The following is a 57,517-nucleotide window of genomic DNA, read 5'->3' as shown; positions in this document are numbered from 1 at the left end:
CTCAGAAACTGTAAAGGAAACCTACTTGAGGTGACAGAGGATATTGCAAAGTTACCAAATGAGAACTGTGCATTAATCTTCATCAAGGAAGAAACTAATGCTGAAGTCTCAAAGGAAGAGGTGACAGATTCTGAATGGGTTAAAATTGATGTAAGCTATCAGAAAAGCTACTTGCATCCAGTGGATCACATACTTATCCAGGTGGAAGGCTGATGAACCCGATTAGCTCATGGAATGGGAAGGAAATTATCCACCAATGTAGATAGAGAATTGGTTAATGGATAAAAAGCAAAGAATAGAAAAAAGTTCAGATTGGCATGCTGTGATATGTGAAGTTTTTGTTGACGATCCATATCAATGAAAGGCCAAGAGGAACCAATTATTATTGGTAAATGTAGAATTGTTACATGTGGGAATGTGAGGATGTATGCAAAGGGCCCTCATGGTCATATTTATGAGATAAGTGAGTCTGCCAAATGTGGGTTTGGGGGGAGGAGGAGAGAGAGATGCAAGTTAACCAACTCTGGTTGGGGGAAAAAAAACCTTTTAGAATAGTATCAATGCTCACTGGAATTGGGAGTCATTCTACACATCACTGGAATCCAACATTCAGACAATGAGAGAGGCAAATTGATGGCTGCCCTTCATTACAGGAGGTGCAATTGTTAGTATCTCTGCCTCAGTTCCAGGGACCTGGGTTCAATCTTGACATTGTATTATCCGTATGAAATTTGCACATTCACTTGGGTGTTCTGCTTTTCGCTCCCATCTCAAAGACATGCCAGTGGGTAACTGGCTACAAAAACAAAATGATGGGTTTATTATCATACACATTGTATACGAACACCAAAATTTTTGCTGCAACCAAATTAGTACTTGTAAGGAAAAATTATGAAACTATTGAAATTAAGAGACAGCAAATATGATAAATAATAAAATATTCACAGTGATCCTAGTCCAAATAAGTGACTTGCCATAGTGCAGACAGCCTTGTTGTGCTCTTGGAGTGGTCTGTGATTAGTGTGCAAAGGAGAGGTTCAAGATTGATGGCTGTTGGAAGGAAACTGTTCTTGAACCTAGAAGTGCTAGGTATCAGGCTTCTACACCATCTGCCCAAAGGTAGCTGTGAGAAGAGATTGTGACCAGGGTGATGGGAATCCTTTAATGACAGCAGCACCTGATATGGATGTCTGCAATGATGGGTGGGGGTGGGGTCAGAGCCTGTGATGGATCTGGCAATTGTTTTCTACCATCTGCTGCCTTCTGTGTTCCCGATTTCTTGAATTTGCCATATCAGACTATGATGCCACCAGCCAGTATACTTTCCACAGGGCACCGGTAGCATTTTGAGCATCCAACAAAATGCCAAGTCCCTTCAGACTCCTGAGACAGTAGAGACACTGGTGTGCTGCCTTCACAATTGCAAAAGGGGATTAATGGGCAGATGAAAGAGAGAGGAAAGTAGCAGTGCTGCAAGGAAAATATGGGGCGAGTATGATTGCTGACTGAAATTTCCTATCCTCATACTGGGGACAGAACTGGAAAATGTTGGGTAGAAGATCAGCCACAATCCTAAATGGCAAAGTCATGGGGGTAGGGGTGCCTCACTACCAGAAAAGTGCACATTTTACAAAGGATATATATCAGTGGTCCTCCACCTTTTTCCACTCGCATACCATTTTAAGTATTCCCTGATTAGTAAGGGGGTATGTGGGTGGAAAGAAAAAGTTTGAAAACCTCTGTTTTAATTGTACCTAATTGACCAGTTATGTGCAGTTTCATAACTCCAAAGGAAATGGGCCAATGACAATTTTTCTCAAGCAGAATATTTCAGTAACATTTGGGTTTAGAGCAGTGATTCTCAACCTTCCCTTCTTACCCACATACCTCCTTAAGCAATCCCTTACTAATCACATAGAGCTCCGATGGCATAGGGATTACTTAGTGGTATGTGAGTGGAAAGAAAAAGGTTGAGAACCACTGATATAGAGAGATATACCAGCAACTATAGACCATTCAGTTTAACCTCAATACAAGACCTAATTAGCAATCACTTGAAAAATTGGATTGATTAGAGGGAGAATGTATAGATTTGTTGAAGCCAAATAGTGTCCACTTAATTCTTGATGAAGTAACAGGGTTGTGCAGTTGATGTTCCATAAAATATGCTAATTATCAAGATTGAAACCTATGGGCTAAAAGAATTGTAAGGATAGAAGATTTGGGGGGGGGGGGGGGGGGAGGGGCGTGTCAAGATGGTGTAGAAGAAAGACGTGTGTTCCATCTTTCTCCAGCTGGATTATTAAATACCCAACTTCAAAAAGTATAAAAGTATTTAAAAATAATATTTATAGTTTTTTGAATAACAGTGATCTATCATGGCTACCAATATGAAGAAATCTAAAACTCAACTTCAGAAGAAATTACCATATAAAAGTATAGACGATCTGAGGCCAACTTGCACAGATGAATCCACGAGTCTCCAAACCTCAGAACTCTTGCCCGTTCAAGTATGACCTCGGCGCTGATCCTGCAGTCGAAAGATGGCGCTGACACTGCGGTGAGTTCGGTCGTAGCCGACCCGTGTGCACATGAAGCCTGACTGACAAAGGGGCCCGTGAGCCCGCGACATTGCTGGGTGGCCCAGGGACGCGCAGTGTAGTGTCGGAGGACGCGTCCAGCAGTTCTGCCAGGCATGCGCAGCGCATCCTGGGTCCGGGACCTTTTGGAGAAAGTGTGGGCTGTGGGGGAGCCCGAGCACCAGCACGGGTATCCAAACCCGCAGCCGCACAGTCAGAGAACCTAGGGTGACTGAAGGTGAAGAGGAATTTACCTTATTGGAATTTGCCCAGGAGGAGGAGCCTGTAGTTAGAGAAGGTAGACCTCAGAAAGTGACTATGGAATCTGAATTGGACTCAGTGTTCACTGTTTTGGAAGGGATTGCTTTTCAAATGGATAATATGTCAAAACAAATGTCAACTCAAATAACCCAAGGATTTATGGATGTGAAAACAAAAATGAATACTTTGTGTGAAGAAATGTCAGCTATGAAACAATAAATGACTAGTTAAGAGTGATATTAACAGATATATAAAATCTGTTGATATTGTACAAGATAATTTTTTTTTAAATTGAAACAGCTTTTTCTGAATGTCGAAATCAAGTGGAATGCAATAAAGAAAAAGTGGAAGGTTTTTTTGTAGATTGGGGGATTCAAAGAAGGGATTTATTGAAGAAGATTGATTCTTTGGAAATTCAAAGCTGGAGAAATAATGTGAAAATAGTTGGTCTTCCAGAGAACTTTGAAGGTTCTGATCCAATAAAAAAATTTAAACATAGGATCCTAGAGGTATTGGTTAAAGAGTTTTTTCCTGAAGGTTTGGAACTGGATCGGGCCCATAGAGCATTGAGTAAAAAACCACTTCCTGGACAAATATCAAGGGCGGTCTTGATTCATTGTTTGAAGTTTCAAGATAGAGAAATTATTTTACGAATGGCGGTACAGAAAGCATGGCAAAGTCAATCCCCGTTGATGATTCAAAACAATAGTGTTTTTTTTTATGCCGATTTGAGTCAAGAGGTTATTAGAAGACTATGGAAATTTAATTTGGCTAAAGATGTCTTGTGGTGAAAGGGCTATAAGTTTGCTTTTCGTTATGCTGCAATTTTGAAGGTTTTTTATGCAAACTTTCAATTTCAATTTTTTGAGAACGATCATGATGCCTTGATTTTTGCTAATTCATTGCCAGAATTGTGAAGAAATGGGCGGTTCTCACCATTGGCTCCTAAGAGGAGGGTAAATGGAAAGGGAAATGAGAATGGGAATGGGTTTGGTAAGAATGGAAAGAAAGAAAGAAGAGCTGACACAAAGTCTTCTTGACATTGAAGATCCGGAACAATCATTGGGTTAAATATATTTACTATATTTGATTGTTCTTAATTACATCATGAATATGTATCTGGCTGGTGGGGGGGGGGGGGTAGATGACACTAAAAGCTTTGACTGTCATCTACCACTAGTGGGTTTACCACACCCAGATTTTTACGATGTTAGTACCTTTGGGTGGTTTTTATTTTTTTGGGGGGAGGTTTTAATTTGTTTATTGAGGGGTGGGTTTTGTATTTTTGAAGAATTATAAAGGGGAGCATTATTTTATAGAGTGTAAATATATTAGTAGTTAGTAAAAGTCTCCTTTGAATTTTGCAACTTTTAATGTTCAGGGATTAAATAATCCAATTAAGCAAAAGAGGGTATTGGCTTATATATTTTTAAAAAATGAAAATTGATATTGCCTTTTTACAAGAAACACATTTGACCGAAAAGGAACATTTGAAATTGAAAAGAGATTGGGTTGGACATGTTTTTTTTTCCTTTTAATTCTAAGGCAAGAGGGGTGGCGATTTTGATTCATAAAAATTTATCATTTTAATTGGAATCTTCAGAGGGAAATGTAGGTAGAGTTTTGTGGGTAAATTGTAAAATCTTTGCTGAATTTTGGACTTTGCTTAATCTTTATGCACCTAATGTAGATGATGAGTGGTTTATTTCAGAAGCTTTTTTATTGTTAACTCAAGCTAATGAAAATATTTTAGTTGGGGGAGATTTTAATTGTGTTTTGGAACCTTTATTGAATAGAAACCCAGAGTATAAGGAAATCAAAGACAGCAATACAGATCAAAGCTTTGATGAAAGATTTAAATTTGGTAGATATTTGGAGAAAAGTTAATCCTACAAAGAAAGATTTTTCTTTTTATTCATTACAATATGATTCATTTTCTAGAATTGATTTTACATACAGGGTCGAGTATTGCAAGCTGAATATAAAAGTAGAGTTTTATCTGACCATTCATTATTATTTTTTTCTTGTGAAAGTTCAGAAGTGGTACGTTTGTCATATAGATGGAGGTTTAATGCAATGTTATTGAAAAAACCAGAGTTTGTTACTTTTGTTAAAGAGCCTATCTCTTTATTCTTGACTAAGAATATTAATTCTGTGGATAGTCATTTTGTAGTATGGGACGCGTAAAAAGCTTATTTGAGGGGACAGGTTATTAGTTATTCTACGAAAGTTAAGAAACAATTTATGGCAGAAAGTTTAATGTTGAAAAATCAGATTGCTGAGTTAGAGAAAGATTTTCAGAAGGATGTGACTGAAGACAAAAAAAGCTGCATTAGCAAAATTGAAATTACTTATCAGTTTGAGCATTTATTTAATCGAACTAAACAACATTATTATGAGTTGGGAGAAAGAGCTCATAAGATACTCGCTTGGCAATTGAAAGCCGAACAGGCATCTCTGACTATTAATGCCATTAAAAAGAATTCAATATTTACCTATAAGCCTCAGGAAATTAATGAGCAATTTTATTCATTTTATCAAAAATTATATACTTCTGAAGGGAAGCAGGATAATGGTTCTATTGGATCTTATTTATCTAAATTAAGGTTACTGGTATTAGCTGAGAAAGATATTCAGGAATTGGAATCTCTGTTTACAGATTTTGAAATCAAGGAAGCTATACAGGAAATGCCAAATGGAAAGTCCCCAGGGGACGATGGATTTCCTGTGGATTTTATAATTTTTTTTATGGTGATTTATCTTATGTTAAAACAAGTTACTGAAGAACAGAAGTTCCCAGAATCTTGTTCAAGTGCTTTAATAACTGTTATTCCAAAAAAAGACAGACATCCATTAAAAGTGTCTTCATATAGACTTAATTCTTTATTAAATTTAGATTATAAAATTATAGCCAACGTACTAGCTAATAGACTTGCTCCGTACTTACCTAAGCTGATACATACTGATCAAACAGGTTTTATTAAGAATAGAAATGCATCTGATAATATTCTTCAATTAATTACTTTAATATGCCAGTATTGAAACATTTGTTCAAGATCTGGATTTTTAAAAATAGAGTTTTGGGATCAAAAGATAAATTACCAATTTTAACTCCATTGTATAATAATCAGCTTATCCCTTTTTCAATGTTTAATAATTATTTAAAGAGTTGGGATTTTAAGGGTATAAAGACAATACAGGATTGTTTTGAAGAGGGACAATTTCTTTTAATCAATTGAGAGAGAGATTTGATATATCTTTAAATTCTTTGTTTGTGTATTGCCAACTTAAAGGATAATTATGGTAGAGAGATGAATTTACCCACTTTGTCAAGATTTGAGTCTTTGATTTCCTCTGTACCAAAGAAGAGTTATATTTCGGTTATGTACAATTTGTTACAAGATAATATGGATAAACTGGATTGGGAAAAATCTAAACTTAAATGGGAGAGTGATTTAGTGTTTATTTTTCCTGAAGATGATTGGGCGGATATGTGTCAGGACAATGTAATCAAATTGACAAATGTAAGATATGGAATGGTTAATTATAATTTTTTTACATCAATTATATTTGACTCTAGAGAAACTGAAAAAATATGGGTTTAGTAATTCAGATTTATGTTTTAGATGTGATTCATGTATTTGAACTTTTCTACATGCTGTTTGGACTTGTGTTAAATTTCAACCATTTTGGCAAGGAATTAAAATAGTTTTGGAAAAATTGTATAACTTCTCACTACCATTAGACCCAATCATTTTTTTTTTTGTTGGGTAATTTGATTTCATTGAGGGAATTAGGTTTGGATAAAATTCAAATTGCTTTTGTACGTTTGGTGTTATCAGTAGCACGTAAATGTGTTGCGAGTACTTGGAAAGACAATGCAGAGATTAATATGCTATGTTGGCATAATGAATTGAAAGCTTGTATTGTTATGGAAAAAATTACTTATAATTTACATGATAATAATTCCCCTTTTGTTAGCAAATGGTTTCCATATTTGAAATATAATTAGATATACTTTGAATTGTTCTCAACATTTATAATTTTTTAATATATAATTTATATTTTTGGCTCCCCTTAAGGGAGCTGGCTAAAGAGGTGGGAGGGTGGGTTTGGGGTTTATCTTGTAAAATCAATTTTTGATGATTATTGGATTGTATGTTATGTTTTTTTAATCTTTAAATAAAGTTTGGAAAAAAAAGGATAGAAGATTTAGCTAAATAATGGGAAATGATTGGTGTGGCATTACAGGAAAAAAAGCAGTGGAATGAATTCCAAAAGAACTAATATTAGCACCAAGGCACAATTTCAGGATATAGTGAACCAAGATTATATTAATCAAGGAAATGTGGACTGGCAGGTAGGAAAAACAGATTAATTTTTAATGCTGAGAAATGTGGTGTTTCATTTTGGTAGGATGAAGGAGCAATAAAGAAAATGCAATTCCAAGAGGTACAAAAGCAATGGGAGTTTTTTTACACGTTATTTGTTGAAACTGGAAGGGCAAATTGAAAAAGTAATTTTAAAAAAGCATGAGATTCTGGCACTTGTAAATAATCATGGAGTGCAAGAATTAGAAAATAATGACAAACTATTTTGAAAAGTCTGTTTTGGGAACCACACTTTGGAAAAGATGCAAGCCCTTTGAAATATTACAGAAAAAAAAATCATTCCAGTGACGAGGACGTGCAAAAAATTTTTTTTAATTGAGATGATCATCTCCTTTGAACAGAGAAGGCAGTAAGGTGATCCTGATGGAGATATTTAAAATAATGTGTGTTCACATTGATGGTAGGGTCACAAATCAGAATTTTGAATGATGGTGAAAATCTGAAATTGAACTTCTCAGGTTAGGCAGCATTTCTGTAAAAGGGCAATGGATTTGAGATTTCAAGTCCAAGGCCTTACAAAATTGAAGGGAGGAGATTGGCAAAATCCAAAGGAAGATGAGGAAATGCAGTAAAAGGCTGCGTCTGTAATGTACAGGTATTGGAGGCAAATTGAGTTCCAACATTCAAAGGAGAGTTGGTCTAGCTGAATTGTTCTTGCATAGAGCTAGGACTGACACAATGACCTCTTTCCTGGCTGCAGCCATAATGTTTCTGTGTTTATTTATTTATTTTTTTAACTTTATTTATTCGATCAAAAAACAAATAGTACATGACATATACAACAATTAAACATAAACATGAATGTTATTTTTTATATATATTAAAAAAAAGAAAAGAAACCCCCCCCCCTTCAGCCAACTCTCCTAAGGAGAGCCATAAAAAAAGAAAAAAAAATTAAATATACATATTAAGATCTATTCAATGTAAATTGTAATGTAAATATTCTGAATATAACAACCACTTATTATAAAAAACTATAATTATCACACAAAACATACATAATTTTTTCCATTATTAAACAACATATCATCTCATTATGCCATCTATTAATATCAATCATATTTGTATCTTTCCACGTACATTTAATACATTTTTTCGCTACAGATAAAGCTAAATGTACAAAAGCAAGCTGAAACTTATCTAATGCCAAGCCTTTCAGAGGTTGCAAACTGCCCAATAAAAATACTGTCGGATCTAAAAGTATTTTAATCTTATACAGGTATTCTAAAAACGATCGAATTTTCTTCCAAAAAGATTGTGTGTATATATACATGACCAAACAGCATGAAAAAAAGTTCCAACCATATTACCACATCTAAAACACAAATCTGATTCATGAAAACCATACTTTTTAAATTTTTCAGGTGTTAAGTATAATTGATGTAAAAAATTATAGTTAATCATTGCATAATGTGCATTTATCAATCTAGTTACACTATCATAACAGATATCTAACCAATCATCCTGGGAAAAAATAAAATCAGTATCCGCTTCCCATTTACTTTTAGATCTATCCAAACCCTTTTTATCCATACCATCCTGTAATATTTGATACATAGATGAAATATAACCCTTCTCTGGTACCTTCATAAGAAAAGTATCAAATTTAGTCATTTCAGGTAAAATCAAATCATATCTCTACCAAATAAATGTTTTACCAAAGATCGAATTTGATAATAGAGAAACAGAGTTCTTACCAATACCAAAACTGTCCCTCATCTGATTAAAAGATAAAAATTTACCCTCTTTAAAACAATCTCCCAAATTTTTCACACCTTTAAATCTCCAATGCAATAAATTTCAATTATGTATTGAAAAAGAAATAAGTTGATTATTATACAACGGAGTCAAAGCCGATAATTCATCCCTAGAGCCTATCATTTTATTTTTCTTTATCCATAACTTCATTAAATGTTTTATATAGGCACATTATATTGCTGTAACAAATTTATATTCCATCTAAACAAAAATTGATGTATTTCAAATTCAGAAATATTTGCCATCTCAATTTTGGCCCAACTAGGAGGCCGTACCAAATCTGTCAATGAGTTAATAAATTTAAGTTGGGCTGCTTTATAATAATTTTGAAAATGTGGTAAACGTAATCCCCCTAACTCATATTTCCAAGTTAATTTATTCAAACCTACTCTTGAAAATTTACCTCTCCATAAAAACTCCCTAACCATTTTAGTCAAGCCTCGAAAAAAAATATTATCAAGTAAATACGGAATAGATTGAAACAAATATTGTATACGCGGAAAAATATTCATCTTAATTGTATTTATCCTACCCAATAAATTAATAGATAAATCTTTCCATTTAATCAAATGGTTTTTTTTATTAACAGAACATAATTTAATTTATATAAAGATTGATAATTAACATTCAAAATTATACCCAAATATTTAATTTTATCAGTCCATTTCAAATTAATAATATTGTTATACACTGAATAATCTCCTTCACTTACCATTAATATTTCACATTTTTCCCAATTAACCTTGTATCCAGAAAGGCATCCATATTGTATTATACACTCCTTCAAGTGCAAAAGTGACTGAGCTGGGTTTATTATATACACCAATACATCAACTGCAAATAATTTTATACTCATCTAAAAATTTCATACCTTGTATCTGTGTGTTTTGTGTTATCAGCTGTGCTAAATGCTTCCAACAGGCACTGTCCCGGTACCATCCTCAACATTCATTGGAATGACTTCATCACCAACATCAAAGTACTCGAGCTGGCAGAGTCCGCAAGCATCGAATCCATGCTGCTGAAGACCCAAGTGCGCTGGGTGGGTCACGTCTCCAGAATGGAGGACCATCGCCTTCCCAAGATCGTGTTATATGGCGAGCTCTCCACTGGACACCGAGACAGAGGTGTACCAAAGAAGAGGTACAAGGACTGCTTAAAGAAATCTTTTGGTGCCTGCCACATTGACCACCGCCAGTGGGCTGATATCGCCTCCAACCGTGCATCTTGGTGCATCACAGTTCGGCAGGCAGCAACCTCCTTTGAAGAAGACCACAGAGCCCACCTCACTGACAAAAGACAAAGGAGGAAAAACCCAACACCTAACCCCAACTAACCAATTTTCCCTTGCAACTGCTGCAACCATGCCTGCCTGTCCCGCATCGAACTTGTCAATCACCAACGAGCCTGCAGCAGACGTGGACATACCTCTCCATAAATCTTCGTCCGTGAAGCCAAGCCAAAGAAAGAATGTGCTAAAGGTTCGATCACTAACGCAAACAAAGCTGGTGATAAAGGACAACCTTGACGAGTTGATTGAGTCAATTTAAAATGTTCTGAAATCAAACCATTTGTCAATACTCTAGCTACCGGTTTACTATATAGAGCCCTAATCCAACCAATAAAGAAAGGACCAAATTTAAATTTCTCCAAAACTGTAAACAAAAAATTCCATTCAACTCTATCAAATGCTTTTTCTGCATCTAAAGATATCACCATCGGGTAATCTGAAGATTGTCGAAATCTATTAATCAAACTAATCACGCACAAAATATTATCTGAAGCATATCTATTCTTTATAAAACCTGTTTGATCCATATGAATCAACTTAGGTAAAAATTTAGCTAATCTATTCGCTAATATTTTAGCTATTACTTTATAATCTATATTTAACGATTAAATTGGTCTATATGAAGATACTTTCAAAGGATCTCTATCTTTTTTGGAGATTACTTTAATCAAAGCACTAGAACAAGATTCAGATAATTCATAATGTTCTCCAACTTGACGTAATACATCACCAAACACTAAATAAATTATCATAAAAAATTGTATAAAATTCAACCGAAAATCCATCATCACCAGGTGATTTACCGTTTGGCATTTCCATCATAGCCATTTTAATTTCCGAATCAGTAAATGGTTCTTCTAACTCCTGTATATCTGCATCCTCTAATATCGGTAAATGCAACTGTGATTTTAAAAAAAAGATCAATAGATCCAGTTTCTTGTTTTCTTTCAGATGTATATAACTTTTTATAAAATGAACAAAATTCATCATTAATTTGATCAGTTAAGAAATTTATTACTAATATGTATATAAAATTACAAGAGACTAGAGAATACAAGATTTATATAAATCAAAAATCCGATGGGAGAAAGATTTAAATATTTAAATTCAGGAGGCGATTTGGTCAAAATTATTTTATGAAAGTGTTACAAATACAGTAAATGTTACATATCAAATGGTTCAATATAATTTTCTTCATCAATTATATTATACTCCACAAGTTAAATGGTCTTAATCCTAATTATTTCAAATAAGTGTTTTCGATGTGCGAAAGAAATAGGGACTTTTTTACATTCAGAGTGAAAAAGTGGAAAGGTTTTGGAATGAACTGAGTTTATTATTAGGGCAAATTATGAAGGAAAAGATACCAAGTGATCCAAGAATATTTTTACTTGGAGATATTTATGAAAAGGTTATAAATTTGAAATTGGACAAATACCACAAAATATTTTTAAGTTTTGCAATAGCAACCACAGAGAAGTGTATAGCAATATCATGGAAAGATGATGGAGAAGTGTTATTAAGTAGATGGTATAATAAGCTGGAAAATTGTAGACCTTTGGAAAAAAAATTATGTATAGTTTTAAGGAATCGATTTGAAAAATTTTATAGTATTTGGAAACCATGGAGAAAGTCAACTCAAAAGCAATACACCACATGTTATTAAGTGACAGCTATTTTATTTTAATGAGAGTTTAAATGTTAATTACGTTTCAGTTTTTGATGTTTTGCATTTCCTCATTTATTTATGTTCACGTAGCCAATTATAGTGCCATCAGTACAGCCAAGAGTGCTTTGGTGACTTTCCTGATTCTACAAGACACTGAACATTCTGTTGGGAATCAACCCCTGATTTCAAGATTCATGAGGGGGAAACTTGAATAAAATAATATGTGAATTTCTTTGGAAATGTAAGATGTCAAGAATTGGTTTAGAAAAATTAATGTGGAAATTTGATCAGGGTGGACTAAGACGACCAAATTTTAAGAGCTGAAAATTTTTATAGTATTTGGAAACCATATATGGATTTGATGGATAATTTTTTGTCCACCTCTTCTATCTTATCCACTCCTCTTAATTAGTAATTTTTAATAACAATTAATGATTGTATATGCTAATATTATTGTACATTAAATGGTAAGTGTTTATTTTCTTACTTTTGGGGGGGATGGGGAGAAAAAAATTTTTTTAAATAATTGGCTATGGATATTTGATTAATGTTTTATTCATTTTTTTTCCTGTAATGATGCAAACAGTTAAATAAAATTGAAAAAAAGATTCATGAGGGGAGTATTACACTTGCATCTGCCTATGCCACATTATCATGCCATCTGGGATGTTAAAGTTGTGTAGGATTTGTTGCGACATTTGACACCAGAGTACATTTTGGACTTGCATGACTTATCTTGGAAATTGCTCATGTTTGTGGCCTTGACTTCGGCCTAAAGAATACAGATTTTAACTTGTTTATACTTGAATATATCATTTGGGAAAATGATTTCGTTGAATTTCATGTTCATGACTTGTTGAAACATAATAAACCTGGTAGTGTGGGAACAAAGATTAAACTTTACGCTTTTCAAGAGGATGAAAGATTATGTGTGGTGCGGTATCTGAGACGATATATTGAATGTACTTGCGATATCAGAGGGGAAGAGAGATTCTTGTTTGTATGTTTCAGGAAACTGTATTAGCAGACATCCTCTCAGACCTTCGCCAAATGGGTAAAGAGGACCAGGAGGTTGGCCGGAGTGGATACCACTTGGTTTGGGACTCACTCAACCAGATTGACATCTATGTCTACTGCTAGTAGAGCGGAAGTCCTCATTTGGGATATCATCCGTCAGGCAGGATGGTCAAATGTAAGAACATTTAACAGATGTTAAATGTTTAATAAGCCTCTGAGGATGGAGGGGAAAATTTTCACTGCAGCAATTTTGCAGGTTGCCGATTGAATTGTGCCACATTCTGGAGGTCCATTGATCTACCCTATGGTCTTTCAGACCATGCAAAAAAGAGACCATTGAGCTTTGAAATCTCATCTTAGCAAATCAACGAGTATTACAAAAAATAATGTTGCATTAAGCGAACTTACTGGTTCAAAATTTGATGATTATGATTTGAGTAATGGGAGTGGTGAGGTAATATACCATCCTCACCCTCCCGTAATTACCTCAAACATTGTTAAGGTAGTTTCTAATGTTGCATGTATGCCTTACAATAAGATGCTCTTTTGACAGAATTATACCAGTGATTGTCTTTCTCTAGATTCAAAGATTGGCTGCACATGTGCAGATGGGATCTCATATTATCTCACCATTCCCATTACTCAAATAATAATCAACAAACTTCGAACCGGTAAGTTCTCATTTAATGCTCCATTATCCTTGCAGCCCTTGATAAAGGACAAAACATTAACCATCCTCTGGCCATCTGGTTCCTGTCTAAATTCTGCCACAACTGATCCTTCAGCATATAGCAAAAGCAATGATCAGGTTAAGACGACAATCCTAATGTGAAATGCAACCTTAAATCTTGCATTAAAAAAATGTGATGCTATTCTGTAAGGGCAGCTAAAAAATTGTCTAGATGCCCATTGACACCTTCCTTAAATCTCATTTGTTAGCAGATACGAATATTGAAGGAAGAATATCAGGATTCAACCAAATATTAATAACAACACTGTTTCTCTAAATTCCACCTTTGCATTATAAAAGCAACATGAGGCACAGCAATAGATTTAATAAGATCATGGTTGAAGTATTGCGACTTCAATTCTGCATTTCTGCCCGCTCTGTGATAATGTTTTGCTTGTGAAGAGTGCTCAGATCTGTTTCCATCGATCTTTTGAAAAAGAGAACTCATGACCCGCTCACAAAAAGTCTAATTTCTCCTTGGACAGATGAACTCTCACTCTAGATTCTCTAATAATTAAATGTTAGGTTTACACAACTACAGCTTGTATATTTTATTGGGTTTAAACCTGTATTAATTAATTGGGCATAGACTCATCTTAGTGAGTTTTAAACTTTTGTACACGATAAAGAAAGTTTTGAATTATGTTGGTTTCTAACTGCATCTTTTAAAATATTGCCAAGAATTATCTTATTACCTTGTGTTTCAGGCATTTGTCTGCTCCTGCAATCTCAATTATGGTCAGTGGTGGATCTTTGCAGTGTGTGCCTCCTGGCTCTTTCTTTGGCCAAACTTTTAAGATTCCCTATCATAATCCATACTTTCTACTAAATATCAAGTCAATGGAATCTGCAGATCTGTAACTGCTTCACCAATTACTGATTTACACCCAGCCTCTCCATTGCATACACAAGCTTACAGGTCTGTGATTTCTTTTGTATCAGTTGTTTTTGAACAGATGCTACCAGACAAAATAATATATCTCTCTATGTTGAAGAGAGATGGAATCCTTGATATTCGTGCAAGAAGGCTTATTCAGCACAGCTGCTGGGTATCCTTCAGCTTGCATGTCCAACAAAACTCAATTGACATGGCTGCTTTGTTTTTACTTAACTCGCTCTCAAATTATTATTATATCCTGAGCAATCCATTATGCTTCACGATGTCTCCAGAAAGATGAATGGTTTGGTACTTGTTCTTTTAATTGGCTTAGTGGCTGATGGGTTTTGTTTCTTTTCAGCTAATTCCTAACCATTGAAATCACTTCAATAGTTATCTATCCAGACCTTTTTTGTTCAATATAGGGAAAATACAAATTGTGAGTCTATACACACACACACACACACACACACACACACACACACACACACGAAAATACAAAATATAAATGTTTACTTAAGTCTTTAGTTTATAATTCAAATATCAAAGATTACATTTTTTCAAACAAATTATGGAATTGTTCATTTAAAGCATTTTGTAATTTAGCAAATTCTTCAAAACAAAATACACATTATTTCTCAAACCATGATCATTGTGTTTTGTATCGTGAACCTCTGATAGGCTGGCACCAAAAATCTGGCTCTTCATGGTCTTTGGTTCCAGTCTAGAAAGCTTTCCAGGCGATTGGATATTACTCCTTTTAATACACTAGTGCATATTTAATTCCCTTTTAGGATGTTACACAGTCGTACAATAAATTTTCTAGTGAACCAGGTAGTTTAAACTGAGCATGGGAACAGGATCCTTGTGAACCAGATGTAGAATCATAAGGGTTTCTGATCCACAGATTAAAAATGATCAGAATTTTACAAAAGAAAGTCACGTCATAAATAACTGTCAATCCAGCCCAAAATAATAGACATTGATAGAGGAAATGTACTTGCCATAGAAATAACACTTGTGTCCTTCAAGATGTACCTAAAAGATCTTTGTTAACATTTTCAATATTGATCTGTTTACTGAAAATGAGGAATTTGTTTGCTTTTAATAATCAACATTAAATAGTAATTAAATTGAAATATGCAATACAGTTATGCATGGTGTAATTGGTTCATAATTGTTTAAAATGAGAAAACTTGAAAGAGACACAAAATAATCTCAAAGGTCAATTATAAACAAGTACAGGGCATCACGGTTGTGCAACAAATAATGTTACTGCCTGACCGCACCAGAGACCCAAGTTCAATCCTGACATTCAGTGTAGACTGTAAGAAGTTTGCACGTGCTTCCTGTAGCTATCAATTTTGTCAGGTGCTTTGGTTTCCTTCCACATCCCAAAGATGTAGAGGTCGATGTGTTAATTGGTAAATGTAAATGATTCCAAGGGGGATGATGGGAGCTTTGGTGGGAAGTTGACAAGCATGAGAGAGGATACATTGCAGGGTATAAAAGGAGAAGCAGGATTGGAGGGATTATTCAGATCTGTTGTAGCTTCCTTTATCATCAGAAATAGAATATATTTGCATGTTTTCAGTTGTGCATTTAGAACAGTAGGGTTAAATTCTGTTCTTAAATGTATTTACCATTCTTTCTTCTATGGATATTTATTGTTACTTTCATTTCACCTTGAGTCTTTTTGTGGAATCTGAAAGTATCCTGATTCCCGATCTATTGGAAATGTGTCAACTCTTAGAACAGTATATTTGCCTGTGCCTAATTTAACCTGCTTAATATTTTTGGCTGTCTGGAGGTTAAATAATGTCCCCACATATTGTTTCACTATCTGGAACATGCATATCTTTACTTGAAATAAAATTTTCCTTAAAAGTGGACACACCTGGTCCTACAACTCCTGGCACCTTCAAATGTCAATTTGGAGTGATTTCTAGATATGACCTTCTCTGTTTCAAGTAACAGAACACTTGTCCACAGATGTCTTCACAGAAACAGCAACTGCATAATTGAATTAGATACACAAGAGATCCTTTGTTTCTCTCCCACCCTTCTCTCAAATGTATATTTAAACAGATAGTTTTCCATGTGGAAAATGGGTTGCACAGTTTTCGGTTTTAATATATTTCTGTAAATGTTTTGTTAGAAGTCCATATGTGAGAATGACTTTTTAATATTTAAAAAAACAGTTGCAAAGACAAAAAAAAGTAGCAGAAACTGGAAATTAAGAAATTGAATCCATCCAGTAAATAATAATAAAGAGATATATGGGTGTGTCTTGTTATTTTTATAACCTAATTAAATATACCCAAGCAAAAAATAGAATTGTATCTATAAATTTCAGATGTGATAGTGGCATAAGACGAGAAGAAGAAGCATTGCAAAAATTCAATGTACTCAAAGCATTTCATGTGAAAATCTGCTGGAAGTTTGGAGGGGATGATGTGGTTAACTGGGCAGGCAGAAATGTAAACTTGTAAACAAAATCTTGATGTATGATCACTGAAGTTTGGTTATCAATAAAGTTACTTCACCAGCAAATATGAAAATCAACCCACCAACACAATGGAGCATTCCTTTACAAAAGCAGCTACTGTTCAACCATCAGGCATTCAGAAGAATGAATATTGTGATCCAGAATAAATGCTATCACCTCAGAAAATATTTGCAAATTGCAGATGCACAGTTTATGCATGAGAATGCAGCTGAGTACCAAATGATTATTTAAAGACTCATTGTACATGGCACTCCAAAAAGGACAAATAATACACCTGAAACATTACAAGTCTGACCATTGCCTTGAAATTGTAGAAGAGATGAAATGTTGACTAGTATCCTCCTCATTGTTATCCAGAAACTTTGATCGGGCTTCCTTTAACACAGCAGCAGGGTTTCTTAGCTTTATCTGAAGAAATAAAATAAGGCTCTTATTTGCAGCAATTACATTGTTTGTTTTTAAATCATTCATTCCTCGGTAGCCAAATAATTTTGTAGATTTTAGTTAATGAAAAGATGAGATGCTGCAGCTTTTATATAATAGCTTTAAAAGGAGTGAGAATGATCATAAGTTTTGTTTAAATAAGACCCACAGAATTATCATAATACATACAACTTTAAGAACATTTTAATTGAGTGCCCAAACCAGTAAATGTCATGTGTAAAGTCCAGGTCACAGCGTGTGTCCTGAAGCTAAGTCCTAATGCAGGGTCTCTACCTGAAATATTGAGGTTCCCCCCCCCCCATCACCCACACCTCCACGGTGCTGTCTGACCCATTGAATTCCTCCGGTAATTTGCCCTTTGCTCCAGATTACAGCATCTACAATGTCTTATGCCTCACTGCGTTCATACTTACTGTACAATAACAATTTATTCAGCAGAAAAAATAAACAACGTAACTGACAATGAGAAAGTTAGAGAATTAATTTCAAATGATAAAATTCAAAGTTTGCTGAGGAAGGTCAACTTAGATTGATTCTGCTTGAGATCAGTGAATGAAAGGCTGAAGGATTACAAAGTGATAATGTCTTGTGAGTTGGCATTCTTGGTAATCATAAAAGCAAACTGTGTGCAGTTCAGCTATAGCGCTACAGGCTACAAATTATAAATACAGAGCAATAATGCTGTCAAAGTAATAGCACCAGCAGTTAATTCATACAATTATGGTGAAAAATAGAGCGACTCAGATTTTAGCAGCAAAGAAACCAAAACAAAAATCAAAGATTAGAAATAAATTTGGACCCCATTTTAAAAAATCTAAATCCATATAATATGACCATCAATGCACAATGAGCATAATATGCAATTGGGTAGGAAGGCCAGAAAAATAATCTGACAAAAAGCACCTTCCAGAAACGAGCCTTTAAAGAGATTGCAAAATTGTTGATTTTTAAAAGGACAAAATATTTTGCAGACTTCAGCAAAGGAACATTCAACTTTCAGATATTGGCAAAAAATAAAGGAGTGAAAAATTCCATAAAGGAGAAGGTATGAAATAGCACAAAAGTGTAAAGAGAAGAAAAATATATTTGTGAGCAAATACTGTGCATTTAATAGTTTAATGTTCATTATTAAATAATTCAACTTAATACTTGTTCCATTGTTAACAATATTCAAAACCATTGTGCTGTATGTTTGTAATAGGTTTCTGATTAAATATTTCCTGACCTGGTCGATGATGAGACAAGGGATACTGGCATCAATTAATTTTCATTTTCCACATGCTTCAGAAATGTCTCAGTAAAATTAGCCCTGTGCTGCTTTATTTCAGTAAATTAAGTGGACTGAACAAGATCCTCCCATGCTTGTCTTAAAAAGTACATGAAAGTGTGTGTATGTTCAAACATACACCCATAAAACATACCTGTGGCATTGGATAGAGAGTAGGATGAATAGCATTTTCTCGGCCAAAATCTATCAGTTTTCCACATTTTGGGACATCATCAATCCACACACCATCATAGAGTTGGCCTTTCTCAAAGAAGAAAAACTTTCCTGATCCATGTTTCTTTCCATTTTTCCAGACACCTTCATAGCGATTTTCATTAGCTAAATCAAAACAGGACTACTAAATTATATACATACTACAAGATTAAATAACCAATATATTTTATCCCACTGGTATCTCTTAGAATATCTACATCCTTCAATGTTGATATATGCAAATTTCTTGAAATATTGGTGACAAACTGTCAATTTTGAAGCATTGCATGCCATTTGTGGCATCTTCAACTTGTTCTATCTGCAATGGGTCCATGGCAGTGTTTGGCCATCAAAAATCTTATGCGTTGGGGGATCTACATTTATGAATATTTATGCTGAACAACGCAGTGGTAGTTCTGTTTTAGTCAGGCTGCATTATCACACTGCAAGTAAATCGGCATCACTTCAAAACCACTAATCAATAAGCTGAAAACAAAAATGAGAATTTTAATTATAGCAACCAGCAAAAAAGGGAAAACCGGTAAATTTCCTCTTGATTTACTCAGGTTGTTGAACTTTAAATTATTTAATGCTTATCATTGTCCAGTTGTAATATATGTTATTAATACTGTATATTGCTTATCATAAAAAAGATAGTATTGTAGATTTTTGTGATACAAGTCCTGTAACACTTTAAAGGCACTTTATAAATCTTTATTGGATACAAGTTTTATTTTTTTCACACGACAGACTATCATATTTTCCTAGCTTCGCACTCGCACACTGCGACAATCCAGGTGTATTATAATAGTACGTCAACTGTAAAAGGGGGGGACTTTTGTAAGTTCTGACTGTATGTACTGAAGGATTTGTCGATGGGCCTGGACTTCCTGTGTCACCTTAAAAGAGTGACCGTGGAGTACTCTGGCGTGGTGTGGTCGCAAAAGCCAGACTCCACATGCGGTCTCTCCACCCTAAATGTGGGGGATTGGGAATTTATCAGAGCTGAGACAAAATGGCTACTCAAAGCAAACATCATTAAGCATAGTGACAACCCATGGAGACCCCAGGTGGTAGTCGTGAAAGGGGAAGAAAAGTCCAGGCTAGTGATCAACTATAGCCAAACAATTAATCATTTTACGCTCCTGGACACATACTCCCTCCCTCGAATTTCAGACATGTGTAGTACCGGGTCTATTTGACCTGAAAGCTGCATACCATCAGTTACAGTTCCGTTCCGAGAACCGCCCCTACACAACATTTGAGGCAGACAGATGGCTCTATCAATTCCGGAGGGTCCCTTTTGGTATCACCAATGGGGTCTCAGTTTTCCAGAGACTGATGGACAAAATGGAGGGTCCCTTTTGGAATCACCAATGGGGTCTCAATCTTCCAGAGACATGGACAAAATGGTCGATGAGTACGGATTGAAGGTCACCTTCCCTTATCTCGACAACATCACCATCTGTGGACACTCTCTGGAAGACCATGTCACCAACTCCAGAGGTTTCTCTACATGGCAAAGGCCCTGAACCTCGCATACAACTCCAGTAATTGCGTTTTCCAGACGAAATGTCTGGTGATCCTGGGCTATGTGGTGGATAATGGCATCACTGACCCTGACCCAAATCGAATGCGCCCCGTTAGACCTCCCAATCCCGAGGATCATGAAAGCTTTAAGGAAGTCCCTGGGTTTCTTCTCCTACTACACCCAGTAAGTCCCTCACTATGTGGATAAGGTCCGCCCACGCTTAAAGTCCACCTCTCCCATTGTCGGCGGAAGATCAGGCAACTTTCAACTATATTCTGAGCTATATCACAGAGTCACCATGCATGCGGTGGACAAGAATGCACCCTTCCACATAGAAAACCGATGCCTCTGATGTAACTCTGGCCACTACCCTTAACCAGGCGGGAAGGCCAGTTGCCTTTTTCTCCCGCATCTACAAGGCCACGAACTTTGGAACCTATCTGTGGAGAAAGCGGCTCAAGCCATTGTAGAGGCCATAAGGCACTGGAGGCATTACCTGGCCAGCAGAAAATTTACACTGCTCACCGACCAGAGATCGGTGGTATTTATGTTTAATAATGGAAAAAAAGGGCAAAATAAAGAATGATAAGATTGCTAGGTGGAGGATCGAACTCTCTACCTATAATTACAACATAGCATTCAGGCCAGGTACTCTCAATGAACCTCCAGATGCCCTGTCAAGAGGAAGCTGTACCTCTGCACACACTGGCCAGTTGCGGTCGAGCACAATGAGCTTTGCCACCCAGGAACAGGCATCACCCGCATGGCTCATTTCATCAAGGTACGCAACCTGCCTTGCTCCATTGAGGACATCAGGGAAATGACCAGGTCCTGCCAGGTCTGTGCAGAGTGCAAGCCGCACTTCTACCGCCCCGACAAAGTGCACCTGATAACCCCTTCGAATGACTTAGTGTCGATTTCAAGGGTCCCCTCCCTTCCACCAACAGAAACATGTACCTTCTCAATGTCATCAATGAGTATTCACGTTTTCTGTTTGCCGTCCCTTGCCCAGACACAAACACCACCATGGTCATCAGGACCTTGCACTCGATTTTCACCCTGTTCGGGTATCCCAGCTATATCCATAGCGACCGGGACTCATCATTTATGAGCGAAGAACTACGCCAGTGCCTGCTCATGAGAGGCATTGCCTCAAGCAGGTCGACAAGCTACAATCCCCAGGGGAACAGACAAGCTGAAAAAGAGAAAGCGACTGTATGGAAGGTCATGAAATTGGCTCTCTGGTCCAAAGGCCTTCCAGACTCACACTGGCAAGAAGTCCTACCCATGGCGCTCCATTCCATAAGGTCGCACCTCTGCATGATGACCAACACAACTTCTCACGAGCTTATATTTACTTTCTAGAGGAAATCCACGACTGGGACTACTCTCCCGGTTTGGCTAATGGCAGCAGGGCTAGTCCTGCTGAGAAAGCACATGACGAAGAGCAAGACAGACCCCCCTAATCAAGAGGGTGCACCTGCTGCATGCCAACCCAATGTATGCCTAAGTGGCATACCCTGATGGCTGAGAGGACACCATCTTGATCAAAGACCTGGCACTCACCGGAACTGAGGATCCAATGCTTCAAGTGTGCCAGGAACTACGGAGTACCCCACAGAGTCCCGAAGAGCACTGCTTAGGAAGTGGACCAATCCACCCCACGACCTGAGCCAGATCCTAAAGACCCACTGACCCTGTACCACAGGGGGTCCAGGAAGCCCAAAGTCCTCCAGTACTGCGGCGTTCGACCAGAATTACCAGACCACTGACAGCCCTAACTTGTGAATATTTGTAAAGTATTCATTTTTTTAATGGCTCAATTCTGAAGGAAGGGGTGATGGCAGTGAACTGGAATTTACTGTCTATGTATTATTCAGATGGATGGCTCCACCCTCACCTACCTCAATATAAACCCTAGTTTTCCTGCCTTACCTCAGATTCACCCGAGGACTATTGTGTCTACCGGCCATTGATTGTAAGCTATTAAATTGTGTTTGTACACCTCACTTGTCTCTGAGTGCATTCAGTCATGTTACACTGGGTTGATCTGGCAAATCTGGGGATTATATAGTCATAGTATAAGTGTGCACATTTTCTCTTCTTCAACTTTGAAGATTTGTCCAAAGTCAACGACAATGAAATCTCTAGTAATCAAGACTCTGTGGAATGAGGACCAGGCTAGAAAAGCTCTTAACCCCTAACTCTTTGCCTGCATTGCCTGCTGCTTTCTCACTTGTCCAGATTAAAGTCACAGGTTTGGAGGGCCCCCAAAACAAGAACACAAAACACTCACTGTTGGCATAACCGTTGGATCATTTTAAGACTGATAGACCAGAGAGAACTTTTTAGCAAGAGAACTGGTCTGATCCAAAACCAAAACTGCAGCACTGAGTGAAAATCATCAGGAGAATGAAAAGCAAATGACAGAGAATGATTGTGGCTGGATATGTTCCTGGAGCAATATTTATGAAAAGCATAGGGAGGCAACAGTTGGCTGTGCCATCAAGATTAAAATTCTTGGCCATTCAACAATTCCCCTAATGAAATTAATAATAGGTTCACAACTCCCATTGAAGGATGAAAAAAAAACTTGTGTTTCCACAAGAACAATGAAATCAAGGTCAAATTCCATGAGGATCTCAGCTACAGCCAAATCAGTGCGCTTGGCGGAGAATCTCATCTGGTCCCTTAACACCTGCTCCATAGCCAAGAAAGCCCAGCAGTGCCTCTACTTCCTGCGAAGGCTGCAGAAAGCTCATCTCCCACCCTCCATTCTCACTACATTCTACAGAGGAGGTATTGAGAGCATTCCCATTCAGACCATAAGACCCTTCAGAGGATAGTGAAGTCAGCAAGGAAGATCACTGGGGGCTCTCTTCCTACCATGACAAACACCTACGACACACAATGCATGCAAAAAGCAATAACCATTGTGAAGGACTTCACACACCTCTCATATAAACTTTTCTCCCTTATGTCATCTGGTAAGAGGTGCCGTAGCATCCGATGCCATAGGTGCTCTGTGATTAGTAAGGTATTACTTAAAGTGGTATGTGAGCAGACCCCAACAATGAAGACGCTGTTTACATCCGGTACCGCACGGATGGCAGTCTCTTCAATCTGAGGCGCCTGCAAGCTCACACCAAGACACAAGAGAAACTTGTCCGTGAACTACTCTTTGCAGATGATGCCGCTTTAGTTGCCCATTCAGAGCCAGCTCTTCAGCGCTTGACGTCCTGCTTTGCGGAAACTGCCAAAATGTTTGGCCTGGAAGTCAGCCTGAAGAAAACTGAGGTCCTCCATCAGCCAGCTCCCCACCATGACTACCAGCCCCCCCACATCTCCATCGGGCACACAAAACTCAAAACGGTCAACCAGTTTACCTATCTCGGCTGCACCATTTCATCAGATGCAAGGATCGACAATGAGATAGACAACAGACTCGCCAAGGCAAATAGCGCCTTTGGAAGACTACACAAAAGAGTCTGGAAAAACAACCAACTGAAAAACCTCACAAAGATAAGCGTATACAGAGCCGTTGTCATACCCACACTCCTGTTCGGCTCCGAATCATGGGTCCTCTACCGGCACCACCTACGGCTCCTAGAACGCTTCCACCAGCGTTGTCTCCGCTCCATCCTCAACATCCATTGGAGCGCTCACACCCCTAACGTCGAGGTACTCGAGATGGCAGAGGTCGACAGCATCGAGTCCACGCTGCTGAAGATCCAGCTGCGCTGGATGGGTCACGTCTCCAGAATGGAGGACCATCGCCTTCCCAAGATCGTATTATATGGCGAGCTCTCCACTGGCCACCGTGACAGAGGTGCACCAAAGAAAAGGTACAAGGACTGCCTAAAGAAATCTCTTGGTGCCTGCCACATTGACCACCGCCAGTGGGCTGATAACGCCTCAAACCGTGCATCTTGGCGCCTCACAGTTTGGCGGGCAGCAGCCTCCTTTGAAGAAGACCGCAGAGCCCACCTCACTGACAAAAGGCAAAGGAGGAAAAACCCAACACCCAACCCCAACCAACCAATTTTCCCTTGCAACCGCTGCAATCGTGTCTGCCTGTCCCGCATCGGACTGGTCAGCCACAAACGAGCCTGCAGCTGACGTGGACTTTTTACCCCCTCCATAAATCTTCGTCCGCGAAGCCAAGCCAAAGAAAGAATGTGAGCAGATATAGATGAGCTCTAGATTTGATTAGCAGAACTTTTTCTTAATCCAAACTTTAAAATAAAATTACATTCAAGCTACAATTTTGTTGTTCATTTGAGAAAATTAGTCTTAAATAATCCAAGTATCTTGTAAAAGACTACTCACCAAGACGGAGCATTCCTTGACCATTGGGCAAGTCATTAGACCATTCACCTTCATATGTAGAACAATCAACATAGTACATTCTGCCCCAGCCATCTCTCTTGCCAGAATACCAATGGCCTTCATAAACATCATCATCTGAGTAAAAGTTGATTCCCAAGCCCTACAAATATTTTTTTTTAAATCAAAGAACAAAGTGAAAATGATAATCATTATGTAAGAAAATATTAATGGTACCCTTGAAGGTCCAATAAAACTTTAGGGTTTCAAAATAAAAAAAATGAAACAAAAAGCCACACCTTATACAATAAAACATCTGTAATCCATAATTTAAACAACTGGAAAACCTCACACAACCCGCAAACAAAAGTCTAGAACAATAAATATTTTTTTAAAAACAAGATAAAAATTAAAATAAAAGTTTAAAATTGTAAAAGTCAATATTCTTTGAAGATGGGAACAAATATTCAGCCAGCAGAGTGTTTTGGTCATGCTTTGCTCATATCAGCTGTTTGAATAAAGTTGTGTTTGAATAAAATGGCATCACCCAGGATGAAGAGCAGGTTGAATCCACACACCGTTGGGTAACTTTCTTAAAATATCTCCTTATCTGAGCTGTTACTTACTAAGCTAGCAGTAATAACCATAGACAATGGTACCTTCAAAAACAATTTTTATTAATTAGTAATAACATAACATTTCTTTCTTAACGTCATTATGCTCAAATATATGTGTGTGTGTTAAACCTAAACTATTATAGTTTAAGCTTGATTCTGAAGAGATGATTTAAAAGTTCAGTCTCAGAAAGTTTTTGTGTTGAAACTCAAAGCCTTTACTGCTGTTCAAAAGCAATTATGGAATAAGTGTGAGATTTCTTTAAATTCTTGCTCAAAAACAATTCTTTTGAAACATTGTCAACAGACCTCTTTAAAATTCTCAAATATCTGTAGAGTTGTGTTCAGAGCAATGTTTCTTCATACAAATGATTTTTTCTCTCTTAATCTGGAGGTTTTGGAATGTGTGTTCCATACGATGAATCTGTCCTCCTTTCAAAGAGACAGTGAAGTGGCTATTTTCTTTCATGATGATTTCATAAACCCAGGCAAGGGCTGAACTAAGTAACCATATAAAAATGTTTGCTTCAAATGCAAGATTACTTTTGCTTTCTTAATCAAAAATTACCATTTCCATGGACATAACAAGGCTGTCCTCTTAAAAAGACAGTAAGAAGTGGTCTTCCTCATTCAAAAGCCACTTATTCTGTGTTCTCCTTTGACCAGGAGTGACATGTAACAGTAGCTTTTCTGATTACTCTATCTTCAATCCTGTCTTAATTACAGGATGGCAAATAATCTCTGGTTTCAAAATGCCTCTCATTCAGTAATATATTCTTCAAAATTTCTCATCACATGACATGACACCATTTCTGTCTTTGAAGTTCATAATGCCTTCTTCAAAAGTATGAATCATGAGTCAACAGGCTCTGGCCTGTCTGCACAGGTAATTGAATCAAGAACTTAATTATTTGAACAGCTGCCATCTGTCAGCACTCTAACTTCTTAGCTTCAATTCTAAAAACATAGATAATCAACAGATGGTCTCTTATTTGATCAGCAATCCTTCTTGAATACTTCATGTTACGGCTGTTTACATAGCTTCCACTGACCAATGGATTTATAGACAAATGGTCTCAGAGATCTGCCAGCTTCCCCTTAAAAAGACTCTCTGAGTACAATTGTGTTTTTGTAAAATGTAAATGTATGTATATGTCCCTCCAGCCCACTTCTTCCCTTACTAAGAAATATAATATAGAATTTTATATACTTGAAGATTAATATTAGCACAAATCTGTCACACCATTTTGTAAGAGTCTTTATTAGTATATTGTAAAGTATATTGGTAAGGCTTTATCTATAAACTTGGAGGGTTAATTATCTATAATGTTATTGTTCACCTTTCGGGTGGCTCCATGGAGGGAGAGGAACAACAGATGCAGCAACGGTCAAATATTTTCAAAGAGTATGACTGAAAATAAAGTAAAATACTTTAAGGTTTATATATTTATGCAAGTGAAGTTTGTTCAGTGCAAGTACAATACAGTATTTTAAACTGTTATTCTTAATGCTGGTGCATTAGTTAGGTATTCTAAGAGTGAGTCTCAAGCAACCAGAAACTCACTAATCCAGCATCTTCCAATCCCCATAGGTGCCAGATACCAAGGGTTTTATTGTATTTCAAATAATTTTCACACAAGATGCAAGAATTATATTTAGAGGCTAATGTTGGCAATTTAGGGCACCTGATTTAATAGAATGGGATAACACTGGTTTCAAATACATGGTAAATAATCCATTGGAGACAAAATTGTTACACCACTCAGAAATAGATAAATATAACAATGAAATATGGATCTTTACCAGATCGACTTGAAGTAGTCAACTCTAATGGATAATTAAAATCAAAAAGAATCACAAAATTAATACCAGAAAATACAAAAATGCAAGACCAGACCACTCAGCACTTCATGAAAATCATGGCCCTGTGGTGATGCACATCCGCATGGTGAACCGGCCCCACTTGTATCGCCACATGGCGGGGCACCATGGGGAAATGGCGTCGTCAGAGGTTTCTCTCCAGCATCCCTTCTTGCGCGCACCCTGGGCAGCGATTATGATGTCTCCATGCACCAGGTGACTGAGCTCATGCTGTCCTTTTGGGGCGTGCTGAATTTGAATAAAAATTGTCGTTAACGACCCTCAGCGTGGTGGCTATGTTTCTTCCACTGCTCACACCACCACAGTGGTGACCCTGACGAGCCCAGACGATTTTCTGGACTCAAAACACCAAGGATTCAGCAGAGGTTAACACTGTCTCCATCAAGCTTCCCCCCATTTTGGACCCACTGACCAAGAACATGGTTTGGCAGAAGGAAGCACAATTTCAACTCCGCAACATCTCCTCAGATACCACAATGTTCTATCATGTCGTGAGTGCTCTGGACCAAGATACGGCAGCGAGGGTGGACGACATCATCCACCACCCCCAGGCTACGGGCAAGTACACCACCCTCAAAGACCTGCTGCTTGGAACTTTAGGGCTAGCTCCCCAGCAACGGGCTTCCAGGCTCCTTCACCTAGATGGGCTTGGGGACCGTAGTCCATCGGCACTGATGGACAAAATGCTGACCCTGGCAGAAGACCACAAGCCTTGTTTTCTCTTCTGCCAGATATTCCTGGATCAGATGGCAGAGGACATCCAGCTGCTCCTCACAGATGAAGACTTCATGAACCCGAGGAGAGCAGCAGCCCGTGTGGATGCCCTCTAGCACACGAAGTGGGAGAACGAGGCAGCCCTCAACCAGGTGGCACGATCAGAAGCCAGTCAACCGCAAGCTGCTCCCAAGACCAAGCAAGAGGAGGGCCAGTCCACCTGGCGTTTCTACCACCAGCGCTGGGGAGCGCAAGCCCGAAAGTGCCACCAGCCTTGCGGGTTTCAGGGAAACTGCCGATGATCGCTGCGACATCTGTCCACACAAACAGCCTCCTTCATGTGACGGACAGATCCATCGGCCGCCAATTCCTGGTGGACACAGAGGCTGAGCTCAGCATCCTTCCCCCCACAGCATTAGCGGCTCGCACCCGATCTCGAGGTCCAATCCTGCGGGCGGCCAACGGCTCCACCATCAGGATCTACGGCACCCGCAGGGCACAGATCCAGATTGGGAAGAAGTTCCACTGGAAGTTCATCCTAGCCTCTGAGGGCACCGCTCTGTTAGGGGCCGACTTACTCAGAGCTCACGACCTGCTGGTTGACATGAAGGGCAAAAGGCTGGTCAACGCCCGAATGTTCCACTCCACCCGACTGGACACAGCAGAAGCCTACAGGCCCGAAATCGCCACCAGGGACGAGTTCGACAAGATCTTCCACAAATTCCCCGCCATCATAGAGCCACGGTTCAATACCACCCTGCCCCAGCATGGGGTCTTCCACCACATCGCCACACAGGGCCCCCCACTGCATGCTGGACCCAGGCAGCTGCCTCCCAAGAAGCTCCATGAGGCAAAGGAGGAGTTCTCCAGACTCCAGGAACTGGGAATCATCCAGCGCTCGGACAGTGCCTGGGCATCGCCGCTACATATGGTCCCGAAATCATCCGGGGGCTGGAGACCGTGCGGGGACTACCGATGGTTGAATGACCCAACCACCCCTGACAGGTATCTGATGCCCCACATAGAGGACTTCTCTGTCAACCTCCATGTTGCATGGGTCTTCTCCAAAGTGGACCTTGTTCGGGGATACCATCAGATCCTGGTGCATCCAGACGACGTTGGTAAAAAGGCCATTATCACCCCTTTCAGCCTCTTTGAGTTCCTGCGTATGCCCTTCAGTCTAAAGAACGCGGCCCAAACGTTCCAGCACTTCATGGATGTGGTTGAAAAAGACCTGGACTTTGTATTCATTTACCTGGATGATATTCTCATTGCCAGTTGCAACCGCGATGAACACAAAGCCCATCTCTGCACACTCTTTGCCCGGCTGGTGGACGCAACCAAATGAGTCAGCAAGGAGTCCCTCCACTTCCTGGGGCACACCATTTCGGCGGTTGGGGCCATGCTGGTGCTGGAGAAGGTAGAGGCTGTTCAACGATCCCCAAACCCTCCACCCTGAAAGGCCTCCAAAAGTTCACGGGGCTGGTGAACTTTTACCATTGTTTCATCCCCGGAGCTGAGTGCACCATGCGCCGATTGTTCACACTCATGGCCACCAAAGAAAAGACTTTATCATGGTCAGAGGAGGCGGACAGGACTTACATCATGACAAAGGAGGCTCTAGCCAGCACCACGCTGCTAGTGCACCTGCAGCTGGAGGTGCACACGGCACTCTCCATGGACACCTCAGCTGTAGCAATGAGGAGGGTTCTGGAACAGTGGCTCGATGGACATTGGCACCCACTGGCATTTTTCAGCAAGCAGCTGCTCCCTCCGGAGCACAAATACAGCGCCTTCGACCGAGAGCTCCTGGCACTGTATTTGGCCAACCATCATTTCTGCTACTTCCTCGAGGGCAGGCCGTTCACAGCCTTCACGGATCACAAGCCCCTCACTCAAGCACTGGCGATGGCCAAGGATCCGTGGTCCACCAGACAGCAGTGCCACCTTTCGTACGTGTCTGAGTTCAGGACTGACATCCGACACAGTGGCGGATGCGCTCTCCCGTCCAGCCATCAGCACTCTCGTGCCCGGCCTGAATTAAGAGCAACTGGCTCAGACACAGAGGAATGATGCAGAGACACAGGCCTTGCGGACCGCCATCTCGAGCCTCAAATTCAAGGATGTCCGGGTGCCCAGCAGCCCGGACACATTGCTCTGTGACATCTCAACAGGCACGCTGCGCCTGGTGGTCCTGCTGCAATGGAGGGCGAAGGTCTTCAGTCTGATCCACGACCTTGCTCACCCAGCAGTAAAGACAACTGTGCGGATGGTCGTGGAGCGGTTTGTGTGGCATGGGCTGAAGAAGGTGGCGGTGGAACTGGCCAGGAACTGTACCAGGTACCAGACTTCCAAGGTCCAGCGACACACGCGAGCCCCCATTCAGAACTTCGACCCGGCGGTTCGCAGATACCAACACATCCACATTGATGTCTTCGGGCCCCTGCCAGTGTCCAAGGAGGCTCGTTACCTCTTCACAGTGGTGGATTGGGCCACAAGGAGGCCGGAGGCCGTCCTGATTAAGGAGGACTCCGCGGAGACGTGCGCCAGGACTCTGGTCAGCCATTGGATCATCCATTTCGAAGTCCCAGTGCACATCACTAGTGACAGAGGGGTGCAGTTCATGTCTGTCTATGGCGTAGCTCCTGGGGGGTCAAGCTCCACCACACCACAGCATACCACCTGCAGTCCAACGGGTTGGTGGAGAGGTTCCACAGGCACCTGAAGACATCGCTTATGGCCAGGCTCTGCAGATCAGTCTGGGCGGATGAACTACCCTGTGTCCTCCTTGGGATTAGGACAGCACCAAAGGAGGACCTGCAGGCTTCAGCAGCGGAGATGGTCTATGGCGCACCGCTTTCCCTGCCAGGTGAGTTTTTCGGCCCACACCTTGACACAACTGCCACCGACAAAAACCTGCTGGCGGACCTACGCAGGCAACTGGCCTCCCTAGCTCCCCCACCCCCAGCACCTGGCCGTTTCATCTCCCCAAAGAGCTCGACTCGGCCCAGTTCATTTTCGTGCGGAGGGGACCACAAGGTGCACCACTACAGCGACCATACAAAGTCTTGCACCAGTCCGGCGGAACCTTCACCCTGGACGTTGGGGGGAAGAGAGACACTTTTTACGGTGGACTGCCTTAAGGCGGCCCATCTGGACTTATCACAGCCAGTGCAGACGGCTGCGCCCAAGCGCCAGGGCTGGCAGCCAAAGCGACAGGACACATAGCTGGTTCTGGGGGGGGGGTGGGGGGGAGGGGGTTGTGTAATGGCGCACATCCTCATGGCGAACTGGCCCTGCTTGTATCGCCACGTGGCGGGCCAGCCATGGGAAAATGGCATCATCAGAGGTTTCTCTCTGACTCCAGCATCCCTGGGCAGTGATTACGATGTCATAATGTACCAGGTGACTGAGCTCATGCTGCCTTTATAGGGATGCGCTGAATTTGAATAAAAACAGTGGTTAATGACCCTCAACGGGGTGGCTGTGTTTCTTCCACTGCTCACACCACCACATTTCATCCTTTCCATCAGTGCCACCTTTCTACACTAACCCTGATACTTTAAATATACAAAAAAATTGATCTCTCCCTTGAATACATTCAGTGTTAGTGTCTGCCCAGCTCTTGGATGGATAATTTTTCTAAAAATTATTCACCAGGTGAAGAAGTTTATTGTTATCTCAGTCTTCAATTGCCAATGTGTCCCTTTAGAACTGAATATGGTTCATTGATTTTTCTCAGAGGAACATATGCCCAAAGTGCCTATAATCTCCAACAGATAAACACCCTATCCCAGGAATCAATCTGGTGACATCGGTTGCATTCTCTCTATCATAAGGATATGTACCCAATACCTTGGGAAAAACATCTGCTTCTGTATTGAAATATCCTGCAAGAAAGGCCAACATTCCATCTTCTTAATTACTTGCTGAATCAGGACACAAATTTTTAGTCATTTATTTACAAAGACACCGAACGTCCCTTGAGCACCAAAACCTTTCAATTTGAATTAACAACATTAAAAAAAACTCCATTGTTTCTCCCCCCCCCCCAACCAAAATGAATGATCTTAAATTTTAACACACAATTACACTGGACAAAAGGTTTGCTTCCTGAAAAAAAATTGGGAATTAGGATAGACAACTTCAAGCGGGACACAAATATAATTTCAGATTTGCTATATCACGTAGGAAGTTGGAGAAACATTAAATTAACCTTTATTGAATTTAGCATGATCACATAATGATATTGACACATTGAGTTAGTTCAACTGGCCCAAAAATATTGTGCCGCTGTTTTTCATTTGTACTCAGCATCTGATGCCTCATGTCAGTATCCAACAATAGTCAGCCAGCATTGATACGAATATAAGAAATGTGATTATGGCTGATCTGATGTTAGGCTCATTTCCACCTACCTGCTTGTAATATGTGGATTGCGGAGAATCATACAGCCTCCCTGTGTGGAACATTGTGGATGGTAGAGGATCACATGAAACCTAGTTGGAAGTTACATCACCTGCCAATCAAAGTTGGACTTCGGCCACCCATTGGTGCACACCTTTCCATTTGCTCATTTAAATGATTCAGCATCACCATTGGCCAGAAGCCCAGCTCAGAACAGTATAAACTCCAGTTATGTTCCCTCCCTCAGTCCTGACTACAAATGCTGCTCCACGTCAAGCTACTTAACTGTGGACATCGCTAGAGGAGTCATTGGTAAGGTGTGGACTACATTTAGAGGTGTGTGTGTGTGTGTGTGTGTGTGTGTGTGTGTGTGTGTGTGTGTGTGTGTGTGTGTGAGAGAGAGTGCAAGCAGTGGTATAAATTAATCATACCGGTGGACTCCTGGAGGCTTTTCACTGTATGTAGCTTGCTGAAACGCCTGCTGGCCTTTACTTTTTTGAGCAGAGGTGTCGCCCTGTGTCTATTATCTCTTGCCCGAACTGGCATTTGACCAAGTTGATGGTCAGCCAAACTCACTGAGGCGGGTGCATAACTGCCTTATGTGGGCCGCATGTTCTTGGTGGTTGCAGCTGGCTATCAGAATGTTGTCCAAGTAAATGAATGCAAACTTGAGATCCCGGCCCACCACATCCATCAGCCTCTGGAATGTCTGAGCCATGTTTATAAGTCCGAAAGGCATTCTCAGGAACTCAAACAAATTGAAGAGTGTGATGATGGCAGTTTTACCAATGTCCTCCAGGTGGACCGGGATTTGGTGATAGCCCCTTATGAGGTCGACCTTGGAGAATATCTGTGCCCCCTTTTCACAGTGAAGTCTGGTCTGTGGGACACTAGATACCTGATGGCGTGGTGGCCTTGTTGCGGTAGCGATAATCCCCATACTGTCTCCATCCTCCTGCTGCCTTCGGTACCACGTCTGGGGGGGATGCTCAGGGACTGTCTGACTACTGCACCATCCTTAGGTATTCCATCTTCTGGAACTCCCCCTTAGCGAGGTTGAGTTTTTCAGGGGGGAGGTAACATGCCCTGGCGTGTAGGGGGAGACCCAAGGATGTGGTGCCATGCCCCATGTTTTGGTTCTGTTGAGGTAAATTGTGGTACCATAATGGAGGGAATTCTGCCAGGATACATGGAAAATCGTTATCATCAGCAATGATGGAATGGAGGTGGAGGTGGAGGCCAGTCAGCTTGGCCTCTCCTGGGGGAAGGTCTGGAAAGTCCTGGCCTGCACTAACCGCCACCCTTTTAGGTCCACGAACAATGAGCCCTGAGAAAGTCTGTTCCCAGTAGAGATTGCAGCACTGCTGCCCGGATGACCGTCCATGTGAACCAGCCGTTCACCAGCGGGATGGTGCGGGGGCCAATGGTTCAGATGTTGGAATTGTTTATGGCCCTGAGGGCTGGGCCTGGTTATCTGTTGCAGGTGTCAGGACACTGATCTCGGCCCAGTATCAACTAGGAACCGTTACCCCAATAAGGAGTCCCACATGTGGAGAAGGCTGACTCGTTGGCCAGCCACCACAGCCACTAGTGACGGTCAGCCATGGCGCTTCCTTGAAATGTGCAGGGAGGGCGGCATCAACGGTCCTCCGAATGCCACCATTGGTGATAGAAATAGTACTATTCAACTAGGGGGTGGTCCATTAGCCTGCAGGTTATCTGTGGTGATCCAGTCGTCTGCTGTGCTTGAGGCCTTGCGACTTGGTCTACTACGATACTGGAGTCTCTCTTCACTCCCCAGAGGATAGAGAATGTCCACTGAGCTGCAACCTTCTGTGGTCGCTGAAGTCCTCCTCAGCAAGCAGCAGTTGGATATCCTCCGTAATCACTCCAGGACAATCTGCTCGAAGAGCAGGCAAGGCTTGTAGCCATTGGTTAATGCTAATATGTCAATCATGAGACCAGAAGGTGGCCTGTCCCCCAAATCATCCACGTGCAGCAGATAGGCCATGAGCTCATGTTTCGAGATCTCAAAAGTGTGGGTTAATAGCTCTTTGATAGCCACATATTTGCCTTGGTCCGGAGGCTGACAGAGGAAATCAACGCCCTGGGTGTGTCCTAGTTGAACAAGCTCATCACATAATATTACAGGTACACAATCCTTTATCCAGACATCTAAAATCCAGAAAGCTCCAAAAACTGGCATTTTTTTCCTGGTGCTGGTACAGCAGAGGGAGAGGGAGAGGAACAGCAGCACAGCTAGGTTGGGCGGCGGGAGGGCGGGGTGGGGGAGAGAAACAGCAGCGTGTCTCAGGTGGGGGGGAAGAGACGGCAGCATGACTTGGGTGGACAAGGGGGAGGGAGAGACGCCAGCGCAATTTGGGTGGGGTTAAATCTGGGGTAGCTGGCTTTTGTTCTGAAATCAAGAAAAATCCGAAATTCAGAACACACAGTCCACCAAGGGTTCCGGATAAAGGATTGTGTACTTGTACCTCGTGGCATTGGCTGTGATCTGACGAATCTTGAACTAGGCCTCAGCCTGCTTGAACCACACCAGCGGCTGCAAAGTCCAGAACGTTGACAGTTTCAGTGAAACTGCATGGAGAGTTGCTTGTTCCTCCATCATCAAGTCCAAAGCCCCATTTGGACGGGTCGGGGTCACCAATGTAGAGTATGCTACATCAGAGTATGAAAGCAATACACTGACATGAGTTGAGTACAGTCGATACTAGCTTTATTGATGATTCGCCCTGCCTTGTATAGGCCTGAAGGGCCTGGTGGTTTCACTGCTTCCAGTGAAAGTGACGTCACCGGCTTTCCAGCCGTAGATAGGCTGGCGTTCCCGCTGGTACTCGCTGTTTCCCACCATGCAGCTGGCAGCTCATGAAGAAAGCTGATTTAGTCGTCATGGCACTTGCTGGATCGCCATGTTCGGATGCCATCTTGAGTGTTGGAATGCCACAGGCTGCCATAATATAGCTATTAAGTAGTATGAGTGATAAAGTATCACTTGTCATTCTCCCCTATGTACAATAAATTTACCTTTGATTGTGACACATGTGTACAGATTCGTCTCTCTGTGAACCCACTGAAACTGATACATTCCCAACATAACAATGCCTTTTCCTCATATTCCTTAATTTCCTTACTATGTAGAAATTTATCCAACCTTGATCTTAAATATATTTACTGAGGTCACTTCTACTGCTTCAATGGGCAGGGAATTCTATAGATTCACTACCCTCTCTGTGAAATGCAGTTCCTGCTCATCATCTCCATCTTAAATTTACTACCCTGAATCTTGAAGCTATATCCCTTAGTTCTTGTCTCTCCTACCAATGGAAACAACTTACCGACTTCAATCTTATCTATGCTTTTCATAATTTTATATTTTTCTATAAGATCCCCTCTCAGACTTCTAAATTTCAGCATGTACCATCCCAGATGTCTCAATCTCTCCTTGTTCATCCCTGGAATCAACCTGGTGAACCCAGTACATCCTTCCTCAAATAAGGGGACTAGTACTGCACACAGTCTCACCAGTACCTTATACACTTGCAGCATATGCTCTCTATTCCTAAATTCAATCCCTCTTGCAATGAAGGACAATATTCCATTTGTGTTCTTGATCACCTGCTAAATGGATTCCAGTTGCCCTCATGCTGCTTTTCCATTATTGCAATGTCCTGGTGAAACCTTTCACCATGTTTGTCACTGGCTGCACCAAGATCAGTGGGGAAGACGTCCAAGTGCAAATACAGAGAATGATTTTCAATGACATGTTGCACTTTATAGTTTTGCCTGCTTGAAGCAGGTTGTCAATCAGCTGGATGTAGTTTGATGCTCTGTCGTTGCCAAGAAAATTCTTAACAACATCTTTAAATGCCTTTCATGCATGCCCAGGCCAAAGATATTTGCAGCACCTCCACTGAATGCATGCCCAGGCATGCTTGGACTGACCACAACAGCTTGCTTTGTGGGCAATATACTGGTAGACTTAAAATATGACAGGAAATCACAAAAATAGGTTATAGCCTTTTTTTTTAAATGGAGCGTGATAGGAAATATTAAGGTGATTTTTGTGATCAGAAGCCCAAAATCCATAAAATATACCCAGAAGTGTTCAGGAAGCAAAATCTTTATTGTCCAGTGTGATATGCACATGCCACATCTTCACACATTCATATAGCTTTAGAAATGTTACACTTGGTTCCTCATCCAGTCATTGATGTCCATTATGGCAGCTGGGGCACGCTACTTGTCATGGTCTCAAAATTCAAAATGACCTATTTATTCTTACACCATTTTGAGTTTTTTTTTTAAATCAATTTTCAATTTACCCCTTAAGGGAAGGCCTCTAGGAGTCCAAATACATAAAACAGGTAAAAAAGGTAAAGATTTCATTATTGTCAGATAATACAACATTTAGAATGTAACATACATGAAATGCTTTAAATTTTGTCTACCATTCACCCAAACTTATTTTGATAGTTACAGTCTTAAAAAAGATTTGTAATCATGCAATTTCCATTTCATAAATCCAGGTTGATTCTGCTCAATCTATTTAATTAAATGTCATACTGTCACTTATAATAGGTTTTAGCATTAACCTAATAGTGACTTCAGTTTCACTGATCTTCAATTCACTATTTTTGTCTCTCAATCCTCCTAAAAATTGGGTGTATATTTCCCAATGTCCAAATTATGAGGACACAGTTTTAAAATCTTCATAGCCAATTCAGAATCAGAATCAGAATTTCATGAACATGTCATGAAATTTGTTGTTTTGTGGCAGTATTACTGTACAAACATTGCTATAAATTACATTTTTTTTTAAAATAGTGCAAAGAAGAGAAAATGAGGTAGCATCTGTGTTTCATTGTCCATTCTGAAATCTGGTGGCAGAGGGGAAGAAGCTAATTCTGGTTATTCTTCAAGCTCATACAAGTTCTTCCTGATGGAAGTGTGAATAGGGCATAGCCTGGGTGGTGAGGGTCCTTGAGGATAGAGGCTGCTTTCTTAAAGCACTGCCTCTTGTAGATGTCCTCAATGGAGTGGAGACTGAAGCAATGGTGCCACTGGCCAAGTTCATAACTCTCTCTAATCTTTTCTTGTCCCATGCATTGGCACTTCCATACTAGATAGTGATGCAACCAGTCAGAATGATCTCCACAGTAACACCTGTAGCAATTTGCAAGAGTCTTTAATGACATATCAAATCTCCTCAAACTCCTCATCAAAGATAGCCACTGGCAAGCCTTCATCATGATTGCATCAACAAGGAAGCCCGAGGATCGATCTTCAGAGATGTTGACACTCAAGAAAAGTTCTTAACCCTTTCCACTTCTGACCCCCTCAATGAGGATTTTATTCTCCTAATTTCCTCCTTCTGAAGACCACAATCAGTTCCTTAGCTTTGCTAATGTCAAGTGCAAGGTTGATGTTGTTACAGCTCTCAACTAGCTGATTTCTTTCACTCCTGTACGCTTCCTCATTGCCATCTCTGATTCTACTGACAACAATGGTGTCATCAGCAAATTTATAGACGGCATTTGAATTGTGTCAAGCCACACAGTCGTGTGTAGAATGAGTAAAACAGTGGGCTAAGCATGCATCCTTGAGGTGTGCTTGTGTTGATCATCAGTGAAGACATATCTGATTCCTACTGACTGTGGTCTTCCATTGAGGACATCAAAGATCTAGTTGCAGGAAAGGGGCAGAGGCCCAGATTTTAGAGCTTGTTGACAAGTGCTGAGGGTATGACAGTATAATTGTTTTTAAAATCAAGGATAATAGGATAATGGTCATCATCAAATCAATTGCTTTCAGTCCCATTTCTATCTTATTATAAAGCTAATTTTTTCAGCTCATTTTCTCCACACCTGTTATTCTCCACCATTTCTCAGAGGTTTATACATTTTCTCTTGTGAAGACTGTTAGAAAATTCTTGATTGATTTCTCTACCATTTCATTATTTCCCAATAGAATTTCTCCTGTCTATCTCAGTGTACAAGGGACTCACATTAACTTCTGTTAATTTTTTTTCCCCCTCACATCTATTGATGCGTTTACTTGTTGTTTTAATATTTCTTTGTTAAATTGCTCACTTTTTACTTTCCCTTATCATTAGACACTATTCGTGCCAATGATGTGCTTTACAAAACAATTAACTGATACTTAAATCATAAAATAATTCTGTGCTCACATGTCTTTTCCCATTTTTCCATTCGCCTGAATATACTTTCCTATATTCTCCACTGACTGGATCTGGTAAACTGTAGGTTCCAAAGCCATTTCTTTTTCCATATTGCCAGTCACCATCGTAAATAGCTCCATTAGATTTCCACTTCTGTGTTCCCTTTCCTATTTACATTAAAATATAAAGAATAAGAAATTATTTAAAATTTAGGAATTTTTTGTTTCTTTTGCAATTTATAAACTAAACTTCAATATTCAGCTGTTGTTACATCTTCTTCCTATAATCCACCTTTGATTCATTTATGTTATTACAGGTACACAATCTTTTATCCAGACATCTAAAATTCAGAAAGCTCCAAAATCCGGCAAGTGGGGACCGGCGGTCGGGGGAGATTGCTGGGTGGTCGGGGGAGGCGGATGAGGGACTGGCGGTTGGGGGAGGCAGCCGAGGGACCGGAAGGGGTTGGGGGTGGATATGACAGAACAATTCAGGTGGGGTTTCCGAAATCCGGAAAATTTCAAAATTCAGAACACACTGTCCCCCAAGGGTACAAGATAAAGGATTGTGTACCTGTACAGTGCCATATCTCCAAGCTCTCTGAACATACTGAAATTCATAGCTCTGTCCCATCATACCCAAATATAACATTTAGTATCTCTTCCAACTATGCATTATGAAAACAGCATTTATGGCTGCCGTCTGCAAGTTTCCTTCTGTTTGCAGTATTACGAGCTCCCGTTTTAGTAAAATGGGATGATCACTGTAAAGGTAAGTACAGACATGAGGGACTGAATGGTCACAGTTAACATTTAACATTTCACACAAGCACTACAAAAATCACAGTTCAGCGATAATTCTATACATTGGAAGAACTGAGGGAAGGCTTTTCACAGTCTGTTCCAGAATTTGATAAATTTAAGACCAGTGATTTTGAAAGGGAGAACCATTCTTTTTTTTAATTTTTTAATTTTTCACACTATGAACCATATTAATCAAAATACACACAAACATTTCCCTCTTGAATATACACAGTGTCATTTTCTCCCCTTTTTTCCCCCTCCCTTCCCTCCCTCCTTCCCACCCCCCTCCAAACCCATTAAACCTTCAACATATACAATACAATAAACCCATTAAACAATGTCATCAAACAATGAACATAAACAAGAAAATTGTGCCATCTACTTTTACACACTGGATCAGTTCATTTTGTCTTCTTCTCATTCTATCATTTTAGGGGGTGGAGGTCCACAGTAGGCCCTCTCTGTTGTGATCCATGTACGGTCCCCAAATTTGTTCAAATAATGAGACTTTATTTTTTAAATTATATGTTATTTTTTCCAATGGAATACATTTATTCATTTCCATGTACCATTGCTGTACTCTCAGGCTCTCTTCTGATTTCCAAGTTGACATTAAACATTTTTTTGCTACAGCTAAGGCTATCATAATAAATCTTTTTTGCACTTCATCCAGTTTGAGGCCTAATTCTTTACTTCTTATATTACTTAGAAGAAAGATCTCTGGATTTTTTGGTATGTTGCTTTTTGTGATTTTATTTAATACCTGATTTAGATCTTCCCAAAACATTTTCACTTTCTCACATGCCCAAATTGTATGTACTGTTGTTCCCGTTTCCTTCTTACAGCTAAAACATCTATCTGATAATGTTGGATCCCATTTATTTAACTTTTGGGGCGTGATATATAGCCTGTGTAACCAATTATATTGTATCATGTATGACCTCATATTTATTATATTTCTCATAGTTCCAGAGCATAACTTTTCCCATATTTCAGTTTTTATCTTTATGTTTAGGTCTTTTTCACACTTTTGTTTGGGTTTACCCCCTCCATAAATCTTCGTCCGCGAAGCCAAGCCAAAGAAAGAAAGAAATAGCTTATTTCATCATTTTCTTTCTCTTGCAGCTTGATGTACATGTTTGTTATAAATCTTTGAATTATCATTCTGTCTGTAATCACATATTCAAAGCTGCTTCTTTCTGGTAATCTCAGTCTGCTTTCCAATTTGTCCTTTAAGTAGGTTTTCAGTTGATGATATGCAAACATGAGATATTCCATATTTGTACTTCATTTGTTCAAACGATAATAAATTATTTCCCAAAAAACAATTTTCTATTCTTTTAATTCCTTTTCTCTCCCATTCTCTAAAGGAAAGGTTATTTATTGTGAAAGGGATTAGTTGATTTTGCGTCAATAATAATTTTGGTAGTTGGTAATTTGTTTTTTTCCTTTCTACGTGAATCTTCTTCCAAATATTGAGTAAATGGTGCAGTACTGGTGAACTTCTATATTGCACCAGTTTTTCATCCCACTTATAAAGTATATGCTCTGGTACCTTCTCCCCTATTTTATCTAGCTCTATCTTGGTCAAATCTGGCTTTTCCCTTGTTTGATAAAAATCTGATAGATATCTTAATTGTGCTGTTCTATAATTATTTTTAAAATTTGGTAGCTGCAAACCACGTTGTTTGTACCATTCTGTTAATTTATCTAGCACTATCCTCGGTTTCCCCCTTTCCATAAGAATTTCCTTATTATTCTCTTTAGTTCATTGAAGAATTTCTCTGTTAAGGGAATTGGTAACGATTGAAATAGGTTTTGTATCCTTTTTTTTTTTAAAACTTTATTTATTCCTTCAAAAAACAAATAGTACATGACATATACAACAATTAACCATAAATATGAACGTTATTTTTTATATATATAAAAAAAAGAAATCCCCCCTTCAGCCAACTCTCCTAAGGAGAGCCATAAAGAAAGAAAAAAATTAAAAAATATAATATACATATTAAGATCTAATCAATGTAAATATTCTGAATATAACAACCACTTATTAATAAAAAAAATTATAATTATCACACGAAATATGTAATTTTTTCAATTATTAAACAATATATCATCTCATTATGCCATCTATTAATATCAATCATATTTGTATCTTTCCACGTACTAGCAATACATTTTTTCGCTACAGATAAAGCTAAATATACAAAAGCAAGCTGAAACTTATCTAATCCCAAGCCTTTCAGAGGTTGCAAACTACCCAATTAAAATACTGTCGGATCTAAACGTATTTTAATCTTATACAGGTATTCTAAAAACAATTGAATTTTCTTCCAAAAAGATTGTGTGTGTGTGTATATACACACACACATGACCAAACAGCATGAAAAAAAGTTCCAACCATATTACCACATCTAAAACACAAGTCTGATTCATGAAAACCATATTTTTAATTTTTCAGGTGTTTAACTATAATTTTTTTTACATCAATTATACTTATCATTGCATAACATGCATTTATCAATCTAGTTACACTATCACAACAGATATCTAACCAATCATCTTCGGAAAAAATAAAACCAATATCCGCTTCCCATCTACTTTTAGATCTATCCCAACCCTTTTTATCCATACCATCCTGTAATATTTGATATAGATAGATGAAATATAACCCTTCTCTGGTACCTTCATAAGAAAAGTATCAAATTTAGTCATTTCAGGTAAAATCATATCTCTACCAAACATACATTTTACCAAAGATCAAATTTGATAATAGAGAAACAACATCTGATTAAAAGATAAAAATTTACCCTCTTTAAAACAATCTTCCAAATTTTTCATATCTTTAAATCTCCAATGCAATAAACTTCGATTATGTATTGAAAAAGAAGTAAGTTGATTATTATACAACGGAGTCAAAGCTGATAATTTACCCCGAGAGCCTATCATTTTATTTTTCTTCATCCATAACTTCATTAAATGTTTTAGTATAGGCACATTATATTGTTGTAATAAATTTATATTCCATCTAAACAAAAATTAATGTATTTCAAATTCAGAAATATTTGCCATCTCAATTTTGGCCCAACTAGGAGACTGTACCAAATCCATCAATGAACTAATAAATTTAAGTTGGGCTGCTTCATAATAATTTTGAAAATGTGGTAAATGTAATCCCCCTAACTCATATTTCCAAGTTAATTTATTCAAAGCTACTCTCGAAAATTTACCTCTCCATAAAAACTCCCTAACCATTTTATTCGTCTCAAAAGAAAATATTATCAAGTAAACACAGAATAGATTGAAACAAATATTGTATACGCGGAAAAATATTCATCTTAATTGTATTTATCCTACCCGTTAAATTAATAGGTAAATCTTTCCATTTAATCAAATCAGTTTTAATTTTTTTATTAACGGAACATAATTTAATTTATATAAAGATTGATAATTAACATTCAAAATTATATCCAAATACTTAATTCGATCAGTCCATTTCAAATTAATAATATTCTTATAAACTGAATAATCTCCTTCACTTACCAGTAATATTTCACTTTTTTCCCCCAATTAACTTTATATCCAGAAAGACATCCATATTCTATTAAACACTCCTTCAAGTGCAAAAGTGACTGAGCTGGGTTTATTATATACACCAATACATCATCAGCAAATAAATTAATTTTATACTCCTCATCTAAAATTTTCATACCTGTGTATTTTGTCTTATCAGCTGTGCTAAATGTTCAATCACTAACGCAGATAAAGGGCAACCTTGATGAGTTGATCGAGATAACTTAAAGGGTTCCGAAATCAAACCATTCGTCAATACTCTAGCTACCGGTTTACTATATAGAGCCCTAATCCAACCAATAAAGAAAGGACCAAACTTAAATTTCTCCAAAACTTTAAACAAAAAATTCCATTCAACTCTATCAAATGCTTTTTCTGCATCTAGAGATATCACCATTGGGTGATCTGAAGATTGTCGAAATGTATTAATCAAACTAATCACGCGCAAAATATTATCTGAAGCACATCTATTTTTTATAAAACCTGTTTGATCCACATGAATCAACTTAGGTAAAAATATAGCCAATCTATTCGCTAATATTTTAGCTATTATTTTATAATCTACATTTAACAACGAAATTGGTCTATATGAAGATACTTTCAAAGGATCTTTATTTTTTTTGGGATTACTGTAATTAAAGCACTAGAACAAGACTCAGGTAATTCATAATGTTCCCCAACTTGATGTAATACATCCCCAAACACTGTAGATAAATCATCATAAAAAATTTTATAAAATTCAACCGAAAATCCATCATCACCAGGCGATTTGCCGTTCGGCATTTCCAGCATAGCCATTTTAATTTCCGAATCAGTAAATGGTTCTTCTAACTCCTGTATACCTGCATCCTCTAATATCGGTAAATTCAACTGTGATAAAAAAAGATCAACCGATCCAGTTTCTTGTTTTCCTTCAGATGTATATAACTTTTTATAAAAGGAACAAAATTCATCATTAATCTCATGAGGTTTATAAGTAATAAGAGAATTCCATATAACAGCATTAATAGTTCTCGAAATCTGTTCTTTCTTTAATTGCCATGCCAATACCTTATGTGCTTTCTCTCCCCATTCATAATACCGTTGTTTAGTCCTATTAATCACACATTCAAATTGATAAGATTGCAAAGTATTATATTCCAATTTCAATCTAGATAATTCTATTTTCTGATCTTCTGTAGCATCTTTCTGGAATGCCTTTTCTAACTCATCAATCTGATTCTCTAATTCAAGACTCTGATTTAATCGATTCTTTTTTTTTATTTTAGAAGTATAACTAATTATTTGTCCTCTCAAATAAGCTTTCATAGCATCCCATAATACAAACTTACTTTGAAGAAAATTAGAATTTTCTTTAAAAAAAAATTAATTTGTTTTTTCAAAACATCAATATATTCCATATTTTTAACAACATTGTATTAAACCTCCAACGATGGGCCACTTGAATTTTCTCAGAAGTTGCATATGTAAAATATAACAAAGAATGATCTGAAATCACCCTACTTTTATATTCCGCTTTTTGTATTTTTCCTTGTAAGTGTGCCGATACTAAAAAGAAGTCAATCCTTGAAAACGATTCATGTCCAGATGAATAAAAGGAGAAATCTTTCTCTGTCGGATTAAGACTTCTCCAAATATCTACTAAATTAAGATCTTTCATCAACGCTTGAACCTGAACTTACATCTTGGATTTCTTAACTTACTTCGGAAATTTATCTAATAAAGGTTCCAAAACACAATTAAAATCACCACCAACTAAAATATTATCATTAGCCTGACCCAAACATAAAAATACATCTGAAATAAATATTTCATCATCTGCATTTGGGGCATAAATATTAAGTAAAGTCCAAAATTCACTAAAAATCTTACAATTCAATTTAAGAATACATCCTGCCTTTTCCTCCATTGATTGTAATTCAAAAGATAATTTTTTATGTATCAAAATTGCTATGCCTTTAGCCCTAGAATTAAATGAAGAAGAATATACATGCCCAACCCAGTCCCTCTAATTTCATATTTTCCTTCACATTCAAATGTGTTTCTTGTAAAAAAGCAATATCAATTTTCATTTTCTTAATATACGCCAAGACTCATTTACGCTTAATCGTACTATTTAATCCTCGAACATTAAAAGTAGCAAACCTCAACTTTGACATACTTACTATTATTGCTATATATCAATAATATCTTTATATAAAAACTCAAATCAACGTATATAGGCCCTCCAATAGAAAAAAAATCACAAATTTAAAAATTAACTAAAATGAAAATAAATAAATAATAAAGGAGAAAAAAAGAAAATCTCCCCCCCCCCAAAAAAAAACACTACCAAAAGGTAGTAATCCTCTAAGCAAAAATTGGGTGTGGGTAACCCACCAGTGGCTGATGACTAGTAAAGAACTTAGAGCAAATCTCTCCCTCCCCAGCCAAACAATGAATAACATCAAAATATCATAATAACAAAAAAAATAGAGTAAGAAAAAGAAAATTCTTCTTTTCATCCAAGAGATTCCAATCTCGAAGATCCCATTTCAGAAGAAGTTGAACTCTTTCCATTCCCGTTTTTTCCATTTCTGCCATTTCTTCCGTTTCCAGAACAAGCAGATTTTTCTTTAGGAGACAATGATAGACTATGTCTTTGTCCTCTTATATCTGGCAATGAATCAGCAAAAATCATTGCTTCACGATCATTCTCAAAAAACCGAAATTGATAGTCTCCATAAAACACCTTCAACACTGCAGGGTAGCGAAAAGTAGACTTATAACCTTTACGCCACAAAACTTATTTAACTGGATTAAATCGACGTCACCGTTGAATGACCTCTTGATTCAAATCAGGATTTTAAAAAACTCTGCTATTCTGAATCAATAACGGAGTTTGTTGTTGTCTCGCATTTTGCACTGCTAGTCGAAGTATTGCTTCTCTGTCCAAATAATTCAAATATCGAATTATTACCGGTCTCGATGGTTGACCAGCTGAGGGTGTTCTTCTTAGAGCTCTAGGGGTTTTTCCAGTACCAATCCTCCAGAAAAAATTCTTGCCCTAATACTTGCGGGATCCAGTCTTTAAAGAAATGAAAAGGATCTTGTCCTTCTATACCTTCTGGCAAACCAACAATTTTCACATTATTCCTTCTGCTTTGATTCTCCAAGTAGTCTATTTTCCTCTCTAGCTCCTTCTCGCGTTCTCCCAATTCTATAACTGATTTTTCAACCTTCAGCACTTTTTCTATGTTAGAAGTCATTTGTTGTTTACAGTCCGAAAAAGCAGTCTGAAATTTTTAAAATTCTTCATAAGATGCATCCACATGTGCTTTAACTGTATTCATTTCTGAACTTATACTAGCATTCAATTGAACCATATCATTCATTAGAGGCTGAATCCTTGGGAAGATATTCATTTTAATGCAATTTACCCTTCCTATCAGTGTTAGTGGCAATTCTTTCCAATGTTCTAAGTCATCTTGTAATTTCTTCATTAATGGCTGATAATTTAATTTGTATAGGTGGCCTAAATTATTGTCTAATCTAATATCTAGGTGTCAGATTGCTTGTGTTTGCCATTTAAATGGTGATTCTTTTCTAAACTCTGTGTAAACTGCATTATTCATTGGCATCGCTTCACTTTTATTTGCATTGATCTTGTACCCCGATATTTCTCATATTCCTTCAATTTCTTATGTAATTCTTTTATTGATATTTCTGATTCTGTTAAGTATATTATGATGGCATCTCCAAATAAATTGATTTTATATTCCTTCCCTTTTACTTTTATCCCTTTTATTTTATTTTCTGTTCTTATCAGTTCTGCCAAAGGTTCTATTGCTAAAGCAAACAGTGAGGGAGATAGTGGACATCCCTGCCTAGTTGACCTGCTTAATTTAAATTGGTTCGATACATATCCATTTACTGTCACCTTCGCCAATGGTCCCTTATATAATGCTTTAATCCAATTAATATATTTCTCAGGTAGGTTGAACCTCTGTAATACTTTGAATAAATAATTCCATTCTACCCTGTCAAAGGCTTTCTCTGTGTCTAAAGCAACAGCCACTGTTGGTATCTTATTTCCTTGTACTGCATGGATTAAGTTAATGAACTTACAGACATTGTCCGTTGTTCATCTTTTCTTAATAAATCCAGTTTGATCTAGTTTTACTATTTTTGGTACACAGTTGGCCAATCTGTTTGCTAATAGTTTTGCTATTATCTTATAATCTGAGTTAAGTAGAGATATTGGTCTATATGATGCTGGTGTTAGTGGATCTTTCCCCATCTTTGGTATTACTGTAATTATTGCTGTCTTACATGAATCTGGCAAGTTTTGTGTTTCCTCTATCTGGTTCATTACTTCCAGGAGAGGAGGAATTAATAACTCTTTAAATGTTTTATAGAATTCTATTGGGAGTCCGTCCTCTCCAGGCGTTTTATTGTTCGGTAGCTTTTTTAATATATCCTGTATTTCCTCTATTTCAAATGGTTTTATGAATTTGTTTTGCTCCTCTTCTTGCAATTTTGGTAGTTCAATTTTAGTTAAAAACTCATCTATTTTGTCTTCTTTCCCTTCATTCTCAGTTCGGTATAATTGTTCGTAGAATTCCTTGAAGGGAGAACCATTCTGACTGCTGAAGAGAAAGCAACTTTTTGAAGCAGCTCTTGCGGCCGGCCATTTCTATGGAATTCAGGGTCTCTTGGGAAGCAACGTGCTTCATTTTGATGGTGACCAACATTGAAGGTCACTTGGAGAGACTGCCTCATTTTAAGTGTGACTAGCAGTGAAGTTACTTAGAGAGACTGATGCTAAGGTCTTGGAAGCTTCATAGGGGCCACCCAGTTCGAGTCTTGCCTACAAAAGGACCAGGAGTGTTATGACCACAGCTCGTGTGGATGAACATTTCTTCAAAGGCAACACAAGGAGAATTCATGAGTCTGTAGCAGCCACAACTCCAGTCTTCCTATCAGTTCAACATTGATTCTGGGCATCAAATTTTAAAGGCCTATGCTTCAACACTGAATTTGAAAGACTGAACTTTGAAGTAAGCCTGGACTGTAATGATTTGGGTACACTAGACACCTGCACATACCTGGGGATATATTTAGTGTTGATAGTTTAAGAGTTAAGACTATAGCTTAAGAGTAAGAAATAAAATTAGTGGTTTAAAATTAAACACTGTCTGATTCATTGTCTATTGCTGCTCATTATGAATGGTTCGTAACAGCAGCTATGTTTTTTTTTAATGCTTTGATAGCATGAGAGTGAACTCATACAGGATAATGTTCAACTGGTAAAGAGAAACACTTTAAATAGTAGATTTAAATGGACTCTCATTGTTTGTGAGCAAGAGCAAAATATCTTAAATCACTGAATCAATCAGTAATCTAGGCCTAAATGCAAGGGACCTACAATAATTTAAATTTATGGTAAAAAAAGGACTTATATCTGAAATGTATGCTTTATTACAGAATAAAATGTTCAAGCTGGATGTTTATAAATCTAAATAAAAATAGGAAAAAGATTTGTCCATATCTATTTCTCAAGATGATTGGATGATTTTATCTGAGGATAGTATGACTAAAATTGTAAATGTAAGGTAATAGATTGGTTTATTATAATTTTCTTCATCAGTTATACTTAACTCAGGAGAAATTATGTTTATTTCTTCTGATTTATGTTTTAGATGTCATAAGGAAACTGATTCTTTTTTACATTCCACTTGGTCATGCGAGACAGTGAGATTTTTTTGGTAGAGAATTAAGGAACTTTTAGAAGCTATTTTCAAATTTTAAATTCCACTTGATTCTTTGGCCTATGTGTTGTGTGGTTTTGTGTTGGAAATTGACAGTTTGCCTTAGAGAGCCAAGGTGAAGGTGGACTGCTGAGAGAGTGGGAGACGGATAGGGCATGTGCAGAAGATGATCTTGACTTCTGGACTTGGAAGTCCAACCACCACTGGGTGTGGCTGTGAAGTGGAAGGAGGCCCAAGCAGAGTCATTGTCTGGGAGGCTATATTAAGAAATTGAGCTTGGAGTTAAAATTGAATAAATTTCAAATTGCTTTTTTGAGATTAGTTTTAGCTGTGGCTAGGAAATGTTTAACAATTTACTTGGAAAAATGGGTCTAATTTGAGTATTCAATGATGACATTTAGAAATGCGATCTTGTATTCTGTTGGAAAAGATAATGTATAATTTACGTAATAATTATTCTTTTTTTTTGTTAAAACCTGGAGCACATATGTGGAATATACGCAGTTGAATCATTAATTTTTATTCCCCACGCATTGGTGGTGGTGCCCCAAACCATGGCAAATAATTGATGGGTGCTATGTTAATTGATCTCCTCCTTTTGCTTTCTTCTCTTTCTTTGGGGCATTTAGAAGAGGTTTGGGAGGGTGGGGTGGGTTAGGGTAGGGGGTGGAGGTTGTAAAGGGTTAAAATGTTATGTATTTGTCTGTATTTTTATTGTATGATTTACTATGATTAATAAATAAAATTTTCAAAAAAAATTAAATTTGACTGCTTTTGGAAGGGCACGTCGAATTCGTGTATTGCAGAATCAGAATTTATTGTCATGAGCATGTCACAAAATTTGTTAATTTGAGGTGCAAAAATTGCAATAAATTGCATTTTTAAAACAAATGATTCACATATATTTTAAATACTTACTGCCAGTGTTACAAGATCAAACCAGCAACCACAAAGAAGGCATATCACACAGGGGTAAAGGTGAACAATTACTTTATTAACAAAAATTCACTTTCAAACTTTAATTCAAATTCCCCCCCTTTTATAATGATGCCCACTGGTTACTATGCAAATTTCTATAATGCTGTAAAACTAATAAATTTCCCATCTTAAATATAACATATTTAATTAAAGTCTAAGTTATATTTCCAACCAGCCCACAGAAAAACTTAAGACACAAAACAAACACAAAACACACAAGACTCACAAAACTTCGATCTCAACTGAAGCAAAGATCATAAACAAAATTCAGTTTGTTTGGTAAACTGAAGCCAAAAGATCTTTGAGAGAGAGAGAGAGAGAGAGAGAGAGAGAGAGAGAGAGAGCACAAAATTCAAAGTTGTCTTCTTGTGTTGCTTGCAAAGAAAGGAACAATGGCTTGGTCTGGATCCTTCTGGCTGCCTTCAGAATGTTCATTCCTTTTAAAATGCCCAACATTCTAAACTGCCTCCCAGACAATGATTCTGCTTGGGCCTCCTTCCACTTCACAGTCACACCCAGTGGTGGCTTGTCTTCCAAGTCCAGAAATTTCAAGATCATCTTCTGCACATGCCCTATCCGTCTCCCACTCTCTCAGCAGTCCACCTTCACCGTGGCTCTCTAAGGCAAACTGTCAATTTCCAACACAAAACCACACAAGATATAGGCCAATACACAACACAGAACTCTGTAACACCAGCAAGTATAGAAAGTGTTTAGTTTCTATTGCCTTTCCACTGTGAACATGTCCATGGCCAAATTTATCTTTATTTTTATTATCCTGGCATTAGCGCGCTAATCAGAGCTGTCAATGCCCGTCCTTTCATATTTTTCCTATAGTACACTTATCTCAACATTCCTGTAACTAGATCAGTAATTCACTCATGATCTTCAAATCTAATCCCACTGAAAACTGTAAACAGTTAATTTAATATTAAAAAGTTCTGTTAAATTTCTGATTTGAAGGTAAATTTTCAAACACTATGGGGACCCTTTTTGAATTACTTTTATAACCTTTGATTTATTATGATTCTAGAAATGTTGACTAATGAGGTAATTTATCACATAAGAATTCTGTCTTTCTTTGCTTTTTTGGGGGGGCCAAACAGCTTCTTTCTTGCTAGTGGGTTTATATTTTCCTTTTTTTTAAATAATATACAACATAATCTGTTTGATTAAAAAGTGGAGTACCTTGGATGAAATGATGTGATTTAAGTGTAATGCATCTTTTTGAATTTTAACATATCCATATGTACTCTGTATTTTTGGATGTGAAATTTCAATATTAATAAAAATATTGAAAAAGAAAAAAGTTGTACCTGCAATGGTGACCAAGCAGTTGCCAGATTTATGAAAAACTTTCTGGATCTGTTACCTTCTTTAATAAAAGGCCCCTGTATCCCTCATTCTACCAATATAATCTTGTCAGGTACCAACGAATCTTGGTTCAATGAAGAGTACCAGTAATAAAGAATTTGTCTAAAGCTCCACTGGTCACATTTTTAAAAATTAAATCTTTATCTGGTTAAACTGCAACTATTTGCATGTTAAACACCATGAACAGCTAGAACTAAGCAATTTCACCATTGGATCAGATCTAAATTCAATAGTTCTGCTACATCCTTTTACGAATGCTTGTGAACAATTAAGCAGGAGGAGGAGGAATTCAAGTACATCCTCATCCTTAAAGATAGCAGGATCCAGTACGAGTGCTAAGGATGAAGAAGTCGTAAATATTACGTGGATGATCTATCTCAGTTTCCTACTGAGAGCCCCACCATCGCAGAAGATGATTGTAAGCCAACATGCCACAGTCAAAAGCCATAGCAAAGAAAAAGCTAAAGGACCATCTGACACACAGTAAGTAGTTGGAGAGGCTGAGACAGAGTCACTGGCTTTTATTCACAATGGACAAGGACCTCACGTTGTGTCATGACTCAGGCTTTCTGGGTGATGGAGGTCTTGTACAGGTTTTATACAGGTTCAAAAGAGGGAGGGGATGGAGTCAGGAAATCAGAAATACAATACATTTCAGCATAAATTCACTCCTTTTTTTAAAATTGTCTGGCGGGATGATATGGGCCACAAAGTCTTATAGGTTCATTTGGTCCGGTGGCTTGATGTTCCTTTTCCTTACGAACTGGCAGAGCCCTGGCCGGGATTGCCATCTCATCCCAGACCTCCAGCGCTATGTTGAGACCTGCAGAGGGCATGACAGCTCAGCCGGAGTGACTGGGGTGGGGGGGGAGGATGCAACGGTACATAACAAGTGACTACAGAAGTGGGGGGTGCTGCCTGGTGGCTGTGCTCCTCAGGGCCCCCCTGTGTGCACAAGGTCCCAGATGGAGACCGTTTCCTTGTGCCCATTTTAGTAGGCTACATACGCTTATTAGGGGGTTCACATGGAAGAGATGAACCCTTTTGGTCAGGGGGTTGGTTTTATGTCCCCTCGCGTGTTTTTGTAGCAGGACCAGCCCCATAGATGTCAGCCAAGAGTGTAGCGTGGTCCCCGACGCGGACTTCCTAGGGAAGGAGAAAATTCTTTCCTGAGGGGTAGTGTTAGTGGCACTACATACCAGAGATCAAGTGGCATGCAGCGCCTCTGGAAGGACCTTCTGCCAATGAGAGACAGACAGTCTGCTGGACTTTAGGGCAAGGGGCCGTTCTCTCTTTCTTATCTATTTGACCATTCCCCCGAAGTTATAACTCATGGTCCTGTTGGTGGCGATACCCCTGGCCAGCAGGAATTGTTGCAGTTTGTCGCTCATGAACAACAACCCCTGGTCACTGTGGATGTAAAATGGGTACCCAATCAGGGTGAACAAGCTGTGCAGGGCCCAAATAACTGTGATAGTGGTCATGTCAGGGCAGGGGAATGACAAAGGGGAGCCGCGAATACTCATCAGTAACCATTAGGAAGTAGGTATTGCGATTAGTGATGGAGGGAAGTCCATACTCAGGCGATCAAGGGGCATGTGGCTTTTATCAGGTGTCCCAGTTTGTAAAAGTGAGGCTTGCACTCCACACAGATCCCGCAGTCCCTCGTCATGTCTCTGACATCCCCAATGGAGTATGGCAGATTCAGAGATTTGATAAATTGAAAAAAATCTCATGACACTGAGGTGGCAGAGGTTATTGTGGACGGCTTTGAGGTGATCCACCTGTGCACTGGCACATGTCCCTCAAGCTTCCCTGGCTGGTACAGGATGTTGTAATTGTAGGTGGAGAACTCGATCCTCCACCTCAAAATTTTATTGTTCTTTATCTTACCCTGCTGTTTAATGCTGAACATGAACGCCACCACCCATTGGTCCATGAGCAGGATTAAAAAAAACATCTGCCACCCAGGTAATGCCTCCAGTGCTGTGCTGCCTCAACTATTGCCTGAGCCTCCTTCTCTATAGAGGAGTGCCGGACTTTAGGGCCCCGGAGGGTACAGGAGAAAAAGACAACAGGATGGCCTGTCTGATTGAGGGTGAGTCCAGGGCAAAAACTGGATGCAACTCTCTTCACCTGGAAGAGGGCAGATTCATCCACCGCATAGGTTGCGGCTTTCGCAATATCCTCCTTTATACGGCAGAAGGCTGCCATGCATTACTTTAAGGGAAAAGGAGGTGGATTTGATAAGGGGGCGGGCTTTATCTGCATAATTTGGAACCCACTGGGCATAATAAGAACCGCAGGCACCTTTTCAGGGCCTTGAGGCTGAGGGGAAGGAGGAGGTCTAGCAGAGGCCACATGCTATCGGGAATCAGGGCCAATTACCCAATTCGCCATGATGCAGCCAAGGATCGCCAGTTGAGTAGTGCGGAAAACACTCTCATCCTTATTATAGGTCAGATTCAGGCGTTTGGCGGTGGTAAGGAATTTCTGGAGGTTCACGTCATGGACTTGCAGGTCGTGGCCGCAGTTTGTGACATTATCCAGATGTGGAAAGATTGCGTGTAGGTTATTTTGGTCTACTATCAGGTTCATCTCCTGTTGGAAGATGGAAACGCCATTGGTGACTCCAAAGGGGACTGAGGAAGTTGTAGAGGTGCAGTCCACTTTGAAAGCTGTGTACTGATGATCCTCAGGGTGGGTGGAGAGTTGGTGGTAGGCAGATTTCAGGTCTTTTGTGGAGAACACACGATACTGGGTGATCTGGTTAACCATATCCGCGATATATGGGAGGGGATACATATCCAGTTGTAGGTAGCAATTAATAGTTTGACTATAGTCAATCACCATTCTGTGTTTACCCCCACACTTGACACCATTACCTTAGCTCTCCAGGGGCTGGTGCTGGCCTCAATAAGCCCCTCGTCCAGGAGTCATCATATCTCCACCTTTATAAACACCCTGTTCTCCTCACTGTATCCCCTGCTTTTTGTAGAGACTGGCTTACAGTTGGAGGCAAGATTGGTGAACAGCAGCGGGTGGGTAGAAAGACTGCGTGTTGGTTGGGCCAGCAGGGGAGGGGGGGGAACAGAGCAGCCAGTTAAGGAACTGTGGGTTGCTGACCGTGAGGGATGGGAGAGGCCTGTCATATTACATAGTGACACTCTAAGTGGCACTGGAAGCCTAACCTCAGTACCAGCACCCAGAGCTGCTCCATAATGAGGAGCTTAAAGTCTCTATATGTCATGCCCCACACGATTAGCTTTACTGTAGTGTACCTATGTATTTCTGTGGAGTAAGATTTTGAGGCTAGGGCCTCAAAGGGAGTAACATTGGACTACGTTTGGTTGAATAAAGCTCTCAATGCTCCTGCTTTCAAAAAGGACTTTTAGTCACCTGGTCGTTGATGGAGAAGTTCATCATGGAGCAGGCGTGTTGATGAGGGGTGTTCTGGTCCAGCACCAACGAAGCCAAGGTCAGTCTGTGGTCCGACCCATGCTGAGTCTCCCCAAAGTCAGTGGCATTACACTGATGGCAACGTGGGTCTCCCCAAAGTCGGTGGCATCCAAGATTGCAGCCCCCATGTTGCGGCGTGGATGTCTCTGGAAGATGCTGGCTGACATGCTGCGCACGTGGCAGCGCTGGGGCTGGAGGGCTGCGATGGGCATACTCGTGTAGTGGCCCTTCTTCCTGCACTTGGAACACGCCGCATCTCCTGCCAGGCAGCATTTTCAGGGGTGTTGTGAATGGCTGCAAAGACAGAGGCTGTGGTGGACTTGTTAATCAGACGCAGTAGTGGACCGGTGGCCTGTAGACCCGCGTCCCAAGTTGGGGGGTGTGAGCCTGTTCGCAGAGTATGCCTCTGCATTGCAGAGGGGGATCTCCAGCAACTTTGCAAGATCGATCACTCATTTTAAGTCTAACTTACTCTGCTCGAGTAACCACTGGCACATGCAGTCAGACCTGATGGCTGCAACATAGACCTCCCAGATCCTTACGGAGCCCGGAGGAATTCATCACCTGATTCACCTGGCGGCCAGCATATGTCTGGCATCTATATACCTTGTTAACTTTCTCCCTGTATTGCCCCTCAAGCACATCCATTGCTTCCACGCAAGTGGTGGCGTCCCTAATCATTGTTAAATACTCAGGGTCCGACCCGGAGAAGAGAAGATGAAGTCTGTTTGAGTCAGTGGCCACGATGCCGGAAGGATGAAGGAAGACCTCAAAACAGCGTAGCCAGAGTTCAAAGCTGTCTGAGGAATCTGGCGACTGTGGATTATCTCCAGCTTGTCAGGTTCCAGGAGTTGGTCCATTATTAGTGTGGTGATATGTTATTACACCATTAGGTCACCAGGGGTCACCCCGGTGACCTTGTATATAAAGCAGTCCAGAGCAACAGTCTAGCCTTCCAGGTTCGTCTTGCAGAGAGACAAGATCTCTTAGTGTACATATTAGTTTATTAAAGCTGTCTTATATTCGCACTGCTGCTGTGGTTATTGTCAGTACAATTAGTGATAAAACAAAAAAAAGTGAATAAATTGACGCACAGTAAATAACTCGAGAGGCTGAGACAGAGCCACTGATCTCGAGGCTTTTATTCACAATGGACAAGAACCTCATCCAGTGTCGTGACCCCAGGCTTTCTGGGGAAGGGTCAGGGCGATGAGGCTTGATACAAGGTCAAAAGAGAGAGGGGTCACAGGACAGGGTGGATGGAGCCAAGTTATCAGGAATACAGTAGAGTTCAGCATGACAACATCCCACACACACAAAAAAGGAAGAAAAGCTGACTCCTTTCCTCTTCATGTTTAAACCTGATTCCAGACACACCAGCAGTGTCCTAAACTGCCCTCTCAAATGACCTGGCAACTCACTCAACACAATGGCCTTTTCTAGTGTCGCCCAGATCCCGGGAACGGATTGCAGAAGTGTGGAAGGAAACATTACAGACCTCCTGCACTTTATTTAAAAACCACCATGATGTTCAATCGCATGATTGCGAAGGTTATTATTCTTACCGTGCTTCTTATCGTCCCGCCACTCTCCGGTGTATTCATCCCCACTTACTGCATAAACGGTGCTCTTCAGTCCGTTCTTCTGCGCGTTTCCATCCCATTCTTTCCAGCGTCTTTCTGCTGGCTTTCGAGGTCTTAGAAATGGCATTTTTGCGATGCCCGGCGCTTTCGGTCCGGCGGCCGCGACTGTTACCAGGGCAACCAGCTTCAGCGACGATCAAAAGGGAAACCTTCCTAAAACAGGCTTTTGAAAAGCCGAGCGAAGACTAACAACCAATCGTTTCGGCACCGACATAATTCAGGTATTAAAACCAGCAGGATATTTAGCAACAATCCCCGGCAGTGACTGATGCTCTTGTTGGTCTATAAACAGGCGCCTCGTTACTATGGCAACTGGAGTAGGCCCCGTGGCCGCTGCTTTACGGCCCGTGGAGTGTGTGTTTCCCCATTGAAAAATGAAATAAGGATGAAAGAAAAACATAAAATATTGTGAAACCAATCTCAGCTTCATGAAAAGAATATTTGACAGTAAATATAGGGTGGATGTGAACTTGTTTTGTGACATCACCCTGTTAGAAATTAAAGTACCTTTAAAGAAATTGCTCGAGACAATAATTGAGAACAAAGAACATTTATTATAACAACAATGCAAAGTTGGGTGCTTCCCCTTACCCTGGGAATACACACATACACTGGGGCTCACCCAACTTTTATACAGTCAATTTCAGTATCAGAGTGCCCTCCCCCTTACATTCTTCTGCCCCCTGGATGGGTTTGGCATAGGCAATCCTTCCTGCCTACGTGCAGTTTCAGTACACTTGGAGGACCAGGGGGTATCCTGTGGGTGCCCCATCATGTCATTGTCCTTATTCACACCTTCCTGATTCTCGGGGCTACAGTCTCTTGATATGCAGAGTTGACTCATTCTATCTTGAGTTGGCTAATTTCATATGTATAAATCTGTGTATGGTTAGCTAATTAGAAATGTATGACTTGGTACTTCTGTCCAGGGCTAGGAGACCCTTATCTGATCCAGACTACCTCAACTTCCTACATTCTATTGTACCTTACCATTCCTTATCTTAGTCTTATGGTCTTGTCACAAAGACTAGAAGATTCTTATGTTAATCGTGCTGACTCTGCTTTCCTGCATCCTAAGCCCCAAGCTTATCCTGTTTGAACTGGTTACAGCCATTTACTGATGAACTTTAGTTTCATCCATGTTCATAATTTTAGATCAATTTTCCCATCTCTCACAATCCTCACTTTTCTTTTAGATCAGTAATACTGATCTTTCACCATGATCAGTGTTACTGATCTTTGGTTATGTTAGGAATTAA

General features: G+C 39.3%; 1 protein-coding gene across 3 annotated transcripts; it reads right to left on the bottom strand.

The window, feature by feature from the left end:
- Positions 1-17,247: 17,247 nt before the first annotated feature.
- morn3 (MORN repeat containing 3) lies at positions 17,248-56,549 on the bottom strand. 3 transcript variants are annotated; one of them, XR_011356271.1, is made up of 6 exons: positions 56,181-56,549; positions 38,685-38,842; positions 26,818-26,888; positions 24,867-25,026; positions 18,948-19,132; positions 17,405-17,490 (listed from the first exon to the last, which is right to left on the bottom strand). XR_011356271.1 is itself a non-coding variant. In XM_069933291.1 (5 exons), exons 1-5 carry the CDS (start codon positions 56,276-56,278, stop codon positions 17,365-17,367), a joined length of 678 nt encoding a protein of 225 aa, XP_069789392.1. In that variant the 5' UTR covers positions 56,279-56,543; the 3' UTR covers positions 17,248-17,364. The 3 variants fall into 3 exon arrangements, 2 of the variants coding, with proteins under 2 accessions (XP_069789392.1, XP_069789391.1); XM_069933291.1 differs by lacking the exon at positions 26,818-26,888 and having other exon boundaries at positions 17,248-17,490; positions 56,230-56,543; XM_069933290.1 differs by lacking the exon at positions 26,818-26,888 and having other exon boundaries at positions 17,248-17,490; positions 56,181-56,540.
- Between the last annotated feature and the right edge of the window lie 968 nt (positions 56,550-57,517).

The sequence above is a fragment of the Narcine bancroftii genome, chromosome 4, assembly GCF_036971445.1.
Source record: "Narcine bancroftii isolate sNarBan1 chromosome 4, sNarBan1.hap1, whole genome shotgun sequence".
Taxonomy (NCBI): Eukaryota; Metazoa; Chordata; class Chondrichthyes; order Torpediniformes; family Narcinidae; genus Narcine; species Narcine bancroftii.
The sequence above is the reverse complement of the archived record's forward strand: the minus strand, read 5'-3'. Positions and strand labels throughout refer to the sequence as shown.

Bases quoted from the DNA above. Each gene is read 5' to 3' on its own strand.
- morn3 (XM_069933290.1), bottom strand. From the start codon at position 56,325: ATGCCATTTCTAAGACCTCGAAAGCCAGCAGAAAGACGCTGGAAAGAA. The intron at 38,843-56,180 runs GTAAGAATAATA...TAATGTAAATAG, and splicing joins GCGGGACGATAAGAAGCACG to GAAAGGGAACACAGAAGTGG. The intron at 17,491-18,947 runs GTATGTTTTATG...TTATTTCTTCAG, and splicing joins CTCTCTATCCAATGCCACAG to ATAAAGCTAAGAAACCCTGC.